Source organism: Nannospalax galili, unplaced genomic scaffold, assembly GCF_000622305.1.
Source record: "Nannospalax galili isolate Female #2095 unplaced genomic scaffold, S.galili_v1.0 scaffold788, whole genome shotgun sequence".
Lineage (NCBI taxonomy): Eukaryota > Metazoa > Chordata > Mammalia > Rodentia > Spalacidae > Nannospalax > Nannospalax galili.
In genome coordinates, this window is record NW_008359996.1 from 2,330,787 (window position 1) to 2,398,854 (window position 68,068).

Here is a 68,068-nt window from a genome sequence, read left to right on the forward strand (position 1 = left end):
TACTCAGACACATAAAATAAGAATAATTAAAAGTCAGGAGGCCAACCCAGGGCCTGCCTGACTTATGGAACCAACAGGTGCAGTGGGAACAGGAGAAACCCCCACCTCCTTAGCCCAGTGCAGGGTCAGGCAACTGGAGCCAACACCTGTAAGTATATCAAGAAAAGAATACAAAGAGGTGTTAGAGGAGATGGTCCAGTGGTTAAGAGCACTGACTGCTCTTGCAGAGTACCCGGGTTCAATTCCCAGCACTCACATGGTGGCTAACAACCGTCTATAACTCAGACGCCCTCTTCTGACCTCCACAGGCATTGCATGACAGGTGCACTCACATTCATGCAGGCAATATACATGAAATAAAAATAATAAAAATGTTTTAAATACTTTATTATTTTTACTTTATGTGTATGAGTGTATTGCCTGCATGTATATGAGTACACCCATGTCTTGTAATGCCGTGGAGGTCAGAAGAGGGCGTCGGATTTTCCTCGAATTTGGGTTAAGGACGGTTCGTAGCCGCCATGTGGGTGCTGGGAATTGAACCCGGGTACTCTGCAAGAGCAGTCAGTGCTCTTAACCGCTGAGCCATCTCTCCAGCCCATAAAAATATTTTTTTAAAAAAATCATTGATTACAGGCTGGGCATGGTGGCACATGCCTTTAATCCCAGCACTCAGAAGGCAGAGGCAGGAGAATCTCTGTGAGTTCGAGGCTAGCCTGATCTACATAGTGAGTTCTAGGCCAGCTGGGGCTACATGGAGACCCTGTCTCAAAAATAAAAATTAATGGGGCTACAGGGAAACCCTGTCTCAAAAAGACCAAAATAAAATAAAATAAAATAAATAAATTTTTTTTTTTGGTCTTTTTGAGACAGGGTCTCCCTGTAGTCCCAGCTGGCCTGGATTTGCTATGGAGGCCAGGCTGGCCTTGAACTCACAGGCCTGCCTCTGGGAATACTTTTTAAAAAAAAATATTTTATTATCTTTATTTTTTTTATGTGTATGAGTGTATCACCTGCATGTATGTGAGTGCACCTGTGTGGCGCAATGCCGTGGAGGTCAGAAGAGGGCTTCAGATTCCCCTAGAACTGGAGTTAAGGGCAGTTGGTAGCCGCCATGTGGGTGCTGGGAATCAAACCTGGGTCCTCTGCAAGAGCAGTCAGTGCTCTTAACCGCTGAGCCAATTCTCCAGGCCCTAGAACACTGTTTTGTTTTTTAATATTTATTATTTTTATTTTAAGCGTATCAGTGTGTTGCCTGCATGTATATAACCATAACCCATGTTATGCAGTGTCCATGGAGATCAGAAGAAAGCATCAGATCCCATGGTACCGGAGTTACAGATGATTGTTAGGTGCCATGTACGTGCTGGGAATTGAACCCGGGTCCTCAGCAAGAGCAGCCAGTGCTCTTAATGCTGAGCCATCTCTCCAGCCTCAGAACATTGTTTTAACTGCTTTTCTCACTGTTGCTGTGACTATTCTTTTCTGTGCAGTCTGCAGAATCTAATAGAAGTCAGATGAGAGCTCTTCAGCCAAAAATTACCATAGTGGGGGCTGGAGAGATGGCCCAGGGGTTAAGTGCACTGGCTGCTCAGGCAGAGGACCCAGGTTCAATTCCCAGCACCCATGTGGAGGCTAACAACCATCCATAATTCCAGTTCCAGGGGATCCAACACCCTCTTCTGGCCTCTTCAGGCTTTGTACAAAAATGGGTATACTTACATACATGTAGGTAAAACGCTCATACACACAGAATAAAACAAATTAATTTTAAAAGGCCACGATGTTGAGGACCACTGACCTGTTTCAACTCTGCAGAAAGTATGCTTGACTACATGTGCAAAGTCACCTATGATGGTAGAGTCATGCATGTATGCAGTCCCATATTAAATTAAATTTAAAAAAAAAAAAAAAACAGGGGGCTGGAGAGATGGCTCAGTGGATAAGAGCCCTGACTGCTCTTGCAGAGGACCCAAATTCAGTTCCCAGCACCTACCTGGTGGCTAACAACCATCTGTAACTACAGTTCCAGGGGATCTGACACCTTCTTCTGCCCTCCATGGGCACTGCACGACAGAGGTGAACTTACACACATGCAGGCAATACATTCATACACATAAAAAAATAAAACATTTTAAGAAAACAACTATGCCTTCTTTACACTGCTGTGTGAACATTTGCTCTGTACCTTGCAAACAGACCACACTTTGTTGCTAATTGTTTCCTGAGCTCCTGCAGAGAAATGTCCTCTGATCTGCCTACCATTTGATCCTGAATGCCTGCTTAGAGCACCCTATCCCTGGGAATAAATCCTTGAGAGTTAAGAGACTCAGTGCTCCTTGTTCTACAGAACAGGGCGCCCCCTGGCCCCCCAACTTCCTTTAATATTAAATTGTCTTGTGTGTGGTATTTTATTATTGGGCTGTGCCATCCCTCTTTGTCCGCCACTCCCCAGCTTCACAGGCTGTAGCAATGGCTGTTTGGGGAAGGTCATGGAACCTTCAGGAGGTATGGCCTGGCTGGAAGAAGTATATCACTAGGGATGGGCTTTGAGAACGCACAGCCTCACCCCAGTTCCAGTTTTTCTCTCTGCTTTTTCTGATTGTTTGAAGATTATGAACTCTCAGCTTCCTGCTCCAATGCCTCTCCATCATGATGCACTCTCCCTCTGGAAGCATAAGCCCAAATAAACTCTTCCTTCTGTAAGTTACCTTAATCATGGGTGCTTTTTTGCAATCATGTATGTGCACCGTTTTTTGTTGGGGGGTGTCTTTTTGAGACAGTAGTCCCAGTTGACCTGAAACTAAGTAGACCAGGATGGCCCTGATTTCATAGAGATCTGCGTGTCTCTGCCTCCCCAGTGCACCACCACACCTAGCTTAGTCACGGTGTTCTATCATACCAACAGAAAAGTACCTAATAAAGGGTCGTTGAGAGTATCTGAGGCGTGGCACTATGAGAAAGCTTTATGAAGGTGCAGCCTCGGTTTCAGTGGAGACCTCAGAATATTAGGAGATGCCAGAATCATGGTGTGTGCCCCAAGGGCAGCAGTGATATAGAGTGGAACTGCCATCTGTACAGATGTGCCAATATGCACCTGTAATCCCAGTGCTCCTACAGAGAAAGGTGGACCCCCTGAATGCCCACAGGCCAACTAGCCTGATGCGCACAGAGGCAAAAGACCCTCTCTCCAACAAGGGGTTAGGTGACGACTGACACCCAAGATTGTCCTCTGATCTTCATGTGTGCTGTGGATTCACACGCATACACATATACGACTGGGGGTGGGGTGGTAACTGCTAGAAAAAGGGAGAAAAATTAGAGAAAATAAAATAGAAAATGACTATAAGGCACAGAATGACCTCATCTTCTGATATGTAGAAGCTTCAAATTAGATCTCAGATGGGTGTGGTGGCACACGCCTTTAATCCCAGCACTTCGGAGGCAGAGGCAAGGGATCTCTATGAGATCAAGGCCAGCCTGGTCTACATAGTCTCTCCCAGGTCAGCAGGGACTAGTCTCAAAAATAAAACAAAAAAGAACCAGATTAGTTCTTCTACAGGTGGAAAGTAGAACTGTAGTTCTGAGAGCCTGGGGAGCAGTAGGAGGGAGGATGAGCAGGGGAGAGGATGGGCATTTTTTTTCTTTTTTTTTTTGGACACAGGGTCTTCCTGTAGCCCCAGCTGTCCTGGAACTCAGACCAGGCTGGCCTCAAACTCACAGATTGCCTATCTCTGCCTCCCAAGTGCTAGGATTAAAGGCATATACAACCATGCCCAGCTCAAAAGGGGCATAATTTTTCAACAGCACAGTAGCATACCTTTGCTTAGCAACAATTATTTTTAAATAACTCATAAAAGTACTTAAATGTCAGTTTACACAGGTTACATTTTTGAGATAGGGTCTCACTATGTAGCCCTGGCTGGCCTGGAACTCACAGAGACCTGCCTACCTCTGCCTCCCCAGTGCTGGGACTAATGGCATGTGTCGTGATGCCTGGTTCATTTCTAACCTTTTAATCCATATCCTGACTGGCCAAAAAATGAATATTCCTTGTCAAGTTACTCTAGTAATATATAACCAACTGTTGGGCATGGTGGCACATGCCTTTAATCCCAGCACTTGGGAAGCAGAAGCAGGCAGATCTCTGAGAGTCAGAGGCCCCCCTGATCTACACAGAGTTCCAGGCCAGCTGTATAGTGGATCCCTGTGTTTAAAAAAAAAAAAAAAAAAAAAAGACGGGGGGGGGGGGGCTGGGGGGCTGGCTCAGGGGTTAAGAACACTTTCTGTTCTTCCAGAGGGCTTAGGTTCAATTCCCAGCACCCATATGTTGGCTAACTGTCTGTAACTCCAGTTCCAGGTGATCTGACACCCTCTTCTAGCCTCTGGGGGCTTTACATGACACAGGTGCACTTATACACATGCAGGCAATATACTCATACACATAAAATAAAAATATTTTTATTTAGGTCTTTTTTTTAATTTTTTTTTTTTTTTTTGGTCTTTTTGAGACAGGGTCTCCCTGTAGCCCCAGCTGTCCTGGAACTCACTATGTAGACCAGGCTGGCCTTGAACTCACAGAGATCCGCCTGCCTCTGCTTCCTGAGTGCTGGGATTACAGGAGTGCAATTATGCCTGGCCAATTTTTATATTTTTATTTCACATGTATGAGTGTATTGCCTGCATGTGAGTGCACCCGTGTTGTGCAATGCTGCAGTCAAAAGAGGGCTTCGGATTCCCCTGGAACTGGAGAATAGGACAGTTTGTAGCCACCACATGGGTGCTGGGTATTGAACCCGGGTCCTCTGCAAGAGCAGTCAGTGCTCTTAACTGCTAAGCCATCTCTCCAGCCTGATTCTGGCTTTTTTTTTTAATTGTTTTTTTGACAGGGTTTCCTTAGTCACAGCCCACCTGGAAGCCATGATGTGAACCAGGGTGGCCTTGATCTCAGAGATCACCTGCCTCTATCTGTTTTTGTTTTGGTACTTCTTGTAATTTTTTTTTTTTTTTTTTTTTTGCCTTTTCAATGAGTTGGTTTAATTCAAGATGATACAGAATTCAAAGTACAATTAAGATGGAACAACAGGCTCTGGCAGGATTCCGGAAAATTCACAGCTGAGGTAGGAGTAAGCTCAATGGAAACTAGAGACAGTGAGCCATTGTATAATTTTATTATTTTTTTTACAAAAGTTTATTGCACTGTACAACAGGCTCCAGGACAACACTTTATTCTAGCTATAGGTGGCAAAGATGTTACGGCAGGGAATCCAGATGTTTAAATAGGAATGCAAGAGGGTCACCATCATCTCAGGAATACGAAGAGCTTTCTGCCAGATTTCCTAATTCCACCTGTGACCAGGGGACCCTCCCCATGGCCTTCGCTTGCAGCTCAAGTTTCTTCTGCTCCTTTTTGTTTCTGCTTGAAAGCCTTATCCTCCTCATCCATCTCCTTAGCCTGCTTCTTGGGCTGTTTCAGGGGCTTCTTCTTGCCACCTTTGAGGCCCGACATGGCACCTGCAGCCCCTTCCCCAAACCCTGATCCCTTCTTGCAATTTTTAAACTCTTCTAATTGATCCCTTCCTGTTTCTGGTTAACTTCTATTTCAAGAGTGAGTTTGAATTTGTGGAGGAACTGAGATCAATCTTTGAGGCAATCATGTTCAGGGGAAGAGGAGAGCTAATGGTGAGGGTCAGGTCAGCAAAGGCACAAGCACCAGATCCAGAAATATGTGAAAAAATATTTGACAACAGGTTCCAGAAGGCACTGTGACTCCTGAGAACCTGGGAGAAAGGAAGCTCAGTGACTGAGTGGAAAAGCATGGGAAGGGCATCTGCTAAAGTGTCAACCAAAGCCCTGACCTGTGGCACATACCTGTAATTACAGGCTAAGACAGGAGATCAAGAACTCAAAGGCAGTCTGGGGCCCACTGTGAGATCCTGTCATAAATAAACAGTCAGGAAGGCAAGAAGGCAGGAAGGAAGGGTGAGATGGCTCAGCAGGTAAAGACACTTGCTGACCTCACTGTGATCTCCAGAGCCCACATAAACTTGGAAGGAGAGAACTGACCACAAAGTTGTCTTCTGACCTTCATGTGCATACTGTGGCATGTGAACCCATACATATACATACGCACAATAACAATAAAAAATAGAAATAAACCACCTGCTACTCTTCCCCTTACTTTGCCCCTGAGGGGCGCAACTATGGAGACCTGTGCCTGGAGATCCACTGGGAGAAAACAAGAAAGCCAGAACTTTCTTTTGGAAAGGTGGAGGAAGAGCTCAGGAAGGAGCTTATTCACTAGACCAATCACAAAGGTGGAATTAGGTGCTACCATCTTGTTTCAATGAAGCTGAGGCTACTCCTGGTGCAAGTTTGGACAGCAAAGATGTTTGGAAGCAGTGCATGGCTGTAGAGTTCTGCTCTACTTTGTGAAAGACAGCAAGAGATTTAACACAAGGTACCTGTTAGATTTAGAAGGACTAAGAAAGGGGCTGGAGAGATGGCTCAGAGGTTAAGAACGCTGGTTGTTCTTGCAGAAGACCCAGGTTCAAATCCCAGCACCCACATGGCAGCTAACAACTGTCCACAACTCCAGTCCCAGGGGATCCGACAGCCTCTTCTGACCTCCGCCGACATTGCACAACACAGGTGCACTTATCTACATGTGAGTAATACACACATACACAAAATAATAAAATTAAAATTTTTTTTTTTTTAAAAAAGGACAGAGAAAGAAGTTTAGGTAAAAGAGCAGAGCCAGACCGTGCAGCAGATGGAATAGGGTCTCCATGGAAATACAAACTGTGCAAAGATGTCAGGGGTGGTGCTGAATTTAATTATATATGGCTAGAAAATGAAGAAGGTGTGCGCGCGCACACGAGGGCACACACACACACACAGCTGTGAAGTCTGGGTTGAGGTGTCCTTGGGCCCTTTCCTGGAGTTGCAGAAAAAAGAAGTTATTTAGCTTGGCTGTGACTTGTTTGATAACAAGCAAGAACAGCAGAGAGAGATCCTGCCAAGAGGCATGGGTTGTCTGGCTTCTACAGCTGCAGCGTTCTGTCAGCCCTGAGATAAGAACGTGACTATTGGCAGTGGGGTTTCAGCGAGACATTTGTCTTAGGAACCCATTGGTGGGTTGCAGATATGCGTTATTTAGCACACAAAAATGTTCCCACCTTCACCTTTGGAAATTTCTATTTATTTTCTGGGACAAGGTCTCACTATTTAGCCCTGACTGGCCTAGAACTCTCTACATAGTCCAGGCTGGACTTGGAAGTCATAAAGATCTGTCTCTGCCAGGTGCAAGCATGCCTTTAATTCCAGCACTCAGGAGGCAGAGGCAGGTGGGTCTACAAAGTGAGTTCCAGGCCAGTTGAAGCTATAGGGAGACCCTGTCTCAAAAAAAAGACCAAAATGGGAAAAACAACAAAAGATCCACCTGTCTCTGCCTTGTGAGTGACAGGATTAAAGGTGTGTGTTGCCACACCCAGCCTTTATTTTGAGATAGGTTCTCACTATGTAGCCTTGGCTGATCTGGAATTTATGTAGATCAAACTGGCCTTGAAATCACAGAACTCTGCCTACCTCTGCCTCCCAAGTGCTGGATCACTTGTTTGCACTACCACATTCTGCTGGGAAAATGAAAATTTTTCATTTGTTTTTGAGATTTCATGTCACTATGTAGTCTTAGGTGGCCTGGAACTCCCTGTGTAGACCAGCTGACCTAGAACTCAGAGATTCACGTTTCTGCTTCCTGAGTGATGGGACCAAAGGCCTGCACCACCACACACAGCAGAGATTAGAAATTTAAAAATCCAGATTATATTTCTCAAACCCAGACTTTCAGTTTCATGAAGGTACATATCCCAACCATGGTAAGTCAAAGAGAATTGAGAGTTTAAGGCTAACCTAGGCTACAGGATGAAACTAACAACAAAAAGAACCCTAATGGTGGCATCAGTGCTCCCTGCATTTATTAAAATGTCTGAGTAGTAATCCCAGTTTGAGATACTGAGATACCTGGATGGCATTCACACAGAAACAATTGGGCCTCATCTAAGATAAGCAGAGTGTGTGGCTAGACCTCAAGACTAGGCATTATATCGGGCATAGTGGCACACATCCCAGCACTCTGAAGGTAGAGACAGGCAGATCTCTTATGAGATAGAGGCCAGCCTGGTCTACATAGCAAATTCTAGGCTCCAGGCTAGCTGTGGCTACAGAGAAATCCTATCTCAAAAAAAAAGACAAGGCATTACAATGAAGACAAATTCCTTAAACTCTATCACTCAGCCCTTTCTTTCTCAAAGGCCTGGGCATAGCCCAAGGAGGAGCAGTTGGGGGAGCAGAAAGCACAGGGTATATCCTCAGGTAGGAGAGTTCTAGCTAGTTTTTAACACACATACAAAAAAAATTGCATTTTATGCCTACAGTCTGTAAGTGTACCATGTACCCACAGAGGCCAGAAGAGGGTGTCAGATCCCCAGGAACTGGCGTAAGGGAAGAGTTGCTAGCCACCATGTGGGTGCTGGGAATCAAACCTGGTTCCTCTGCAAGAGCAGCTCTTAACCACTGAGCCAGTTCTCCAGACCCAAGTGGCTGATTCTCTGGGAACTGTCTCAATGTATAGATTATAAATTCAAATGCTCAGGATCAATAGTCAAGTGACACAGGCAAACTGGAGAGGGTTCTCTGTATTCTTTCTTTTTGAAGCAGGGACTCATTATGTAGTCCAGGCTGGCCTCAAAATTGCCATCCTCCTGTCTCAGGTCTGTGCTACCACATCTGCCCTAGGAATATTCTTGAGACATAAAAACAACTTATCTAGTATATTCATGAGCTTGTGGCGTTCACATACATGGTTAGAGGCTTATTCTCTTTTTCCCAACTTTAGAAATACCAAATAATGCTTATGTGTCAGTTTCTAATTTTTTTTCTGTTTTTCCGCCCTTTTTTTTTTTTTTTTTTTTTTGATTACAGGGTCTCCCTGTAGCTCCAGCTAGCCAGGAACTACGTAGAGCAAGCTGGTATTGAGACCTTAGAGATCTGTCTGGTTCTGCCTCCTGAATGCTGGGATTAAAGGTATATTCCAGCATACCTTCCTTTTTTCTGTTTTTAAATTGGTTTTTTTGATGGAACCCAGGGTTTCACAAGTGTTAAACACATCCTCTATCATTGAGTTATTCCTCCAACTCTTGAAAAATTTGACACATAATTGTATATATTTATGGTGTGAAAACCCTCCAAGTATACAATTTCTCACTTTGAAAATAATTTGAAGCCGGTCGTGGTGGCGCACACCTTTACTCCCAGCACTCGGGAGGCAGAGGCAGGCGGGTCTCTGAGTTCAAGGCCAGCCTGGTCTACAGAGTGAGTTCCAGGACAGTTGGGGCTACAGGGAGAACCTGTCTCAAAAAGACCAAAAAAAAAAAAAAAGAAAAGAAACCGAAAGACCTAACTTCAGTTTAACATTTACCTGAATTCTGCAGCTGTTGATATACCACGTTTGCCATTTCCCTCTTTGTATGATCTTTTTCACGTGCTGAAATACTAAACCTATGTTCTACCACTCAGCTGCACCCCAGCCTTGTACATTTTCGAATCACTTGAGAATAGCTTGAATGCTTGTATATTGCACACTTCTGCTCTACTGTATTACTGTCACCAAACCATTTTAAGTATCTATAGTACAGTCATGCATTTAGGAAATGCAACTTATCACACTCCAAATTAATCAGTTTCCCCCATGACTTTTCTAGTTTTTTGCTTGGCATAGGTTTAGGCCTAGGATGGGATGTAGCTCAGTTGGTAGTACCTGCTGTCATGCTTGTGAAGACCTGGGTTCGAGTCCCTGGATCCCATTAAATTGGGTGTGGGGGTACCCAGGAATAGGATGTGGAAGGCTCTGAATCAGTTCATTCCAAGATACATGATTATCAGGCCAGCCCTGGACACATGATCCCCCATCAAAATGAATAAATCTTGGCACTAGGTGTCTATTTTTTTTTACATTATTTTTGTTTGTGTATGTGGATGTACACAAGCAAAGGCACACGTGTAGAGGACAAGTTTTATGAGTTGGTTCTCTTTCCACTATGTGGGTCCCAGGGGTCAAACTCAGGCCATTAAGCTTGGTGGCAAGTACCTTTACCTTCTGAGTCATTTTATTTTGCCAGTCCATATTCTTTTTTTTTTTCCCCATGAGTTTGTACTGATACGACTGAGCTATTTCCCCAATTCTCTTCTTGTTGTTGGTTGGGTTGTTTTTTTTTTTGTTTTTTGGACTTTTTGAGACAGGGTTTTCTTGTAGCCCCAGCTGGCCTGGAGCTCACTATGTAAACTAGGCTAGCCTTGAACTCACAGAGATCCGCCTGCCTCTGCCTCCCAAGGTGTGTGCCACCACACCTCTCTTCTGTGTGTGTTTTTAAGACAAAGGCTGGCCTGGAATTTGTAGCCTAGACTGGTCTCAAACTCATCTTTTTTGGGCTTTGGCCTCCCAAGTGCTGGATTATTGGTATACAATACCACATTTAGTACAGACAGTGGGCCCAGGGCATGGACCCACAATGAAGGACATTTGAGGACACAGATCAGACTCTATATAGGCATATATATATATAAAACATTTAATTGGGTGGGGGGCAGAGGAAAGGTGTGGATAGGGGATCTAAATACCAAAATACCACCTTACACACACACACAAATAGGGCTTTGGAGGCCAAGAGAGGGAATCAATAACAGAAGTAGTTGAAAAAACTGATCCTTGAGCTTATGGGATGAGAGCAAATCCAAAAGGAATCCTGTATGGAAATGTGGAAAGCCTATGTGCAAGTGGAATTGAAGTCATGAAAAGAGGAGTTTAAGGACCCTAACTTTTAAGGATCAAGGCCAACGGAATCATTTAAAAAAAGAAGGTAAAGAGCTGGGCATGGTGGTGCACGCCTTTAATCCCAGCACTTGGGAGGCAGAAACAGATCTTTGTGAGTTCGAGGCCAGCCTGGTCTACAATAGTGAGTTCCAGGGCAGCTGGGGCTACAGGGAGACCCTGCCTCAAAAAGACAAAAAACAAACAAAAAAAGTAAATTGCTGGGCAAGCATCCAAAAAAGAAACCTAACACATTTGAGATAGGGTGAAGAAGTACTTCTAACGAGTAAGTTGTGGTGGCTTGGTGCTTAAGGCCCTGGGTTTGACCCTTAGCACCATTAAAAAAAAAAAAAAATCCCCAAAAAAAGAAACCAAATAGCAAGGCAGACTTAGCTAGGTATCTGTATTCTTAGGGGAGGAACTGGTAAAAGTACCACAGCAGAAGGATTAAAATCATGTGCCCTGAGGGCTGGAAAGGTAGCTCAATGGTTAAGGGCACTTACTGCTCTTGCAGAATATCCAGGTTTAGTTTCCAACATTCACATGGATGCTCACAACCATCCCACAGTTCATTAACTCCAGTTTCAGGGGATGCCCTCTTCTGGTCTCTTCAGGCATGAGGCATGCACATGGTGTACACGTGCAGGCAGGCAAGATATTCACGCACAAAAAATTAAAATTCTTTCGCAAAAGACGACATACCTATCACTGCTCTACTTAATCCCACTGGGTGTGGTGGTGTATACCTTTTAATCCTAGCACTCAGGAGGCAGAGGCGGTCAGAACTCTGAGTTGCAGGCCATCCAGGGGTATACAGTGAGACCCTCTCTTAAAACAAACCCCTCCTGCTGGTGTGTTCAAAGGACAGTGTAATAGAAATTCACTGTCTGGCATCGTTGGTTTTCTTGGCTTTGGTGCCTTTTAAACCTGGTATTTCTATTGATAAGGTTGGATATTAAAAAACAAAACAAAACTGGGTGTGGTGGTGCATGCCTTTAATCCCAGCACTTGGGAGGCTGAGGCAGAGGATCTTTGTGAGTGGAGGCCAGCATGGTCTACAATGCAAGGCCCGCTGGGGCTACACATCGCTTCAGAAAGACAAAACAAAAACAAAAAACCAGCTGGGCAGCCGATAGCTCAGCTGTCAAGGGCACTGGCTGCTTTTGCAGAGGACTGGGGTTCTGTTCCCAGCACTCATCATACAGAGACTAACAAGTGGGGGGGGGGCTTTTGAAAGTGTTGTGTAGGAGCGTTTTGCCTGCACAATGCACAATACCTATAGAGGCCAAAAGAGGGGTTAGGATCCTCTGGTGCTGGCACATTAAGGATAGTTGTTAGCCACTATGTGGGTGCTGGGAACTGAACCTGTATCATCTGCAAGGCCAGCCAGTGCTCTTAACGCTGAAATATCTCTCCAGCTCCCAGATTGGTCTCGAACTCATATCTACCTGCGAGTGCCTCCCTAGTGCTGGGATTAAAGGCCTGTGCAACCTCGCCTGCCAGGCTGCTCTAGGAAGTGTCGCCTTCAAACGCCTGTCCTGCTACTGCAAAGAACTATCTCGGGCTTTAAATGATTAAACTTAATGTAGGACTGGGCAGATTCATCTGTAATAATGAAAACGCATGCCCAGCACTTGGGAGGCAGAGGCAGGAGGATCTTTGTGAGTTCCAGGCCAGCCTGGTCTACAAAGTGAGTTCCAGGCCAGTTGGGGCTACAGGGAGACCCTGTCTCTAAAAAGACCGAAAAAAAAAAAAAATGATAACGCTCCCAAACTAATCACTTAAAGCAGTTAAGGAGAGCAGCGCCTTAGGAAACCTCAGCTCAGCTCCATTTGTTCGGTCCTGGGGGATTTTTTGGCACTTGAGACTCCGCCCACGGAACCCCGACTGGCGGAAGAACCTCACGCTACGGGAGAACGTCTCACACCACCGCGGAGACGCTGTGACGTACCGCGAGAGGGTGGGCGTAACAGCCGGCTCTTCCTCTCCGCGCAGTGGCCCCGCCCCCGGTGCCTCGCACGCTTTGTGAAGCAACAGGAACGGCCGCCTTCCGGGGGGCTCGGGACAAGGATACCCCAAGTCTCTGGGGCGCCGAGAGTACCCGCGGCTCCCGGCCCAACCCCCGGGGCCAGCGCCGAGATCTCCCGCCCGAAACCGGACGGCCCGCGCGCTCCCGGGCCTGCGGCGTGCCCCTCCCCCGTCCCCGCGCTCCTCCCTCTCTCCTCCTCCCACCCCCCGAGGCGCGCACGCGCGTAGGCCCGCCTCGCACCCTCTTGCTTTCCTCCGGCCCGCGAGGTCCCCCTCCCCTTCCGCCTCGCGGCGCTACCTCGCGCCGTGATCTTCTCGATCTACCCCTGACACCGCGGGGCTCCCCCCGCCCGCCAACGGCGGGTCCCGGCTTCGCGGTCCCTCTCGCTTCCCGCGCTCTCCAGCGGCGCCCCGGCCCCTCTTTCCCTTCCCTCACTCCCCTTCCGGACGCTGCCATCATGTTGAAGCCTCAGCCGACACAACAGACGTCCCAGCCCCAACAGCCGCCCCCCACGCAACAGGCCGTGGCCCGTCGGCCTCCGGGGGGCACCAGCCCTCCCAACGGCGGGCTCCCGGGGCCGCTGGCCGCCGCCGCGGCTCCCCCGGGGCCTCCCCCGACTGCCTCGCCGTGCCTGGGGCCTGCGGCTGCGAGCGGACTCCGTCGGGCGGCCGAGGGCATCTTGGCGCCGCCACCGCAGCACCCAGAGCGGCCGGGGGCCGTGGCCATTGGCAGCGCTAGGTGAGGAGGGGAACTTCCGGGCGGGGGAGCCCCAACAGGCTCGGCTTCAGCCCCGTGGAAGGCGCCTAGGGGTGCCAACAGGTCGGCCTCGGCAGCCTGTGGCGGCGCTCGGCTCCCGGGCCTAGTCGCCGCTTGGGGTCCGGGCCCCAGAGGGGAGGCGGGGCGCGTCCCGCTAGCGCCGTCGGAAAGGGGTGTTGCGGGGGGGGGTGAGGAGGTTATGGGGTCCACAGCTCCATTACCACGAAGGATCTCGCGGTCCCCGGCTTCAGCCAATGGGGAGTCAGCTGCGGGAAGGGGTCTCTGGCCGTAGCCAATGGAGGGGGGGCGCGCGGCCCACAGTTTGACCAATAGGGAAGGAGGGACTTGGGAGCGGATTGTTCCCTCCTCTTCCCCTGCAGCCAGTAGGAGGGGAGCCGGGTGGGCGGGGGCGCGGAAGGAGCGGCTGCCGGGAGGACTGCGGGCCGGGAACCTGAGCGCGCGCGCTCCCTTCTCGTACGTACGCGCAGTTACTGTCTTATGACCCGGGCATTGGCTGACTCGGGTAACACGCCGGGCAGAGGCTGGGGGTATGCACGGAGGGTTTAGGGCCCTCTGGTGTGGGTGGTGGGTAAGAAATGGGTATATCACTCGGTTTCTGTGTGTGTCAATGCGTTTGAGAGTGGCGGTACACGCAGGCGCAGTAGCTTCTGCTAGGGGGGTAGATTGTGAAGCGGGCGGTGGGCTTTAATGCGCAGGCGCAGACCGGGCGAGGCCTCCTGGTGGATGGCTTTTGCGGCTGCGCTGTCCCCCAGCCCCGCCAACGGCCCCCTCCTCGCCGTGCTCAACTGCCGGTTACATCAGCCGTCGAGGAGCAGTGATACCTGGCGATTGGTGATTACTTCAGCGTGGGTAACAGGCCAAATGAGCAATTAGGGCGAAAGGGTGTGGTGTGGAGGGAATACCCCCTCCTCCCGGGATTTGGGATATAAAGCTGCTGAAAATGATTTTTTTTCTGCTTGGGTGGTGATGTGTCTGAGCTAAGCAGTGCTACATCTGTGATCCCTGACCTTTACCTTCACAACTGAATTGGGTTATTGGTTTTGTGTGTGTTTTGGTTTACTGGAAGCATGAAACACTGGCCCATGGGCAAAAGTCAGGTTCTATTGCAATTGACAGCTGTTGTTGATTTGTATTTTGTTTTTTTGGTTTTCTCCTAAACTGGCATTTGGAGAAAATGTTCATTGGCATTTAATGCCTACTCCTCTCTAATGGGAGTTTGAAAGTCTTGCTGATAATTTGGCTTGTAGCTTAAATCAGCAGCTTTGCATGGTACATGATTCTAGCATTTGTTGTTAATTAAAGATAGTTTCTTTTACAGGGGACAGAGCACGGGAAAGGGACCCCCACAGTCACCTGTGAGTGCTTTTTTGTACCTTCTATAAGATACAAAGACAAGTATGTGGGGCAGTTAGTCCAGAAAGAAAGGAGACATTTACCCGATGCTCCCTTCTTTCTTTCTCCTTCCTATGTTACTGACAGGTATTTGAAGGTGTCTATAACAACTCCAGGATGCTGCATTTCCTGACAGCTGTGGTGGTAAGTTAGGGCCTTAATCCCTTGGGTGTTTGAGGAATGTAATGTATATGTATCAGGTGCCTGGAGTGACTCTTGTACTTCCCATACCTTCATAGGGTTCCACTTGTGATGTAAAGGTGAAAAACGGCACCACGTATGAGGGCATTTTTAAGACTCTAAGCTCAAAGGTTAGTGCACTCAAATTAGCTGATTTTTGATGCTGCACATGAGAAGAATGAAATTGAGGGTGTGTTGGGTGATAGCAATTTTTAGGTTTGGGGTTTTATGTGTTGTTTCTTGTTTTTTTTTTTTTTAACTTTTTCCAATTGTATGTGTATGAGTGTTAATGCCTGAGTTATGTAAGCATCTGTACGTGCAGTGCCCCTGGAGGGCAAAAGTGGGTGGGTGTTGGATCCCTTGGACCTGGAATTACAGACAGTTGTTAGCTGTTTCGGTGCTGGGAATGAACTGGTTCTCTGCAAGAGCAGCCAGTGCCTTAGCCAGTCAGCCATCTTTCTAGTCCCTGTGTTTTTTGTTTTTTCTTTGAAACAGGGTTTCCCTGTAGCCCCAGCTGGCCTGCAGCTTGCTATGTAGGCCAGGTTGGCCTTGAGCTCAAGAGATCTGCGTGCCTCTGCCTCCAGGGTGCTGGGAATACATTCATGCGCCACACCACTATGCTTGGGGGTTTTTTGGCTTTTTTAAGACGGGGTCTCACTATGTAGACCTAGCTTGGAACTTGCTATGTAGACCAGCCTGGCATTGAACTCAGACATGCTGCCTCTACCTTGGGATTAAGGGCATGTACCACTAAGCCTGGTAACTTTGAGGGTTTTTGTTTTTTTTGCTAAGTTTGGTAGCTGTTGAGAAAGCGGCAAGGCAACACAACAGTCTGGTGTTGGGAAAGATTTGGAGAGGTTAAGGAAAAAAATGGTTATTTTTGCTTTCACATTTCTTGATACTGACCCAGGAATGTTGGGAATGGGCTTTTGTAGTTTGAACTGGCTGTAGATGCAGTACACCGGAAAGCATCTGAGCCAGCTGGTGGCCCTCGCCGGGAAGACATTGTAGACACCATGGTGTTTAAACCAAGCGATGTTATGCTTGTCCACTTCCGAAATGTTGACTTCAATTATGCTACTAAAGGTATTGTGCTATGCTCATTTTGGGTAGAGGGAAGTTGGTGCAGGTAGACTATGTTGACTTGCTTCCCTTCTTGCAGAACCCTTTTTAAAAAACAGGGAGATGGCTGAATTTTTCCTTCATTGGAAATTTCTTTTTATTTAATTTTTTTATTTTATGCCTGTTTTACTTATGTGCATGTAAGTGCACATGCGTCCACTGCCCAGGGAGGCCAGGAGAGGGTGTTCCATTCCTTGGAACTGGAGCTATGGACAATTGTTAGCTGTCATGTGGGTACTCGGAACTGTTGAGTCATCTCTCCAAGCCCCTGAAAATTTTTTTTTTTTTTTTAATTTTACGTGTGTGAGTATATTTCCTGCATATATGTGAGTGCACCGGTGTTGTGCAATGCCGTGCCGGTCAGGAAGAGGGCTTCGGATTCCCCTGGACCTGGAGTTAAGGACGGTTCGTAGCCAACATGTGGGTGCTGGGAATCGAACCCAGGTCCTCTGCAAGAGCGGTCAGTGCTCTTAACCGCTGAGTCATCCATCTCTCCAGCCCTGAAAATATCTTTATACTACTGTAGTGGAGTGAATTCTGACACAAACAGAAAATGGATTTCTGGGATTCTTTCCGCTTGCCTCTGCCTCCTGAGTGCTGGGATTAAAGGCATGCCCTACCACGCCCAGAGAATTCTGGAATTCTTAAACTTCTTTTTGTTTCTAAACTACTTATGGAGGAGTGGGGTGGGAATGAGTATGAGAGGAAAGAAAGATGTTAAATGTCACTTGACCCCTGGTCTTCAACTCTGCCCCACAGACAAGTTCACTGACTCAGCCATTGCCATGAACTCAAAGGTGAATGGAGAGCACAAAGAAAAGGTGCTTCAACGCTGGGAGGGTGGCGACAGCAACAGTGATGACTATGATCTGGACTCTGATATGGTATGGTTTCCTTCCCTGAGACTAGGATAGCCATAGTGTGGGTTGTTGACATTGAGGTCCGTTCTTGGAACCAAGTGTTGATTTTTGGAAAGCAGGGTGGAAAAGTATTGGGGATTTTTCTGGTATGGTGGTCTAATAGGAAAGTAGAAAGTAGTAAAACCAAAGTACCAGTTTTCCCATCTTTTGCAATTGGCAATTTTTTTTTCCAATGACCTTTTTTTTGAGACAGGGTCTTCATGTAGCCCCAGCTGGCCTGACCCTCATGATGTAGACCAGGCTGGCCTTGAGCTCACAGAGATCTGCCTGCCTCTGCCTCCCGAGTGCTGGGATAAAAGGCATGTGCCACCATGCCCGGATATTTTTCCATTATAATAAAATATAAGCTACGCATAGTGGACCAGACCTGTAATACACTGGCCTTGAGTTCCATGCCCATGTAGGCTATACAGCAAAATTTAAAAAGAAAAAGTGGGGGAAAGGCAGAATATAGACTTGTTTTGTAGGCCCATGTCTTTTCAGGAAAGCAACTATTTTTTGATGGATCAGTAGGAAAAGTGCTTCCCACGAAGCCACATGGTAGGAAAGAGCAGACTTCCTGTTGTCCTCAGGCCTCTACATGCATATTGTGCCATGTGTACATACGCACACCCAATGGACTTTTTTTTTTTGTTTTTTGGTCTTTTTGAGACAGAGTCTCCCTGTAGCCCCAGCTGTCCTGGAACTCACTATTTAGACCAGGCTGGCCTTGAACTCACAGATCAGCCTGCCTCTGCCTCCCGAGTGCTGGAATTAAAGGTGTGCACCACCATGCCGAGCTACTCAGTAGAATTTTTTAAAATACTAATTGGTTCTATTTTTAATGTGTCTGAGTGTATTGCCTGCTGTATGTAAGTGTACCCCCTAGGTCAGAAAAGGGCTTCAGATTCCCCTGGAACTGGAGTTAAGAACGGTTTGTAGCCACCATGTGGGTGCTGGGAATCGAACCCCGGGCCTCTGCAAGAGCAGTCAGTGCTCTTAACCGCTGAGCCATCTCTCCAGAACCCCCAGATGTAAATTTTTTTAAAAATGTTTTGGAGGCAAGCCTTCCACTATTTTGCAAGTTCTAGGCCAGCCAGGGGCACATTAGACTGCCTTGAAACAAATCTTATAAATGAATACATTTTTGTTTTGGTTGGTTCGATTTACACACACACCCCCCCACACACACACATGTATTTAAACTTTTTACTTTGTTGCTTTTAACTATATTTGTTGCTGCACATTGACAGAGCTAGTTGATACTCTTACCAGACATTTCTTGTTTTTCCTTCTTTGTGACATTTTTTAAGTTTTTAACTTGGTGGAACAGAAATATATGTAGATGCCTGTCAGCCGGGCGTGGTGACGCACACCTTTAATCCCAGCACTCTTTGAGGCAGAGGCAGGTGGATCTCTGTGAGTTCAAGACCAGCCTGGTCTACATAGTTCCAGGACAGCTGGGGCTACAGGGAGACCCTGTCTCAAAAAGACAAAAAGCGAAAAAAAAAAAAAGAAATGTCCTGTCATAAATGTTCCTTTTCTTGTTGGGAGTTAGACATTCTTTCTGTTCCCTCCTTAGTCAAATGGATGGGACCCCAATGAGATGTTCAAATTCAACGAGGAGAACTATGGTGTGAAGACCACCTATGATAGCAGCCTGTCATCTTACACGTGAGTGTTTTGGAAATTCCCAGGTTGGGGGTAAAGCTCACTGAGAGAGGTTTTTTGTTTTGTTTTGGTTTGGTTTTTTTCTGGTGTTTTTGAGACAGGGTCTCCCTGTAGCCCCAGCTGGCCTAGAACTCATGTAGACCGGACTGTCCTTGAACTCAGAGTTCCGCCTGCCTCTGCCTCCTGAGTGCTGGCTGGGATCAGTGGCCTGCACCACTATGCCTGGCCTAGAGAACAGATCTGGAGCTGAAACACTAGATTTACTTATGTTTTTCTAGGTTTATAAATAGACCTTCCTGGTTTGCTGAACTGCTTCCTTGAAGGTTTTTTGATTCCAAGCCACCCTGTGGATACAGTTAGTTACTTTCAGGATCTGGAAAATAGCAGTAAAGTATGTGTTATGCACAAGGACCTGAGTTTTAGCCTCAGCAACCTCATAAAAAGCCAAATGTGGTGGCATATACTTTTAATCTTAGTGCTGGGGAAGCAGAAACAAGCAGATCCTGGGGGGCTTATTGGTCAACCAGCCTATCCTAATTTGCAAGCCCCAGAAGTACCATTCAGAATGTATCATGGTGCTTTCCTGAGACTTAGTAGCTGCCTGTTGAATGGATACTAACCGAACTGGTGATTTAGCTCAGTGGTGGGACGCTTGTCCAGCATGTGTGAGGTCCCGAGTTCAGTCAATACTACAAAAGAAAAAACACCAGTTATTAAACACCCATGTATATAACTGAACTAGTTTAGGATTAGTGGTAATGGTTTCCTTTTTCCTCATTTGTTTTTTTGTACTGGGGTGTACTCTCAGGGTGCCTCTAGAAAAGGACAACTCAGAAGAGTTCCGGCAGCGGGAGCTGCGTGCAGCCCAGCTGGCACGAGAGATTGAATCAAGCCCCCAGTACCGTCTACGAATTGCTATGGAGAATGATGATGGGCGCACTGAAGAAGAGAAACACAGTGCAGTTCAACGGCAAGGGTCAGGGCGGGAGAGCCCCAACATGGCATCCAGGTAGTTATCGGTCCAGCCAGGACTACTTGAGGATTTCAGTAGGGTCCAGGCCTGGGCCAAGAGCTTTGTACAGTATTATTAAATTTCACCATCATAGATTTAGGCTAATGCCCAGTTGTTCCCAGTATTAAGGTGTAAAGTCTAGGAAGTTAGTGCAGCAAGAGTAACAGTGGATTTAGAAAGGAAATTTCCTAGTATATAGTTCTTCATATTCAGATGGATGGATGGATGGATGGAGAGAGAGAGAGAGTTCTATCACAAAAAGAAATTGTATGTGCTCAGTTGGTATCTTGCGAAAAGCTTCAACTGGACATGGTCCTCTTTCCAATAGGTAAGGCGTGGTAAAATTTTGGAACACGTGGCCAGTTTGACTGGGTCTGGGTAGAATAACAAGGTCTAAAGTCTATAGACAAAAAATACTGATCTGGGACAGAATTCAGACTTGATAGTGAAAATTGGAGTCAGATACAGGGTGGGGATGCTTTAGAAAGAAAAGGCCCCATGTTATAAATAATGGGTTTGGGAGGCCTCTGACCTTACTTGAGTCTTTCCCCAGGGAGGGGAAGTATATCCCTCTGCCTCAACGAGTTCGAGAAGGTCCCCGTGGAGGAGTTCGATGCAGCAGTTCTCGGGGTGGGCGACCTGGCCTTAGCTCTTTACCACCTCGTGGCCCTCACCATCTTGACAATAGCAGCCCTGGCCCTGGATCTGAGGCTCGTGGTATTAATGGAGGTAGGTAATGAAATTAAAAACTTGGGGTGAAGAGGGCGGGAAGGGCAGGATTTTAGATGGGTTGGCAGAAAAATCAGTGCTGTTATAATACCAAGTCCTCTGTCTCTTTTTCTTCACATTTGAAAAAAAAAATAGGCCCTTCCCGCATGTCCCCCAAGGCACAGCGTCCTCTAAGAGGTGCCAAGTCTCTGTCTTCACCCAACAATAGGCCTTCTGGAGAAGTTTCTGTTCCACCACCACCTACAGGTAGAGAGCTTCAGTGGGGCTGGCTGAAAAGATGGGTAGAAATTTGTACAGGGAGGTAAATTTATCAAGTACTTGAAATGCTGGGAGGCAGTTTGAAGATAGATGTTTGGTATGTGGGTAGGGTCTTAGATTTACTCTTCTTGAGAAACAGCTTTGCAGCTTCCTTCATGAGGAAATCTTGACCTATATCAGTCTATGGGTTGTAACTGACAGATACTTTTTTTAGACTTGTTACTACTATGTTTTTTAAAAATAACTTTTTTTCTTTTTAAATTTTCTGTGTTTGAGTGTATTGCTTACAATAAATATTAAGTACACTCATGTCTGCAGTGCCCATGGGGGTCAGAAGACATCAGATCCCTTGGAACCGGAGTTACAGAGTATTGTTAGCCATCATGTGGGTACTGGGAATCGAAAGCAAGAACAACCATTGCTTTTAGCTACTGAGCCATCTCCCCAGCCCAGTGTGGTGACGCACACCTTTAATCCCAGCATTTGGGAGGCAGAGGCAGGCCAGTCTCTGTGAGATCAAGGCCAGCGTGGTCTACATAGTGAGTTACAGGCCAGCTGGAGCTACAGGGAATAAGTCCCCTGTATTCACTACTTAATGGCCAGCAGTAACCATTGTATAGCTCTCCCTTTTCTTACAGTGGGTCGGATGTACCCCCCACGCTCTCCCAAGTCTGCTGCCCCTGCCCCAGTCTCAGCTTCCTGTCCTGAGCCTCCCATTGGATCGGCAGTGGCATCCTCTGCCTCCATCCCTGTGACATCATCAGTCGTGGATCCTGGAGCAGGCTCTATTTCCCCAGCTTCTCCAAAGATCTCCCTGGCCCCCACAGATGGTAAGAGCCAGGTATATGGTTGAGAGCTGTATGTGTGTTTCTGAATAAGTAGGGCATAAAGCATCTCTCTCTCTCCTCAGTGAAAGAACTCCCAATTAAGGAGCCTGGTAGGACTCTGGAGCCCCAAGAGCTGGCCCGGATAGCTGGGAAAGGTAAGGGTGATTCTTTTACTCTGTTGGGGTCTTAATACCATCTTGCTTTGGGGAGTATCACTTTGAAAATATGGATAAGATTCTCAAGAACAACTCAGTCTTCTTTCATTTCTTGTCCTCCAGTAGCCCTTGTGTGACTACCTTTCTGTAAGAAATGTATTTTCATTTTTTTTTTTCTTCTTTGTTTTCTCATAGTCCCTGGCCTTCAGAATGAACAGAAGCGATTTCAACTGGAAGAACTGAGGAAGTTTGGAGCCCAGTTTAAGGTGAGTGAAGCAGAGAAAGAAGCCAGGATATTAGCGGAACATGGGGGTGTTAGGGCCAAGTGGATGAGAAAGGTGAGCTCAAGCAAGGATGAAGGGAGAAGGTGGTATGGTCTGGGGTCTGGACCCGACAATATGGTATGTGGTTTATCTCTTCTAGCTCCAACCTAGTAGCTCCCCTGAGACCAGCCTGGATCCCTTTCCTTCCCGGATCTTAAAAGAAGAGGCCAAAGGAAAGGAGAAGGAGGTGGATGGCCTACTGACCTCAGAGCCCATGGGGTCTCCAGTCTCCTCCAAGACAGAATCCATATCAGATAAGGAAGACAAACCACCCCTGGCAGCAGTAGGGGGCACTGAGGGGCCAGAGCAGCCCCCACCACCTTGCCCCAGCCAAACTGGTAGCCCCCCAGTGGGCCTCATCAAGGGAGATGACAAAGATGAGGGTCCTGTTGCTGAGTAAGTGGTAGTGGCGGTAGGGAGTGAGGAGCTCTGGTGGATATTAGTTGGTGAAGGGCATGCCCCAAGACCTGGCTTTATTTTCTTTTACAGACAAGTAAAGAAGTCAACGTTGAACCCCAATGCCAAGGAGTTCAATCCCACAAAGCCTCTGCTGTCTGTGGTGAGATGGGACGGGCGAATGTGGACTTGGGTTTTCATGAGGGCGTCTTGAGTGTAGCACAGTTGCAGGAGAGCACTTCACCATCACTACAGCAGACTGTCCTGTAGTATGATGAGGTACTAGAGTAGTCTATGCATGACAGCAGGTGGTCTGGTTTAAGGCAAACAGTGAAGTCTACAAGGTTGGGTGGTAAGGGGTGTGGTTGAGTCCAACAGTCTTCTTTGTTTTTTAGTATTTGGCATGTTGAATATCTGCATGAAGTACCATGAACTTCACTTGAACCACCTGACTTGGCTTGAACCTGTATGCTTACAGGGTTTCTGAATTTCAGACAAGCCTTTTTTTTTTTTTTTTTTTTTGGTCCTTACAGGCATCCTCATTGTGTTTGTGCTTGTTTTTTAAGGTGTTTTTTAATTTTAGACACACTTTTTTTTTTTTTTTTTTTTTGGTCTTTTTGAGACTGGGTCTCCCCTGTAGCCCCAGCTGTCCTGGAACTCACTGTGTAGACCAGGCTGGCCTTGAACTCACAGAGATCCTACTGCCTCTGCCTCCTAAGTGCTGGGATTACAGGCGTGCGCTGCCCTGCCTGGCCAGACAAGCCTTTTAAGGCTTTCTACCTGTTTGCTCTCCTGTAATTTGAGAATGCCTCTCTCATGATTTGCTGTAAGGCTTAACTAAGGAAAAGTGCAGAATGTATTTGGCACAGCACTCCATGAATACTAGCTGTTAATTTAAAAGGGCTGGTGTGGAGGTGGAGTACAGAAATAAATGTTTTCTCTTGTCTCATACAGAACAAATCCACTAGTACCCCAACTTCACCAGGGCCCCGTACTCATTCAACACCTTCCATACCGGTGCTGACAGCAGGCCAGAGTGGGCTTTACAGCCCCCAGTACATCTCCTATATACCTCAGATCCACATGGGACCAGCTGTGCAGGTAGGCTGGGTGTAAGCCCAAGAGAAGGGCTGGGTTCCACTTTAGTCATTTTCTGGATATTGGTGAGCAGTCTATTGAGCCTCTGTTATTCTTGTCCCTAGGCGCCTCAAATGTATCCGTATCCTGTATCCAATTCGGTGCCTGGGCAGCAGGGCAAGTACCGGGGTGCAAAAGGTGAGCAGGGTTGGGAGGGGCAGTTGGGGCTGCCTAGTGCCTCCTGGCAGATGGAGCTTGAGCTCTGCGCTGTTTACCCCCCACTCGCAGGCTCCCTTCCTCCCCAGCGCTCGGACCAACACCAGCCAGCCTCAGCCCCTCCGATGATGCAGGCAGCTGCTGCTGCTGCTGGCCCACCCCTGGTGGCTGCCACACCCTACTCTTCCTACATCCCCTACAACCCGCAGCAGTTCCCAGGCCAGCCTGCCATGATGCAGCCTATGGCACACTACCCTTCACAGGTGACCAAGGGCATAAGAGGGGGAAGTACAGTATAGAACCCTCACCATGAAGCTCAGCTTTTCCATCTTTGAGACGCAACCTGAGGGAGGGAGGCAGTGGTATTGGGGTAGGGGAGCAGGTGTGGGATTGGCAGTATCAACAGACTTGGTTGGTTGTCTTTGGATTTAATGCCTCCAGCCAAGGCATTGAACTCTTGTGTCTGTTTTTCGCTCTGGAGTGATCTAAGAGAACTGCTGAGGTTCAGGCGGTGCTGTGCATGTGTTGGCTCCTGGGACAGGCTTCTCTGTGACCACTTTGCTCCCTGTCTCTTGCAGCCGGTGTTTGCCCCTATGCTTCAAAGTAACCCACGAATGTTGACGTCGGGTAGCCATCCTCAGGCCATTGTGTCATCCTCTACCCCTCAGTACCCCTCTGCAGAGCAGCCTACCCCCCAAGCCCTCTATGGTGAGTTCCAGGGCCCCCGCCTCGTCACTATGCTGTGTGCCTCTGTCCATTTGGCGTGCTCAACACTGGGTCTCTCCTCCCTGCTGCAGCCACTGTTCACCAGTCCTATCCACACCATGCCACGCAGCTCCATGGCCACCAGCCGCAGCCAGCCACCACGCCTACTGGGAGCCAGCCGCAATCCCAGCATGCGGCTCCTAGTCCCGTCCAGGTGCCTCTTATGTTGGGGAGCGTGTGGGAGGTCTTTGTGATTGGAGCAGAATGGGGAGCTGGAAGATGAACAGAGCTGGGTCATTTTCTAGCAGGGAGATGAGGGGTGAGGGTGAGGTGGCGGTTGGCCTGGTAACATTGTGGGTGGTACTCAGGCTTCTTTTTCCACTTGACAGCACCAGGCGGGGCAGGCCCCACACCTGGGCAGTGGACAACCACAACAGAATCTGTACCATCCAGGGGCCCTGACAGGCACACCGCCTTCTCTACCACCGGGACCTTCTGCTCAGTCCCCTCAGAGCAGCTTTCCCCAGCCAGCTGCTGTGTATGCCATCCATCCCCACCAGCAGCTGCCCCACGGCTTCACCAACATGGCCCATGTTACCCAGGTAGGAACCATAGACTGGCTTCTTAAACATCATTGTCAGAACATGTGAGTTGTGGGGCTGGTCCCATTCCAGAGTGCCTTGTGCCCTTTGGCAGGGCCACTCTGACAGGGAGTTCTCAGAACTTCCAAAATGGGTACTCAAAGCTTTATTCTTTCTGCAGGCCCATGTCCAAACTGGAGTCACAGCAGCCCCGCCCCCACACCCTGGGGCTCCCCACCCGCCCCAGGTGATGCTGCTGCACCCCCCCCAGGGCCATGGGGGGCCCCCCCAAGGCGCGGTGCCCCCGAGTGGGGTGCCTGCACTCTCAGCTTCCACACCCTCACCCTACCCCTACATCGGACACCCCCAAGGTGAGCAGCCTGGCCAGGCGCCTGGATTTCCAGGAGGAGCCGATGACAGGATTCGTGAGTTCTCGTTAGCTGGGGGAATTTGGCATGGAAGAGCTGAGGGGCTGCAGGTGGGGCAGGATGCACGGGTTCTGGGTGGGGATTGAGGGGTCTTGGAGGCAGGGCTGTCCCAGAGGGCGCCCGCCGACCCGCACCTGTCTGTGAAGTATGTAGGGTGGGCAGAAGCCACAGTCGCCGCCGCCAGGGGCTTGCTCCTGGCTCTGTCCTTTGCTTCCCTCCGTCCTCGCTCAGTTGTGATCCAGCAGCCCCCCTCCCCACTGCCTCCCCAGCTCTCAGTGACCCCGACTGTCTCCTGACTTAGCCGAGGTAAGGTCAGCGCAGCAGACAGGGCCAGACTGGGGCGTGGGGGGCTGAGCTGGGCACCTGAGTAAGGGCTCTGGCCTACTGGGAAACAGCGATTGACCTGTGCTTCTGACAGCCCCCTGAGACACCTGGAGGAGGCCGCTCCTCCCCACACCCCCATGCCCCCTGGACGCATTGACAGAGGGACAGCTGCTCGGGTTCTAATGCTCCTGCTCTCTTCTCTTTCCCCTCCAACCAGTTCAATCTCATCCCTCCCAGCAGCTCCCCTTCCATCCCCCGGGGAACTGAAGATTGTCCTGGCCGCGACCTGAGACCTCCATGAGTGGAGGGAAGAGTGATCTATGTCTCTTCCCCCAGCAGCTCGGACCAGTCCCAGCCCCTCTCCCCCCAAACCCCTTTCCCTGGGGGAGCTGGGGAATTCCTACCAAGCACCTTGAATGGGAGGGGTCCTTGAAGTGGGCAGGGCTAGGGTCCAGCGGGGGTGGGGAGGTTCCTGCTCTGCCCCTTCGGGGTCCCACCCAGTCTTGCCCCTCCCATCCTTTCATCTATTACCCCGCTGGAGACGGAAGATCTTTTATTTTCTATTATTTATAACCTCAGACTTGGGCCCCCTGTTCTTCCCTATTAACTTGAGTGTCCTGCGTGAGAGACAGACAGACAGATGCCTCAAGGACTTTTACTTTTTATTACATAAAAATATCAAAAAAATTAATAAAAATAAAATTTTAAACTAACTTAACCTTCCTGCCTTTTGCTTTTTGAAGACTAATGGGGGTAATTATCAAGCTTAATGAGACTTTTGTCACTTATTTTCTCCTCGTAAAAATGAAGCCAGTTTCTTTGGACCTAAGATGAAGGTGAGTTCCAGAGTTAGTGATAGGTTTTGTCACTTATTTTCTCCTCGTAAAAATGAAGCCAGTTTCTTTGGACCTAAGATGAAGGTGAGTTCCAGAGTTAGTGATAGGAGTGTACTGTATGTACATCTGGGGAATTCTGTTCTTTGTTGAATATGGTTTTAGTATTTGTGGCCATTGGACTTGGGCCACCTGGTACACAGCTAAGGTCTTGGGTGTGGGTGAGACCTAGAAGGGGTGAAGCTGCTAGTTGAAGGCAAGATTGGTAGAGTGTAAAGTCAGCCTTCAAAGGAGATGCTCAAGGAGGCAGTTTTGATTTTTAAAAAATTTGTTTTACGAGTGTTTGGCTTGTATCTCTGTGTGCAAACCTATGGAGGCCAGGTGTCAGATCCCCTGGAACCCGGAACTAGATGGTTACCCACCATGTGGTTACTGAAAGTGAAACCCAGTTCCTTTGCAAGAACAGCCAGTGCTCTTAACCTTTGAGCCATCTCTTCAGTTTGGAATTCTGTAACCTGACCTTGGCTTTAACATACTCTCCCAGGACACTGAATATGGGGATGGTGGTAATGGCTTGTAAGATTTCCTACCTTGGACCATACCTAAAAATTTGTTTCCAAGAGGTCAGGAAGAGATGGGAAGAATCCCCAGAATCTGGCATGGCAGGATTGGCATTCCAAGGAAAAAGGCCCTTAAGGCTAGAGTCAGGCAGGGGAGGAAGTGGAAGCTGGGAAGCCTTCTGTTGGTTTGAGATATGCAGATGGAGGTAAAGGTACCTATAGTAATGTGGAGGGTGGTACTGGTAGGTACTGCTGTTCTTTGACACTATGGGAAGATTGGATTTGTCACCCTTGGGTAGAAATCTGACTTGGAAGACAGCTTAGCTTTCATGAAATCAGGAACTGTCCTGTGAAATCGTCAATCTTGGAACACTAGTAAAGGCCTAGTATTTGGGAGGCAAAGGCAGGTGGACCTCTTGAGTTCAGGCCAGCCAAGGTTACAAGGTGAGGCTGTCTCAAACCAAAGCACTAGGAAAACAAACCTTTTGTCATGGATGGTGCTGTTTGCTTTTTTCCTTATGTATACCTTTCCTTAATGGCAGAGCATAATAGGAAACTTAACCTGTTTTGTTCACAACGTTGTGGTCAGATCAGGTTTTCTGTTTCCTGGAACTATGTAGACCAGGCTGGCCTTGATCTGCCTGCCTCAGTCTCCCGAAAGTTAGGATTAAAGGCAGGTACCACCACACATGGCAAGTTTTCTGTTTTATGTGTGTATTGCCTGCACGTATGTAAGTGCACCCATGTTGTGCAATGCCCAAGGAGGACAGAAGAACAGACTTGTCAAATCCCCTGGAACTAGAGTTACAGATAGTTGTTAGCTGCCATGTGGGGGCTAGGATATGAAGCTGGGTCTTCTGCAAGAACAGCCAGTGTTCTTAACCACTGAGCCATCTCTCTAGCCCCCAAGTTTTCTGTTTAAGCCAGCTGTCAGATTGGGCCCAAGAACTTTCACTTCACCAGGTATAATTAGGATACAATCTTTACTGAGTGATTTTTGTTTTTGAGACATGTCTTACTATGTAACCCCGATTAGCCTGAAACTCAGTATGTAGACCAGGCTGTCCCAAGCAGGTATGCTTGTTCTGCTAGGATTAAAGGCTGTACCATCACACCCAGCCTTTTTGGGGTTTTTGTTGTTTTATTTTGAGGTCTGGCCTTGTACTTTCTCCCTCTACCTTTCAAGTTCTGGAATTATAGGCATGTGCTATCGTACCTGGGTTTGTTTTTTTTTTAATCTTTTCATCCCAGTGAAAGTTTTGTGTATATGGTGCTGGAGATTAAACCCAGCTGGGCAAATGCTCTACCACTGAGCTGTACTCTTACCACCCTAAACTCACTGTTAGCCTCATCTCTACTTGAAAACAGTGATGAGCTGTCAAGCACACAGGACAGATGACAGTACTGAGTGCTAGATCTACAGATTAACATGGAAGCCAGACACAAACTGTAGGCACTGGAGAGGAAAAAAAGGAATAGCATCTGAGGTGAGCCATTGTGGCTCCAAGCGATAACCATTTTTTTCCAGTCCAGGAAAGTAACACATCACTGTAGCCATTTTGCTCCCTGGACTAGATACTTTTTCTCAAGCTGTCACAGCACTGATGATGGCTCTGAAGAGGCTGAGTTTGTCTAGCCTGTATGCCAGAGAAACTCAAATGGCCTTGGGATGTCACACAACTCATTTGTCCTGGGTGACTTCCATGTTCCTCCACTTACACAAGACAAAACACGGGTCCAGTTATTCACAGAATAGTTTATTTGCCTCACCTGGGAGGCCACCCCCTTGTGAGCAGGGCAAATGTCCATCTAGTACTCTGCTTGGTTGCAGCCTGTTTGTGTCCACCCTAAGCTCAACAACCTGAGCAGAGGTCCAGACTCAACTCCACTTGAGGTTCTTCTCCTCCTCGGTCATGGCTGGTGTGTCAGTGACAAGGCCAGTGCCAATAGTCTTGTTGCCATCTCGCAGAGTGAAACGCTGGCCTTTCTCTAAGATCATGGGCTGCCGCAAGATAAGATTAAGCTTCAGGTCCTCTCCAGGCATGGCAAGTTCCTAGTGGGGCAGGGGAGAAGGACCAGAACAGGCATCAGGACACCTTTGTTTAGTGACTGTTGACAGCCTAGGAAAATGCAGGAGACTGAAGAGTCAGAACAGCTTCATCCCTCCCAGTTACCGGGCCCATGTAAGAAGCAAGAAAAAGGGAGGAACTGACGAGGAATTTGAGATTGCAGTTTTAGCCAACAGGACAGGAATTAAACAGACACCCTTTTCTAGGGCATGTTTCTCTGGGTAATGATAGTGCAGCTAAGCTTTTAACTTAATCTGGCCTACGGAAAGGTGAAGACCCATATCCCTATTGCCACAAGCTTCTTCCTGCTGGACTCACTTCTACAGGCAGCAGTCAGCCTCTCTCAACCCAAGGAAAGGGCGCAGTATGCCATGCTCCATCTTTGAACAGAATGCCCAGGTAGAGCACTCAACTCCTTCATATCCCCCAGCCCCATCATACCTTCTCTGGAGGCAAGATGACACGACAGGCCATGTCCCAAGTCAAGGAGAACATGACAGGCATGAAATGGGACACAAAAGGCTTGTGGCGGCCACCTTCCTCCTTGCTGAGGATGTAAACCTGGAGGGGCAATAAGGGTGATCAGGTTGGCTGGAATACTGCAAGGGACAACTTGGCTCAGCCCTGCATACCACCACCTGGAGCTCTCACCTGGGCCTCCACCTTCTGGTGGGGCTGGATAGAGCCTGGCTTGACCATGACCAAACCACGCCTCAGATCCTCCCGCTTCAAGCCTCGGACCAGAGCCCCCAAGTTATCCCCTGCCTCAGCCCTCTCTAGGCTCTTGTGGAACATCTCAATGCCTAGGAGGAAAAAGAGGAGGAAGTGGGCTGAGGCAGAGGGAAGGCACATGTACAGGGGGGAAGGTCATTCTGGAGCTAGCCCGGGCCCCAAGGTTTCCTTCCTATACCTGTCACCACAGTGCGAATGTTCTTGTTATGTCCCAGCAACTCACACTCGTCTCCCTTCTTCAAAATACCACGCTCTAGTGTTCCTGTAACCACTGTACCCCGGCCTGGGAGGAAATAGGACAGGTCATCAGGGACCCCAGGTTTGGTGGCCGCTATGGGGAGGGGTTAAATGAGCACAGTCCTCACCAGGAATAGAGTAAACTGACTCTACAGGCAGCAGAAAGGGCTTCTCCAGGTCCCGGGTGGGCACTGGGATATAAGTGTCCACAGCATCCAGCAGCTTCTGTACTGACTTCACACCTAGCTCAGGATCACCTTGCTGTTGGGAAATGGGACTGAGTTTTCTGCTCTCACTGAAGGCTAGACTCTAGGTACATAAGCAAAGCTCTACATCATCCTACCAGCAGCAGCCCCTGCCTGATCTTTCCTCACCTCAAGGGCACAGAGAGCAGAGCCAATGATAACTGGAGTCTCTTCTCCTTTATATCCAAACTCAGTAAGCAATTCCCGGATCTCTAGCTCTACTAGCTCCACCATCTCTGAGTCCTGGACAGCATCTGCCTTGTTCACATATACCACAACATGCTCTACTCCAATCTGTAGGTGGAAAGGGGGCTGAGATGTTTCCCAATTCACCCAACTTCCCACTTTCCCTTTCCATTTTCACTCAGACCACACACAGTACCTGTTTAGCCAGTAGTAAGTGCTCTCGGGTCTGGGGCATGGGGCCATCATTAGCTGCCACCACCAGGATGCAGCCATCCAGAGGGGCAGTGCCTGTGATCATATTCTGGGTGGGAGGGGAAGAAATAGCCTGGTTCAAGGCCTTCTTTATGCATCCATCTAGCTACAGCAGCTACGAAGAACCGTCGCTGTCGCTGCCTTCCACCCACTGCCATCTCCTTACCATCCACAGTCATAGCAAATCCTTGACTGCATATCCAAACACCATCACTATCTTCACCTCCTCCCCCTCAACCGAGGGGAACCAGGTTCTGGCTGTCCCCAGCAACCCTCACCTTAACATAATCTGCATGACCAGGGCAGTCTGTGTGGGCATAGTGGCGGGCTGCAGTGCTATACTCCACATGGGCTGCGTTGATGGTGATACCTCGAGCTCGCTCCTCAGGAGCATTGTCTATCTCCTCGTACTTCTTGAATTTAGCCCCACCTCCTTCTGCTAGAACTGACAAAGGGGACAGAACACACCTGTCAGTTTAAGTTCATAGCCAGAAGCTAGGCTCAGGCCACATGTCTGGGTCCGTCCCACATAAACACAATCTGTAAGTATACAGCTTTACGCCCCTCCCTCTAAAATCCCCAATTCTTCCAGAAGAGATAACTTTGGGGGTGGAGGGATAATTAGTACTGGGACAGCCTCTCCTTCCAGATCAGGCTATTGCACACGGCTAGAAGGGAGCCATGCAGTCTTCCGTTTGTGCCCATCAACGCTCTTCACGTTCGGGGAAACCTGTCTCTTGCATCTTGCAAACTAGCCCTGTCTGAGCCGTCTCCTGGTGCACACTCAACTCCAGCGGACAGCAGACACCCAACTGGCCGCACCTCCCGGCTCGGTCCTCCAGCAGACAGGACGCACCCACCTCCAGGCACTCACTTTTGGTGATGGCCGCGGTCAGTGTGGTCTTGCCGTGGTCCACATGGCCGATGGTACCCACATTCACATGGGGTTTGTCGCGCACGTAGGTCTTCTTGGCCTCCACCGCCAGGCCGCGGCACAAGATGGGCAATGCCCGGGCCTTCAGCGGCTGCAGCCGACCTTGCAACACTGGAGTCGGACTGGCGCAAAGACCTGCTGGAAAGCGGCTTGGAGTCAGGGCGAGGATCCGAACCCACTCCCTCGACGCCCCTCAGGTCTCCGGGTTGCCTTCGCCCTCCCCGCCTCCTCACCGCTGAAGCGGGGCGTTGCTCTCAGGAGGGTGGCGGCCGCCATTGTGGTAGTACTCGGCGACGGGGACCGAGTACTAGACACTGGGAGCCGGCGCGTGCAACTGAGGAAGGGCACTAGCGTCTGCAGATTACTTCCGGCGGAAATAAGACCAGGAGAGCAAGTCTAGGCCCCTCTATCCGCCAGTTTTTATGGCCATAGCCACTGATATCCGGAAGAGGAGGACGCTACTGTCTCCAGGCGGGGAAGGACGGAGAATATCCACAATTCCGCCTCAGGGGCTGAGAGACAAAGTCGGAAGACGTGCCGTCCCACAATGCACCAGTGCCCCGAAGGCTCATGGGTATTGTAGTTCCTGAGGAGGGGACTGAGGCCGTGTTTGGGATGGCCATCTGCTACGGCTAGTGCTAGGTCCGGGCGGGAGGGAAGGTCTCGGGGTCTGAGAGGCAGAGGCGGCCCGGACGCTGATGCAGAGAGCTCTGGGCCGTGTGAGGAGACCCTGTTTCGCGCTCGGGTGTCACTCATCCCTTCTCCAAGAAGGGACTTCAGAAGGGAATTCTGAAAGGAAATTAACTGGCGCCAGGGATGGGGTCCGAGGCTTCAGTCCTTGGCCCTCCAGTATCCGCTCTGTGGACCCTGTACTGCCTGACCTACCAGAGCCAAACCCTCTCCCCCAAAAGTCCTCAGTAGCAGTTTTTTTAATGGTATCTCCACCCACCCTAACCCCTAATTTGCATTTCTGACACCTAGTTGCATATTTCTGACACCTGGGATGAGGGCCAGCTTGGGAAGCTTCTAAGAGCCCGAGTCTTTTTTTGTTTGGTTGGTTGGTTGTTTTTTGTTTTTTTTTGTTTTTGAGACAGGGTCTTCCTGTCGCCCCAGCTGTCCTGGAACTCACTATGTAGACCAAGCTGGCCTTGAACTCACAGAGATCCGCCTGCCTCTGCCTCCCAAGTGCTGGGACTACAGGCGTGCGCCACCACGCCCGCCCGGCCTGAGTCTTTTTTGACCTCATTTCACACAGAGTGGAGCACATGGCGAGTAACCCAATAAATATCTATTTAAGTGAATGAGTGTAAGGGTAGTAAATGACCTTCAACTTTCACAGCTTCTCGACCTTAATAGAGGCTACTTAACTCTGAGTTACCGTTCAGAAACTTACCCTGTCAAAACTCAGCTGACAATATTTATTTCAAATGATGTAGATTACCTAATTCCTCTTCTAGAGATTATGATTCAATAGTCTAGACAGAAATAAGGACAATATATCCACACCCGATTCTAAAAATCAAACGGAGCTAGAAATAGTGGCACATGTCTGTAATCTCAGCACTTGAGGCACTGAGACAGGAACTCGAGTTCTAAGGCTACAGAATCTGAACTGTCTGAGAAGGTAAAAATAAAGGATAATAAATAAAAGTCAAGGTGTTACTATGATTTTGTGCAGGACTCCCCCTCACCTTCCCAGTCCTTGTGATCCCAAGAATTCAGAAGAGATACAGAAAATGTAGTATAGAATATATATAGGTAGAGTTGATTACACAGTAAAGTATAGCCTTTTAATAAATTCTTTCATAACTTGTATGGACTTCTTTAATTTAGCTGTGTTCTCTTGGGATTCCTTCAGGAGTTTCTTTGATTTCTTGTTGGGGGGAAATGTGGTATATATGTGTGCTGCAAATGTGCATGCAGAAGCCAAAGGAGGGCATTGAGTATTCTGCTAGATCACTCTCTGCCAGGGTCTCTCACTGCACCTGGAGCTAGGCTGGTGGCCAGTAAGTCCAAGGGATCCTCATGTCTCTGCCTCCTCCAACCCCAGAGCTAGGGTTACAGGTACATAAATGTCAGAAATTTGAGAAGCACAAGAATGAAAGGGAAGAAATACTTCCTAGAGCAGTTGACTGTAGCATCCTCTATAACAGTGAATGAACCAGTCAGGAGTGTTGATGTACACAGATTTTTACATAGGCTGGTTTAAACAAAAAGCATCTGTTTAGAGTATGAGGTAGCTTACAAAATTATCTGGCAGGCAAATAATAATAAGCCATAGGGATGATGTGACATGATGAGAAAAACAGCTATAAAAAGAAGTCTGAGCCAGGCATAGTGGCACATGCCTTTAATCCCAGTACTCGGGAGGCAGAGGCAGGCAGATCTTTTTTAGTTCAAGGCCAGCCTGGTCTACATAGTGAGTTCCAGACCAGCTGGGGCTACAGGGAGACCCTGTTTCAAAAGAAGGAGGAAGAGGAGGAAGGAGGAAAGAGGAGGAGGGAGAGGGAGAGGGGGAAGGAGGAAGCAAATTACTGCCACCAAATACTGCAAGTCAGAATTTAGAGTTATCTATAACAGCTCCTGTTAATGGCAACTCACTTCTGCACAAGAAAGTGACCTTCCCTGCCCACAATCCCTAAGCCATGCAGATTCAAAGGCTCACATGGATGTGTCTCATTAGAGGACCTTAGATAATCTATCAGTATTCTTGGGACAGAGGAGCCTGACAGATAATGATCAAATTTTGACATTGGAAACAGGACTGACTGTATATTGCCTCAGATGTGGAAAATCTCTTTAAAAGATGTCCAGCCACACCTGTGATCAATAGAGAACAGAATGAAAATGGAGGTTCACTGAGTGGATACTATAGCATGACTTTGCCATAACTGCTAGATAAGATGGTAATTGGGTGGTTTCTGATTAATTTTGTGTTAGAAATAAAATCTGATGTCCAAGGACCCCACCAATACTGCACATAAAACGCTTGGACAAAGTGGAAGTAATTCAGCAAGATAGCTTTTACTTTTTCAAAAGGCTGTTTCATCATTCAGCTGGAACAAGCAAACCCAAGCTGGAAGTCTGATGGGTTTTCATACCTAATCAAAAAGCACTGTGTCTCTTCCTCATTGGTTGGGGGGGGGGGTCTCACAGTCTTTTGAGGTGAGCTAGTTTGTCTTTTTTGAGAGAGGGTCTCCTTGTAGCCCCAGCTGTCCTAGAACTCACTAGGTAGACCAAGCTGGCCTTGAACTCATGGAGATATGGAGGTAGGCTAGTTTTAAAAGAATTGGTGCAGCTGGGCATGGTGGCGCACGCCTTTAATCCCAGCACTCGGGAGGCAGAGGCAGGCGGATCTCTGTGCGTTCAAGGCCAGCCTGGTCTACATAGTGAGTTCCAGGACAGCTGGGGCTACAGGGAGACCCTGTCTCAAAAAAGACTTAAAAAAAAAAGAGAGAGTGAGATCGTGATGAGAGAGAGAGAGAGAGATCTAGGAGGGAGTATACATAAACATACCTTCCCCAGAGTCTGGTTTTGCTTGTGCCTTATGTTGTCTGTGCCTGTAATCATTTCTGCTTTAACAATAGCCAGTGCTCTAAACCTAGGTTTGAGTTCTGCTGTAAGTTTAGAGACATAAAATAGCAGTGTGGGGCTGAATTCATTCCTATAAGCAGGGTGGAACAGAAGTTTAAGACCATCCTCTGTTACTTAGGGAGTTTGCAGTTTGGGCTGCATGAAATTCTGCATCCAAAAAGCCAAAGAAAAGATGGGGGGAGGGGGCCTGAACAGATGGCTCAGAGGTTAAGTGCACCTGTTGCTCTAGCAAAGGACTTGGGTTTAGTTCTTAGCATCCTCATCAGGCAGCCCACAACTGCCTGTAACTTCACTCCAGGGGATCTGCCACTATCTTCTGGACTCTGGGCACTTTCAGGGACACATAATTTTTTTTGTAGCTCTAAAGCATTTTATTACAAAAATTGATATTCATATACAGTCTTAATTGTAATTTGAAATTCATAGTTACTTCCGTTTTTAGCTTGACCTTCTAGTAAATCTTTAGCTTCATTGATTTTGGCTGTTATGTAAGGAGAGTCTCCTTTGTCTGGATGGTTTAAGAGCATTATTCATCAATGAGCAGCTCTAATCTGCCCTTTATTGGCAGTAGGGCTCACACCTAGTATTAATGCTGCCTCCTGTTTCGTCATTTTGGATTCAAATCCACCTCTGTAGTAGCCACCACTGAAGGCAGATTTTGGAAGACTTTGGAAAATTTATTTTACTTGAGGCTCCACATGCTTCATGGCTTGCAGGATGAAACGGCCTGCAAAATCCGCAGCAGCGATGGTCAGTCCAACAGCTACCACGGTGCTGGCCATGGCTCTGCCGGAACCCACATGCTCATGCCAGCCGAGCTCGGCCGCTGGGGCAGCAGCACCTGGATAAAATATTTTTTAATTAAAAAAAAAAATTTTTTTTTTAAAAGGAGGGCATGGGGCTGGAGAGATGGCTTAGCGGTTAAGAACACTGTTCTTGCAGAAGACCCGGGTTTGAATCCCAGCACCTACATGGCAGCTAACAACTGTCCGTAACTCCATCTCCAGGGGATCCAATGGCCTCTTCTATCCTCCGAGGGCATTGCACGACACGGGTACACTGACCTACATGCAGGCAATACACGCATACACATATTTTATTATTTTTATTTTATGTGTATGCGTGTATTGCCTGCATGTATGTGAGTGCACCCGTGTCCTGCAGTGCCTCAGAGGTCAGAAGAGGGGTTCAGATTCCCCTGGAACTGGAGTTAAGGACGGTTCGTAGCCGCCATGTGGGTCCTGGGAATCTAACCGTGGTCCTCTGCAAGAGCAGTCAGTGCTCTTAACCGCTGAGCCATCTCTCCAGCCCCAATAAAAATATTTTTTTTAAAAAGGAGTGGCCCTTTCCGGTGGTGAGGACCTCCCAACGAGAACATGCCTCTCGCAAAGGATCTCCTTCATCCCTCTCCAGAAGAGAAGAGGAAACACAAGAAGAAGCGCCTGGTGCAGAGACCAATTCCTACTTCATGGATGTGAAATGGCCAGGATGCTATAAAATCAGCACGGTCTTTATCCGTGCACAAACGGTAGTCTTGTGTGTTGGCTGTTCCTCTGTCCTCTGTCAGCCTACAGGCGGAAAAGCAGGGCTTACAGAAGGATGTTCCTTTTGGAAGATGCAGCACTAAAAGTACCCTGAACCAAGGTGAGTGAGAAAGCATCCCAATAAACACATTTTGGGTTTTGAAAAAAAGGAGAGGCTGGCAAAATGGTTCAGCAGGTAAAGATGATTGCTGCCAAGCCTTAAGACCTGATTTGACCCCTGAATTCAGAACCTGCATGATAAAGAGAAATGAAAAGTTGTCCTTTGACCTCCACACTCAGGCCATGACACACATGACCACACACATACAAGTAAATAAATACTAAAAAAAAAAAATATGGTGAGGGGGCTGGAGAAATGGTTCAGTGGTTAAGAGCACTGGCTGCTTTTGTAGAGGACCAGGTTCAGTTCCCAGTACCCACATGACAGTTAACAACTGTCTGTAATTCCAGTTCCAGGGGATCTGACACCCTCTTCTGGGCTCTGCAGGCATTGCATGACATGGGTGCACTTAGATACAGACAGACAAAACACTCATACACATTAAAAAAATTTTTTAATTGAATTTTTGTGGATTTCTTGCTTTTTTATTATATTATTTTTATTTTGTGTGTATGAGTGTTATGCCTGCATGTCTGTAAGTGCACCTGTGTCATACAATGCCCGCTGAGGACAGAAGATGCTATCGGATTCCCTGGAACTGGAATTAGGGACAGTTGCTAGCTGCCATGTGGGTGCTGGGATCCAAACCCAGGTCTTCTGCAAGAACAATCAGTATTCTTAACCACTGAGCCATCTCTCCAGCCCCTGGATTTCATACATTTTAATCATATTTAGCCCTCCTTCTCTGTTTGTAACCCCCAATAGCCCACCCACAGGACTTCATATATGTTGTCATATATGTTAAGGCCTATTGAGTCAAATTTGTGAATCCAGATGTTCCTTGGTGTGAGTTCATCCACTGGAGCCTGTTCAGCCTGTCTAGCATCACTCATTTAAAAAAGATCAATTTGGGGGTGCTGGAGAGATGGCTCAGAGGTTAAGGGCACTGATTGCTCTTACAGAGGACCCCGGTTTGATTCCCAGCACCAATATGGCAGCTACGAATTGTCCCTAACTCCAGTTCCAGGGGAATCTGAAGCCTTCTTTTGACCTCTGTGGCATTGTATGACACAGGTACACTCACATACATGCAGGCAATACACTCATACGGTGATGGAGACACCGCAAGAGGAAGTGCATCTTTGTTATATATATATATGATCAACTTGGGGGCTGGAGAGATGGCTCAGCCTGTAAGACTTTGTTTCCTTAAGGACATGTACCTCCTCTCCTGATTCTTACAATCTTTCCACTCCCTCTTCCAAAATGGTCCCTGAGTCCTGAGCAGGTGAAGTTTAATGTAAGAGTCCTGTCCGGGACCTACATTCTGCACTCTATTATTCTCTACAGTTTGGCCAGTTATGGCTTTCTGTGTTCATTGTGTTCAATGCATGAGGAAGCATTGCTGATGAGAGTGGAGAGATGCATTAGTATTCTCTCTACCTCCTGTTCCCCTATGTTTCATGAGCCTTAGGTGTAGAGGTTCCACTGTAGATGTTCACTTAGGGCTGGACATCTCACAGACACTTATCTCTATGTGCGACCAGTTGTGGAACTCTGTAATAGTTTCCATCTGTTGCAAAAGAAGCTTCTTTTTGAATGGCGACTGGCATAAATATCTGTAAATATAAGGATCCATATTTAGATATAGTAAGAAATTACATTTGTCTAGTGATATGACAGATTTAGATTTTCTCTAAGTCATGTGTATTTGGCTATGTTTACAGTGCCACACATGAGTTCCCTCCCATTTAAAAAAAATGTCAGAATTTTTCTTTGGCCTGCCTGTGTCCTTATTTAGGATGAACACACATTTCTTTTATGTTTCCCCGGGAAGGTTATACAATGATGGCATGATTGGAAGATGGTGAAAAGAAGTAGGGCTTAGCTGAAGGAGGCAGCTCCCTGGGGTGAGTCCTTGGGAACATCTTGCCCTGGTCCCTCCTGTATTGTTTTTCCATGCTTCCTGTTGGCTGTGAGCTGAGCAGATTCTGCCACATGTTCCTGCCATCAGGATGGTCTACCTTACCCAGGCCCCAAATTGATGGAGATAAAATCAATGGTGGATTAAACCCTCTCAAACCATGAGCCAAAATAAGCCTTTCCTCCCTCACTTTGCTTATATCAGGCATTCTGCCACAGTCAGAAAGTGACTAAGACAGGTGAGTCTGGAGGTGCAGAAACCAGGAGACCAGGTACCTCTGAAACATCTGTGAATTATGTTAAATGAAGGAAGGATATATTCCTGTGTGCATAAGGAAGTAAAAAAATTTATGACTTTAGGGAGCTGATTGGCTTGGAAAAGGCCGGGAGGGGGCATCCGATCCCTATAATCCCTATAAACTGGGATTATAGGCAGTTGTGAGCCACCATGTGGGTGGTGGGAACCAAACAGCACTTGGTACTGAGACTTATTTCTTGGTTTTTGTTCTGAGGCTAAGTGACTTAAGTAGGTGTTATTTGTTTACATCTAGAGATGGCCCCTTGCCTGGCCATATAAGACCTCTGAGTGTTTACACTTGAGCTATTAATAAGTCCGCCCCACTGAAGGGCCAGCACCTTGGTCACAAACTTAACACATGCAAAACAGGACTCTTCATTTTCTCACACTCTCCCTTGTACATTTGAATAAAATGGCATCCCCACTTCCTTTTCCCCTTACCCCACACACAGTGCTGTTGGGCTCCTCCCCAGACTATAAATTATAAATTATGTTTTTATTCCTAGTACCTGTCAACTTCATTCTATGAGTCATTCTGATGAATTACTGAAACTTTAAACCTCTTTTAAAATTTGGTTTGAGGGGCTAGAGAAATGGTTCTTCAGTTAAGGGCACTGACCATTCTTGCAGAGGATGAACATGGCAGGTAACAACCATTCATAACTCCAGTTCTAGAGGATCCAACGCCTACAGGCATTATATGACACCAGTGCACTAACACACATGCAATATACTAATACACATAAAAAATTTTAAAATAAATAATAAAAAAATAAAAAATTCAAGTTCGAGGCCAGCCTGGTCTACATAGTGAGTTCCAGGACAGCTGGGGCTACAGGAAGACCCTGCTTCAAAAAGACAAAAATAAATTAATTAAAAAAAATAAATAATACAAAAAAAATATTTGGCTTGGGACTGGGGAGGGTAACTCATTGATAGAGTATATGCTTAGTGTTTACAGGACCCTGGATTCCATCTACAGATATACAATATATACAATATATAAAGACAATCATTCATACACACACACACACACACACACACACACACACACGCACGCATACCAGAAACTAACCCTCCCTCAATGACTCAACAGATTTGTATTCGTTTCACTTAGAATAAAGTAAAAAATCCTAGTTATTAGGCTGGGGCTACAGGGAGACCCTGTCTCAAAAAGAACAAACAAACAAACAAACAAATCCTAGTTATTCTAATTTTTGAGACAGGATCTCACTATGTAGCCAGCCTTAGCTGGCCTGGAACTCGTTATATACACCAGGCTGGCCTCAAACTCACAGAGATCCCTCTGCTTCTGCTTCATGAGCTGGGATTAAAGGTGTGCTCCGCCATGCCCACCTTATAATGTAGTTGGTATTCATTTATTGTATATGGTATTGGGTTTCATAAAGGCATTTCTTACAAGCATACAATGTACCCTGAACATATCCCACACTCCCCTCTTCTCAGCCCTCACTCTTCCCATTAATCCCCTTTGTTCCCCTACACAGTTTCGCTTTTACTTTCATATTTCTTTAAATTTAAATTTTATTTTATTTTATTTTATGTGCATGTGTGTATTGCCTGCATGTGGGTAAGTGCACCCGTGTCATGCAATGCTGGCAGAGGTCAGAAGAGGCCGTCATATCCCCTGGGACTGGAGTTATGTACAGTTGTTAGCTGCCATGCGGGTGCTGGGATTCAAACCTGGGTCTTCTGCAAGAACAGCCAGTGTTCTTAACCGCTGAGCCATCTCTGCAGCCCCTTTACTTTGATATTATATGTATATATATATGATTTTGATTTTATGTGTCTATATAGTGTAGGGCCCACAAATGAGAGAAAATGTTGCCCATTTGTCTTTCTGAAAAGAGTAAATTCACTTAATATGGTTCTTTGAACATAACTTTGTTCTTTATAGCTGAGAAAATTCCATTGTGTATATATGCAACATTTTCTTTATCCATGTCTTTGTTGATGGCCACCTTGGTTGTTGGTTTCTGTGCTGGATAGCTTCGGTTGTCAACTTGACACACCTTGGTAGCAGGAACCTCAATTGAGAAATTTCCACCACTGGATTGGGTTGTGGTCATGTCTGTGGAGCATTTTCTTGATTGTTGAGTGATGTGGAAGGGTCCAGCCCACTGTGGATAATGGCTAGGTAGTCCTGGGTTGTATAAAAAGTCATGCTGAGCACAGGCCAAGGGGAGCAAGTCAGTAAACCATGGTCCTCTATGGTCTGGTCTGTGCTTCAGCTCCTGCCCCAATTTCCCTTAGTGATGAACTGTGACCTGGGAGATGTAAGATAAACCCTTTCTACTCCAAGTTGGTTTTGGTCAGAGTGTTTTGTTAGAGCAATAGAGAAGCAAACGAGAACAGTTCTATAACTTGGCTCTTGTGAACAGTCCTGCAGTAAACATGGATGTGTAAGTATCTCCCTGATATGCTGACTCAGAGTCCTTTGTTTAAATACTTAGGAGTGATATTGCTGGGTCATATGTCAGATCTATTTTTATTTATTTGTTTTTTTTTTTTTTTTTGAAGCAGGGTCTCCCTGTAGCCCCAGCTGTCCTGGAACTCACTATGTAGACCAGGCTGGCCTTGAACTCACAGAGATCCACCTGCCTCTGCCTCCCAAGTACTGGGACTACAGGCGTGTGCCACCATGCCTGGCATTTTTATTTATTTTTAACATTTATTTTATTTGTAATTATGTGCAAACATATGTGTCTGTGTGTGGGTATGTGAATGCAGGTGCCGTGTGTGTGTGTGTGTGTGTGTGTGTGTGTGTGTGTTCTGTGACACTATTCCTGGGGAGACATGAACAAACATCTACTCACCTTACATAAGGAACCAATGACAGACTAAAGTAAGGATGCTACCTGTTCAACTTTTTTCCATTGCTGTGACAAAACACTCTGACCAATACCAACTTGGGGAGGAAATGGATTTTCTTTTTTTTTTTGGTCTTTTTCAGACAGGGTCTCCTGTAGCCCCAACTGGCCTGGAATTTGCTATTGAGACCAGGCTGACCTGGAACTCACAGAGCTCTGCCTGCCTCTGCCTCCTGAGTGCTGGGATTAAAGGCATGTGCCATCATGCCCAGCTTGGAGGAAATCGTTTATCCAGCTTACATCTCTTGGATCACAATCAGGAAACCCACAGGAACTCAGGGCGGAAGCCTAGAGCACAGACCATGGAGGAATGCTGCTTACTGGCTTGCACTCCTGGCCCCTGCTCAACCTGCTTACTTATACAACACAGGCCCACCTGCTCAAGGGTAGCACCACCCACATCACTCAGTAATCAAGAAGATGCCCCACAGACATGGCCACAGGCCGGTCCACTGGAGGCAATTCCCCAATTGAGGCTCCCTTTACCCAGGTGTGTCAACTTGACAACTAAAGCTCTCCAGCACACTACCAAAGTCTAACTTAGTAAGCCAATGAGTTTTATTGGGGTTACTTATGGAAGTATGGGTGAGGTGTTACTTACAAGAGCAGAATCGGCTCAAAGACAGCTGCATCATCAAAGCCCACCCCAGCATGAATGACAACTCACAAAAGCAGGTAACCTGAAGCACACTGCACAACCTGCAGGCAGCTCAACAGGCTGGAGAGTGTCCCCTCCAGGCAACTCAGCTGGCTGAGAGCATCTCTGATCAGTCCTTAGGGTTTATATATGCTTAGGGAGGGAGGGGCTAGCGAATTTGGTCAATTTCAGGGACTTTCTAAAGCTCCTGAGTTGTCTACTTCCTGAGTTTAAGGAGCGTGTCTGCAGGATGGACTGTTTTACCTCCCCTCAAAACATCCTCTTGTTGGGGCTGGAGGGATGGCTTAGTGGTTAAGGGCACTGGCTGCTTTTACAGAGAACCTAGGTTCAGTTTCCAGTACCCACATGGTGGATAACTCTAGCTCCAGGGGACTATGATGTCCTCTTCTGACCTCCACATGCATTGCATAACATACATGCAGGCAATATACTTGTACACATAAGATACAAAAAGAAAAAAGAAAAAATATATAAATATAAACTTCTGTTATATATACATATATATGTATATATAAGATGCTGTTTTTTACTCCATTTCCTTCCAAGATGGAAGATTTTATATCAGAGGAGATTGTTACATAACACCCTAGGAATCAAGACGAGGGTATCAGATCCCTTGAAGCTGGAGTTACAGGTGTTTGTGAATTGCCTATTATAACTGAACTTGGGTCCTCTGTAAGTGTTCTTAACTGCTAAAGCCATTTCTCCAGCCCATATTTTTAAGTGTTTCATTGTTGTTGTTGTTGTTTGTTTTTTAAATCTCTATTCTGATTTCCATAGTGGCTGGACTAGTTTACATTCCACCAGCAATGCATAAGAATCACACACACACACACACACTTTTTTTTTTGGTCTTATTGAGACAGGGTCTCCCTGTAACTCCAGGCGTGTGCCACCTCACCAGGCTAAGAATTCCCCTTTTAAACCTGGTGTGGTGGTGCACGCCTTTAATCCCAGCACTCAGGAGGCAGAGGCAGGCGGATCTCTGTGAGTTCAAGGCCAGCCTGGTCTACATAGTAACTTCCGGGCCAGCTGGGGCTACAGGGAGACCCTGTCTCAAAAAGACAAAAAAAAGAAAAAAGAGAATTCCCCTTTTAAGGGGTTGGAGAGATGGCTCAGCAATTAGGAGCACTGGTTACTCTTGCAGAAGACCCGGGTTCGATTTCCAGCACCCACATGGCAGCTCACAACAGTCTGTAACTCCAGTTCCAGGGGAATTGGATGCCCTCTTCTGACCTCCTTGGGCATTGCATGACACAGATGTACTCACATGCAGGCAGTACACTCATACACATAAAATAAAAATAATAAATTTTTTTTTGTCTTTTTGAGACAGGGTTTCCCTGTAGTCCCAGCTGACCTGAACTCACTATGTAGACCAGGCTGGCCTTGAATTCACAAAGATTTTTAACTTTAGACAGGGTCTCCCTGTAGCCCCAGCTGGCCTGGATCTTGCTATGTAGACCAGACTGGCCTGGAACTCACAGAGATCCACCTGCCTCTGCCTGCCGAGTGCTGGGACTAAAGCGGGGAGGAGGGGCAGGGTTTTGTTTTTTGTGGGGGTTTTTTTTTGTCTTTTTTTGAAGCAGGGTCTCCCTGTGGCCCCAGCTGTTCTGGAACTCACTATGTAGACCAGGCTGGCCTTGAACTCACAGAGATCCACCTGCCTCTGCCTCCGGAGTGCTGGGATTAAAGGCGTGTGCCACCACTCCTGACTATTATTTTTATTTTATGTGTATGCGTGTATTGACTGCATGTAGATAAGTGCACCCATGTCATGCAATGCCCACAGAGGACAGAAGAGGATGTCGGATCCCCTCGAACTGGAGTTCCAGTTGTTAGCTGCTATGTGGGTGCTGGGATTCGAACCCAGGTCTTCTGCAAGAACAGTCAGTGTTCTTAACCGCTGAACCATCTCTCCAGCCCCAAGAATTCCCCTTTTAAAGGTAAGCATGGTGGGACACATCTTTCATCCCAGCACTTGGGAGACAGAGGCAGGCATATCTTTGTGAAATCCAGGCCAGCTTAATCTACATAGTGAGTTCCAGGCCAGCAGGAGCTTCAGGGAGACCCTGTCTCAAAAAACAAAAAAACAAAAAAACAAAAACCAACCAAACAAAAAACTCAAAACAAAATTAAAAAATGAATTCCCCTCTTTCCCCTTTGCCTCCTGAGTGCTGGGACTAAAGGTGTGCACCACCGAGCTCAGCTCAACCCCTTGATTTCTTTAATGACTGCCATCCTGATAGAGATGAGATAGACTCTCAAAGTAGTTTTTTCATATATATGTATATATATGGTATTTTTGAAACAGAGTCTCCCTGTAGCCCCAGCAGGCCTGGGACTCCCTATGTAGACCAGACTAGCCTTGAATTCACAGAGATCTGCTTGCCTCTGCCTCCTGAGTGCTAAGATTAAAAGCATGTGTCACCACACCCAGCACTCAATATGCATATATATTTTTAAAATATTTTTTAATATTTTTATTTTACATGTATGAGTATATTGCCTGCATGTATGTGAGTGCACCCGTGTCATGCAATGCCGTGGAGGTCAGAAGAGGGCTTCGGATTCCCCTGGAACTGGAGTTAAGGACAGTTCATAGTCGCTATGTGGGTGCTGGGAATCAAACCCTGGTCCTCTTTAAGAGCAGTCAGTGCTCTTAACAATTGAGCCATCTCTCCAGCCCCTCAATATATATTTTTATTGAGTTTTTGTGCATTTCCTAAAATATATATTAATCATACTTAAACCCCCTCCCCTATTTGTATCCCTCATAGCTCCCCTAGCAGATTGCATGCATTCTGTCATATATGTTAAATAAAGTTTGGGTCCCCAGATGTCCCTCAGTGTGAATTCATCCACTGGAGCCTGGTCAGCCTTTCTAGCATCACTCCCTCTAAGAAGATCACTCTCCCTCACCCAGCAGTGATCAGTTGCCAATAGTTCCTCAGCTAAGGCTGGGGCTTCTTGCTCATTTCCACAGTTCTATGCTGGGTTTTTGTCTGGTTTGAGTTTGCATGGGTCTTGTGCATGCTGTCACCACTGCTGTAAGTTCATATGAGCAAGTTCCCAGAAGCCTGGAAAACACTCTTGTGATCATCCACCACCCCTGGCTTTCACAATCTTTCTGCCCCCTCTGCAATGGTCCCTGTGCCCTGGGTGGCAGGTTTAATATAGGAGTTCAGGGATACACACTCTGTAGTCTCTTATTCTCTATATTTTGGCCAATTTGTGGCTTTCTGTGTTAACTTCCCTCTGTTACATGAAGCTTCACTGGTGAGAGTTGAGAGATGCATTAATATTCTATCTCCTGTTCTGCTATGTTCCATGAACCTTAGGTGTAGAGAATCCATTGTAGATGTGTCACTTTAGGGCTGAGCATCTCATACTTATTCTCAGTGTGTGACCAGTTGTGAAACTCTGTAATAGTCCCCATCTATTGCAAAAGAAGCTTCTTTTTGAAAGGTGACTGGCATACTTGTCTGTAAATATAAGGATCTATATTTAGCATATAATAAGAAATTACATTTGTCTAGGTGTGTGACAGATGTAAGGTTTTCTCTAGGATCTATGACCTTTCCAGCCATGTGTATTTGGCTATGTTTAAAGTACCACACATGAGTTCCCTCCAACTGAGCAGGCTTTAAGTTCAATTAGATAGTTGTTTATTACCTCCAAGATGAAAATTCCACTACTGCACCATTAGAGATAGTTTACCGTGCTGGTCATTGTATGGTCATTAGGCTTTAAAGCTGGGGTTGAACCATTGATTGGTTTTCTCCCTTAGCAGCTTGCATAGTGTCCTCCATAACCATGAAAGCTAGTCTTCAGGGAGGAGGCTTCCAGGTCAGTTCCTGGTCCATTGCTCCAAGTCCTGTGTCTGAAGTATGACCTATCTTCAGCAAAAGGGTCTTCCCTTCAAGTTCTGGGAGGTAATCAAAAGTTGTGGCAACAGCTTGTGTTATTTTGGGAGTCTCTTGGACTACCCAAACCGACAACTTGAAGGCAGATTTCTCCTGTCTGACACTGTGTTTCTTGTTGTTATATAGCCTTCAGCTATACAGATGCACTCATGTACAGATATATAAGTATTTTTCAGTAGACTTTTGAACTAATGTATTTCCTTCTGGTTTTTCATACCACCTAAGCATTATTTATTCATTCTCTCTCTCTCTCTCTCTCTCTCTCTCTCTCTCTCCCTCCATCCCTCCTCCCTCCCCAGGAAAAAGTGCCTACATTTTCCCCATTTCCCTCTTAATAGTACCTGTCTCCTGTTATTCCCTCTCTCTTGAGCTCCTTCTTCCCTTTACCCCCACGTTTCCTTTTATAACCCCCCCTCTCTTCATAGTTAAATGCCCCCATTTTCCCTATTTCCTCCTTGGTAACACCTGTCTCCTACTATTCTCCTCTCTCAAGGTCCGTCTTTCCCTTTACCTCCATGGTTTCTTTCCACTTTCCTGCCTCCTGTGGTTACATAAGGATATATACTCACATATAAGGTTTGGTGCTAAAAACCGAAAGTGGGGGAGAACATACATTGCTTGTTTTTCTGACTCTGTTATTTCACTTAGAATAACACTTCCTAGTTCATTCTATTTACCTGTATATTTCATGATTTTGTCTTTCTTTACCTCCGAGTAGAAGTCCATTGTATAAATGTATCACATTTTCACTATTCATTCCTCAGTTGAGGGACATTTAGGTTGTTTCCATTTCTTAGCTATTGTGAAGGAAGCAACAAACATGAACATACAAGTATCTCTGCAGTAGGATGAGTCTTTTGTGCCAAGGAGTGGTATAACTGGACCATATGTTGCTTTTATTTTTAGTTTCTCCACACCGCTTTCCATAGTGGTTGCACCAGTTTGCAGTCCCACCAGCAGTGAGGCAGAGTCTCCCTGGAGCCTCAACTGGTCTGGAACTCACTAAGTAGACCAGGCTGGCCTCCATCTCACAGAGATTCATCTGCCTCTACTTTGAGAATGCTGAGATTAAAGGCATGTGCTACCACACTTGACCTTCAATCTAGTTTAATTTCTCTGATGTTGCTGGCTAGTGATGTTGAACATTTTTTCATGTTTATTATCAGTCATTTGCACTAGATTATTTAAGAACTATTTCATGAGGCTGGAGAGATGGCTCAGTGGTTAAGAGCACTGGTTGCTCTTGCAGAGGACCCAGGTTTGATTCCCAGCACCCACATAGCAGCTAACAACCATCCTAACTCCAGTTTCAGGGGATCCAATGCCCTCTTCCAATCTCCAAGGCACTGCATGACATGGGTGCACTTATATATATGCAGGCAATACACACATACACATAAAATAAAAATAATATAATATTTAAAAAGAACTATTTCAGCCAGGCATGGTGGCACACACCTTTAGTTCCAGCACTCGGGAGGCAGAGGCAGGCAGGTCTTTGTGAGTTCAAGGCCAGCCTGGTCTACATAGTGAGTTCAGGTCAGCTGGAGCTACAGGGAGACCATATCTCAAAAAAGACAAAGAAAAGAACTATTTCATTAGTTTTATGTATTTATTTTTTTGGTTTCATGAGAGAGGGTCTCACAAGTTTGCAGCCCAGCCTGTTCTCAAACTTGTGATCCTCCTGATTCAGCTTTTTGAGTGCTGGGATTACAGATGCACCATCAGAGGCTTCAAACTCCTATTTTAATTGTGTGTGTGTGTGTGTGGCCATAAGTTGACCTTGGGTGTCTTCAATTGCTTTCCATGTTGGTGAGTTTTTGTTGTATATTTGTGTGTATATAGTATGTGTGCACATGCATATTTATACGTGTTTGGGTGCATATGTATACATGTGTGGAAAGAAGTCATAATTTTGCATTTGGGTGTCTTCTTCAATTGCTCTCAACTATTTACTGAGGCAGCTTGCTGTCTAGGTAGCCAGCTTGCCCCAAGGACCATGTCTTCACCTCTCACCTGATGGGGTTCTAGGGATCCAAACTGTGGTCCTGACACTTGCATGGCAAGTGCTTTACTTCCTGAGCCATCTCCCTAGCCTCATCTACTTTGTTTTTTTTTGGTCTTTTTTGCGACAGAGTCTCCCTGTAGCCCCAGCTGTCTTGGAACTCACTATGTAGACTGGCCTTAAACTCACAGAGATCCGCCTGCCTCTGCCTCCTGAGTGCTGGGATTAAAGGCCCACTTTGGTTTTTTTAAGTTATCTTTATTTATTTTAATTTTATGTGTATGAGTGTTTTGCCTGCATATATCTAAGCGCATCTGTGCAATGCCCACAAGGCCAGAAGAGGGAGTCAGAGCCCCTGAAACTGGAACAGGTGGAGAGTTAAAGAGGATACCCAAAGCCCTCTTCTGACCTCCCTGCAGGGGTGTCCATCTGCATACACACACATATGCATACACTCACACAAATACATACACACAAATAAATCTTTAAAAAAAACTCAGGTATGATCTAAGGGACTCATGAATAACACAGTGTTGTAACAGGAACATGGGGCAAGACCAAATTATGCATTACACACTGATGGGCATAGGGCCAACAGGACTGAGCTATCAGGAAAAGCTGTGATCCTTTTCTTTGAGGGCAGTTCAGCTAGTAAAACAAAGCTTGGAGCTGCTGCTAGTGGCTATCTTTTTAAAGGAGGTAAGAGTCTGTCTAAAACAAAGACAGTCCAGAGGAAAGCAGAGATAAAAGAGAGGGAGGCCAAGTTGAAAAGTGCACTGTTTGGGCCTCTGGCTCCACACACTCGAAGTTGTTATCATTCTGAATTTTCAATTTTCTAAAAAAAATATTTTATTTTTATGTGTATGTGTGTGTGTGTGTGTGTTCCAGGGCACTGGATCCCCTGCAGCTGAAGTTACAGGCAGTTGTGAGACACCCAACATGGGTGCTGGGAGCTGAACTGCGGTCCTCTAGAAGAGCCATCTCTCCAGCCCCAAATTTTCTATTTTTGTGTGTGTATGTGTGTGTGGAGGGCAGGTGGATCTCAGTGTCATTCTATCTTTTTTGAGTCACAGTCTCTCACTTGGCTTGGAACTGGCCAGTTTGCCCTGGGGATCCATCTGTCTCTGGCCCCTCAGTGCTTGCATTATAAGCATGTGCTACCATGCTCAACATTTTTATGGGGGTACTAGGGATCGAACTCAGGTCCTCATGCTTACAGCAAGCACTTTATCAACTGAGTAATCACTCCAGTCCTTTGGTTCTTTTAAAAAAATTTTTAAGAATTAAATTATTTTTACTTTATGTATATGTTTTGTCTGCATGTATGTAGGTGCAACTGTAGAGGCTAGAAGAGGGCATCAAATTCCATGGAACTTGAGTTACAGATGGTTGCTAGCCACCATGTGGGTGCTGGGAACTGAACCTAGGTCCTTTTTAAGGGCAGCCAGTACTCTTAACTACTGTGCTATCTCTCCAACATTTCAGTTTTTTGTTGTTTTTTGAGACAGGGTCTCTCCCTGTAGCACCAGTTGCCCTGGAACTCGTTATGTTGACCAGGTTGGCCTGTGTCTCACAAAGATCCAGCTGCCCCCAGTGGGAAGCCACTGCAATTGCTTTGTTAGATGGAAATGATGCACCTGCTGAAGTACCAAGCAAGCATTTGCGTTTACACCCATAGGTTATTATAGCAGTCACTGTCTAGATGTTCTTGCTTCTTGCTGTGTGTTTGTATAGTAGATGGAATCCCACTCAAACTGGCCAACAGCCCACGGAAAACAGATGATGCAGAGACCTGACCTGAAAGTTCAGTGCCTTGCCACAACGGGAGGAAGATCACCCACACCTGCCACCCTCTCCGAAGCTTGCAAGAGGTTGGTGGAAAGAATGTAAGAGCCGGAGGAAGGTGTGGAGTGTTAACTGGAAATGTTCTCTGACTACTATGCTGGGCAAGCTCCTGCCCACCCCTAATCAAGTAGTCAAGGGGGCGAGTCAGTTACCCTTCCCACCCAATCAATCTTAGCTGCACATGGGGGGAGGGCCAAAGGATATCTAAGCCAAGAACACCAAGAGGCACCTCTCTCATCATTTTGTGCCGCTGTTGGGAGGTCATAGGATCTATATTTGAGTGTGGACTTTATGGCGTGCAGCTGTAAATGTAGGGTGCTTACTCTTCTGTAAATAAACCCCTACTGTATGCTCTGTTTATTAAAAAAAAAAAAAGATCTACCTGCCTCTGCCTCCTGAGTGCTGGATTAAAGGTATGTACCATCATGTCCAGTCGATTCAAAATTTTTAAAGTAATAAACCCTTTCCTTGGAGTTACTCTTGGGACTGAAAGCATCCTGAGTATCATATCCTATTCCTGAATAAATGTTCCTTGCCTTCATATTATAACCGTGGTTTAACCTAGCCAGAATGGCATCTGGTCACACCTTCCCCAGACCTTGCTCTTTCAATGACCATCCTAACAGGGTTTGTTTTTTTTTCCCTAGATTTCCAATATAACCAAGTCTCCCTCAGCAAACCTTCCCACCCCTTGTGTGTATGTGTAGGGATGCTACGGATGGAACCCAGGGCCTTATGGGTGCTAGATAAGTTTTCTACTACTGACCACCTCCCCAGTCCCTTCCCACTTTCTCCAATTAGGACATCCCATCTTTTTTTTTGGTCTTTTTGAGACAGGGTCTCCCTATAGCCCCAGCTGTCCTGGAACTATGTAGACCAGGCTGGCCTTGAACTCAGAGATCCCTGTCTCTGCCTCCTGAGTGCTGGGTGCTGGGATTAAAGGCGTGCACCACCATACCTAGCCTTTTTTTTTTTTTTTAAGCCAAACTACAGAACAGCTCTCTACACTTCTGCCACTTCACCTTCGCTCACTCCTCAATCCACTATCTTTGGCTTCTGCTACCACTGCGTCCTGAAAATAAATGACTAATGTCATTCATCAGTCACTCAGGTATTCTTGTGTTCTATAGGAGTGTTGTGTAACAATTTTCTGCAAGATTAAAACCTTCCATCTTGGAGGGACGTTCCTTAAGACAGGTCGTTCTAATGGGGAGGTGAGACATTTCATCCTGTAGGGAAGCATTTTAAATTTAGGAAGTAAACAACTCAAAGGCTTCAGGAAGTGCCTAAAACTGACCAGAAACACTAGGCCCTTCCTCCCCAAGCATATATAAACAGTAAGACATGCTGAGATACACTCTCACACAAGCTGAGCTGCTTGGATGAAGTAGAGACCAGCTGAGCTGCCTAGAAGAGGCTCTGACCAACTGAGCTGGCCGAAAGAGGCTCTCTAACCTGTTGAGATGCCTGTGGGTTGTGCCCTGCTCTCCAGATTTCCTGGCTTTCATGAGCCACCACCCATGCTGGGGTGGGCTTTTGGTATTGCAGCTGTCTCTTTGGTGCCTGTGGTAGTATCCTTACTTTGGTCTGTCCATTGGTGAGTAGACATTTTTTGTTCATGTCTCTTTAGGAATAGTGTCATACAAGGAGACAGGGAGAGTGCATAGCCCTGATTCCCATGGACACACATATAGACACAGATACACACAGCCCAGATTCTCATAAACATACACACACACTGTACTGTCGTATTTCCCAGTCTTTGGTGTGAAGGGTTCTCTTCCAATAGTTAGAACATCCTACTTATTTACTTATTTTGAGACAGGGTCTCACTGTGTAGACCAGGAGCTTGCTATGTAGACCTGGCTGGCCTCAACCTCTTAAAAGATCTGCCTGCCTCTGCCTCCCTAGTGCTGGGATTAAAAGCATGTGCCACCATACCTGGCTTCATCTATTTTTTTGAGACAGGGTCTCACTCCATAGTCCAAGATGGCCTAAAGGTCACTATGTAGCCCAGGTTAGCCTCAAACTTGCCTCCATTGTCTAACCTCAGCCTCCCAAGTACCAGGATTACAGGCATGAGCCACCATGGCTGGACCAGTTTTTACTACTCATTTTGAGGAACACACTCATACTACTGGAGGTCTTTGCCCTTACACCAGGGCCCAAGAGTTAACACGTTTTGGAGTAGCCCTGGGCCAATGGCTGAGGGATGTTAGTTTGTCAAAGGCCCAGCTCTCCTGTGTCTGGACAAATCTGAGGAATAACTTAATTCTTATACTCTCCTATGGGATCCAAATGAACCACTCTCTCACTATATCATGTATCTGCTTGGCTTCCTTCACCTCCCTTTCCCATTCCTGCACTGATTTTAGTGGCAGTTTTTTCTGGGTTCTCCCGTGTCCACCCCCACCTTTGACTTTTACTTAACAAATCACTAAAAACAAATCCTATTTTTTTTTTTTTTTTTGGGTCTTTTTCAGACAGGGTCTCCCTGTAGCCCCAGCTGGCTTGGTACTCGCTATGGAAGCCAGGCTGGATGTGAACTCACAGAGATCTGCCTGCCTCGATCAAAGGTGTGTCACCATGCACAGCACACAAATCCCAGCCCTAGAACACCTTCTCTCTACATGTATTGCCTGGTCGGTCTCTTTCAGGTTCATGGCTTGCTTCATTTACTACTAGTATGTGTGGTTACCGAACAGCACCTTTGCTAGTGCAGTAGTCATTAACTACATGTGGCTATTTCAATCAAAAACTTCAGTTCATTAATCATACCAACCACATTTCAAGTGTTTTGCAAACAAGTGACTAAATGATTACAACACTGGACTATTGTAGTCATTTCAAAAAATCTGATTGGGTGCTGGAAAGTAGCTCAGTGGCAAAACACCCAGTATGCTTGAGGCTAAGTTTGATCCCCAGCACCCCCCACCAATAAAAAGTTTTGAGTGGACAGCTTAGATCCAACACATCCAAGCTTAACAGCAGCTTTGTCCTTCTGTATTCCATATCTATGTCTATCCTAGATGGATGGGCCAGCTATAGAGGTGTGTGAGTCTGAGGTAGATCACAGGGAAGGGGTTCCCTTCATTCCCATCTTCCTTTGAAGTAGTAAAAGGGACGCTGATGATGAAGACTTCTGCAAAGGCCATCTGTGAGCAGATGCTAGTGTGATTACAGCTGGGGAGATTCAAGATTATTTTTTCTCTTTTTGAGAGTTCAGACCATTCAGTTATGCATCTCAATTTCCTGGGTCACTTGCCTTTGTGTTCTAGGATGGACACTTAATTCATTTGGCCAGTTGGTTCTCGAAATTATTTTTAAATTTAAATTTTATTATTACTATTTTGTGTATGTGCAAGTGTGTGCCATGGCCTCGTGTCCTCTGGTGTTCAGAAGACAACTTTCCAGTGTCCTTTCTCTTATTCTACCATGGGTTCTGGGAATCGAACTCAGGTCATGAGGCGTGCACAGCAAGTGCTTTTACCCACTGAGCCATCTTACCAGCCTAGCTCTGGAAATTTTATTGAGGAATCTCAGAAAAGGGATGCTCCTTCAACTAAGTTGCTAAACTATTAGGCCTTAAATTGGAAAATATGAAACGCCTTGACTCCACGAGGAAGGTCAGCCTGCGGGTAAAGCCAAACGCCTGGGAAAGTACAACCAGAGATGTCAAGTTACAGGTTGCTAGTATTTTTGGGATCCTGTATTCAACGATCCTGACCCACTCTGGACTTTTCAATTACTGGAGCATGGTGAAGCTGGGTCCATGCGAGCCTGGATCGCTAGAGCACCTTTGTGCACATGCTATCCTTCGGTTCTTCACTCCCGGTAACTTGCCTTGAACTCCAAGCTACACGTTCACCTTCTGATGTCCCCGAAGCACGCCCGGAACTTGACCTCACTACTGCTGCCCCCATCTTTACATCCCGCCTAAGGGGGATCCTCCTGGACCACCCGCCCCTTTCCTCAGTCCTTAGGCTCGGCTCGTCCGCTCTCATGGCTTCCCAAGGTCACCGCTTCATCCTCGCCCAGCTCCCTGGGGGCAGTGTCCGCGGGCCTCCTGGCTACAGAGCCAGGCGCTCTAGGCTGCAGCCGGCCCTTAGAGAGCGTGATCATCTCGCTGATTGCGTACGGCCTGCGGCTACTCTAGCCTTCAGCGGGGACTCGGGACTCGATTCACGCAAGCGGCTCCACGGTGGCGTCCTCTCCTCCGTCTGGATTCCCTCCCAGCACGCTGTGGTGGGACCCACCGCCGGCCCACGGGGTCCCTTTCAGGTGCAGGTGGAGCAGTCACCGAAACTCTAAGAGATCCACGTCGGCTTAGCGGCGGAAAGCTCGGGGCAGAGGTGGGGGGAGCGGAAGTGAAGATGCAGCGCCCTCCCTCTGGCCCCTCTTCTCTATGGTCGTTTCCTTCCGCGTCGGGAAAACCCGTCCTTGCGCATGCGCAGAGGTGGACTGGGAGCTCGTAGTGGAGGCGGGGGGCGCAGGGAGCGGGAGCGGGAGGCGCCGCCGCCGCCGGAGTTAACCGCAGGGACCGAGATGCTGGTAGGACCGGAACCGGAACCCCCCCTCTTCTAGTGCCTCTTCCCCCTCTGCGACCCGACCCTGGCGCCTTAGGAGCCCTGGGCGGGGGTGGGCGTGGGGGCTCGGGCTGCAAGGGCACTAGGCTCCGGAGAGGGCAGCAGAGCGGGCTGGCTCTCGGGAGGCTCCGGCCCCGGGGATGGGGCATGTGGAGACTGGCCAGCGAATAGGGTCGGGTCCGGGTGGACTGACCACAGGGCCCGCAGCGTCCGAACCTGGAGCGCAGCCTGCACCCTCCACCACCCGCCCTTCGGGAATGTCAGAACTAAGCCAAGAGGCAGGTGCACCGGGAAATTGTGTCTGAGTCCTTCTTGGCAGAAGAGAAACTGAGTCACCAGCTCAGGAACCGCAGGGTCAGCGGGCCTGAAGGGGGCTGGGCCTGCCGGTGGTGCAGAGGGCTGGGTGGGCCTGGGTGAACCGAGGTAGCCTTTGGCTGGAGACTGTCTCTGCTGTGTCTGCACCTCTTGGCTGGGTTCCCCAGTGCTCTGTGACTCCAGCATCTCTGGGCTGCTTCTCAGCGGGTTGGAGTTGTCCCTATGGTTGGAGTCATTTGAGCCTGTAGAACCTAGAGCAAGGAGGAAAGGAAGGGACCTACAGCCTGCCTGTGGGTTTGATCAGGAGGCTGAGATCACTGGTGGTTTGGGGAGACTTTCCTGAACTGCCCTGGGCTGTCACCTTGCAGTGTAGCATAGGGGAGGAATGCTCACCAAAGAGTCACCTGTTGTAAATTACATGCTCAGCTCTGCTACTTTTTAGTGACTTAGGGTTGTGACACCTTCAGAAGTCTTTATTTCTCTTTGAGCAAATGGGAACCTCAATTCCTTCCTCTCCCATAAAGACAGTGATAGTGGCAGTTATTCTTGTGTACTTACTTTGTGTCAAGCACTGACATGTTGCATTTAATTTCATTTTCCCGACATTATTAACTGTTTCACAGATACAGAAGCGGGGACTCACACAGCTAACAGGTGGCTGAGCTGGGGTCTCAGTCCAAGTTTCACAGGCTAACCAGCCTTTAGGGCACAGTCCCCATGGAGAGAAAAAAAATCTTGGGCCCCAGCTCCTTGTGAGGTCTTATTTATGTAAGGCCACTAAAGATTTGTCCTGACTCAACAAAACTATCTCTCCTACTGTGGCAATGCTGTGAGTCAACCCCAGAGTAAATTGGGCAACCCAAAGACTGGTTTGTAGTCAGTCCAAGTCTTCAGACAGTGCTCAGGTGCTGGGTTGTGGGATCAGCCTCACTTTAATCCATCTTTCATTCATTGGCATGGAAGAACAAACTTCCTTCTTAGAGCTGTTATGTGAAGCAAGGTGTCTAAACTTTGTAGTCCCAGCATCTTTTTGGCCCCTGAGGGCAGGGCAGTAGGAGCTATGACTGAGGCTACTCCAGCCAGTCTCTGGGGACTAGAGCCGTGCAGTGGCCTACAAAGTAGACTCAAGAGTTCTAAAACTTGTCTGAGCTTCTGTTTCCTCATCTGCAGAGCTCAACAAGCAGAATGTACCTTTTGGAACCCTCTGGAATGGCACATAGAAAATATGTGATAGTGAAGGCTTTGTCTTAGAGAAGGGACAGTGGTGATCCGGAAGAGTTCTTTGTGGTGTCAGTTGCTTCGAGGCCCTCTCATTCCTGGATTTCACAGCAGGGAGAGTGGTAGTGAAGACAGCAGGAGAGATGCAGGATAGAAATTGGGCCTGGCATCCCTCATCCCTGGGTTATGTGTGTGATGTGGGTGATGGAGAAGGCAGAGTGGTTTTGTCTTCCCCCATGGCTCCCTAAGGAGTCTGAACAGAATAGGAGTCCCTGGCTTGGGGTGGGATGGATTCTGGTCCTATCTCTGCAGAGACTCCATGGATGTGCCTCTCTTTTCCTCCTGCAGCTGCTGCCACTCACCCCGTGTCTTCTGGCTGCTTCCCTCTTTGCTGTCCCTGCCCACAGGCTCCCCCTGTCCTTCTCCTGGGGCCCATCATGAATGGTGCCCCTTCCCCGGAGGACGGGGCCTTCCCTTCTCCACCAGCGCTGCCACCACCCCCTCCCCCAAGTTGGCGGGAGTTCTGTGAGTCTCATGCAAGGGCTGCTGCCCTGGATTTTGCTCGCCGATTCCGCCTCTACCTGGCCTCCCACCCTCAGTATGCAGGGCCTGGGGCCGAAGCCGCTTTTTCCCGGCGTTTTGCTGAGCTCTTCCTGCAGCATTTTGAAGCTGAGGTGGCTCGGGCCTCAGGCTCACTCTCCTCACCTGTCTTGGCCCCTTTGAGCCCTGGTGTGGAGATACCACCACCACACGACCTGTCCCTTGAGAGCTGCAGGGTGGGTGGTCCCCTGGCTGTGTTGGGCCCTTCTCGATCTTCTGAGGACCTGGCCGGGCCCCTGCCTTCCTCAGTTTCTTCCTCTTCTACAACCTCTTCAAAGCCGAAGCTCAAGAAACGCTTCTCCCTTCGCTCAGTGGGTCGTTCTGTCAGAGGTTCAGTCCGAGGCATTCTGCAGTGGCGGGGGACTGTTGACCCTCCCTCCTCAGCTGGGCCCCTGGAGACCTCATCAGGCCCTCCGGTCCTAGGTGGAAACAGCAACTCCAACTCCTCTGGCGGGACTGGGACCATTGGTAGGGGATTGGCTAGTGATGGCACATCCCCTGGGGAGAGATGGACTCACCGCTTTGAGAGGCTGAGACTGAGTCGGGGAGGGGGGACCATAAAAGATGGAACAGGAATGGTGCAGAGGGAAGAGCTGTTGAGTTTCATGGGGGCTGAAGAGGCTGCTCCTGACCCAGCAGGAATGGTTCGGGGAGGGGCAGCTGGGCTGACCTCAGGGGGAGGAGGGCAGCCTCAGTGGCAGAAGTGTCGCTTACTGCTCCGGAGTGAAGGAGAAGGAGGAGGAGGAAGCCGTTTGGAGTTCTTTGTACCACCCAAGGTGAGCCCACAGGAGACTGGGTAGCTGGGAGCAAGTCACAGAGTAGCTGGGGTGGTAGGTAGCTCAGCCCTGCAGATACCCATGGCATTCACCAGCCATGAGCTGGTGAATAGCTTTGCTATCCTGAGTTTAAAGCTAACTGTGGGCTCCCATCAGTTGCTGTGGGAGGGACTGGGATAGCAGGGCTATTACCTCATCACTTCACCTAGGACACAGAAAGGAAGATGAATGTCTGGAGGGAGGGACAGCTGGCCTTGGCACATCAAATGACTAACTTTGACTCCCTTTCCCACCTAGGCGTCACGACCTCGACTCAGCATTCCCTGTTCTACCATCACAGATGTCAGGACAACCACAGCCCTAGAGATGCCTGACAGGGAGAACACATTTGTGGTTAAGGTAGGAGCCCTGAGCTCTGCCCCAGGGAGTGCTTGTGCTTGAGAGGAAGCTCTTGATATATTTAGGCAGGTTTTTGGGAGCCAGGGGCATGTATATGTCAAAGACTTTGGGTCTGTCCCTGGGACTTGGGCTTCTTGTTTTCCTCTGGGGTGGATGTGGCCTGTGGGCCTTCTGTACCCTGTTGTGGCTAAGTCCCCAACTCTTGGCCCTATAGGTCGAAGGCCCCTCAGAGTACATTCTGGAGACAACTGATGCACTTCATGTGAAGGCCTGGGTGTCTGACATCCAAGAATGCCTAAGCCCAGGGTAAGAAGTATACCTGTGTCCCTGAAGAGATCTGGAGGTGGGATACGGGAGCCACCTTGTGCCTCTCTCCTGGTGACTTTCTCCCCAGCGCTGTTTTCTCTGTCTTTGTAGACCCTGCCCTGCTATCAGTCCCCGCCCCATGACCCTTCCCCTGGCTCCTGGGACCTCCTTCCTCATAAAGGATAACACAGACAGTCTGGAGTTGCCCTGCCTAAATCACTCAGAGAATCTGCCCAGCCAGGATCTGCTGCTGGGACCCAGTGAGAGTAACGACCGTCTGTCACAGGGTAAGGTGGAGCCTTTGAGAGCTGCTGAGCCAGGTTCCTGCTATCAGGCCCACATTCTCTCTGCAAACTACTGGACACTCTGTTTCTGTTCCCTAGCTGCTCCACATACACCCCACTGTATTTAATCCCAGAACATAACCCTTGGGCCACATTTTGCCATTTAGAATCATTACCATCACCACCCCACACGGACTGGTCACAAACAAACTCCTATCCAGCCTGTACACCAGCCTTGTTCCATTTTTTATAAGTGTCCTGCAGGCCAACACTCTGTCTGGAAATAGTGGTTCTCTTCTCCAAGCTTCTGGAATACTTTGTGGACATCTTTGTTTTATTCTTGTTCCATGTCTCTGTGCATATGTCAGTGGCCTTCACATTTTCACTTTTGGCCTAACCAGTCACGCTCACATGCTAAAAGACACATATGTGCCTGGCCCAGCTCACCATCTAGACCCAACTTCCAGTCTACCCTTTCTCCCGACCTTTATTGTTTTAGTTCAGCTTCACAGTGCCTGGCCCCTAGGCTGTATTCTGGCAACAGAGTTCATCATGGATTGGAATCATTAGACCTAGAGTAGATCTTACAAGTTATCAGATTGCATGTAAAGACCACAGGGAGGAAGTGGATTTTCTGGGGTCACTTGAGGGTCACTGGCAGAGATAGGCTACACTAACCTGGCTCCTGAGCCCTTGTCCTCAATCCGTGCATGCCTGTCTTCTAAGCATTATGGCCATGTCTCTTGTCAGTCTAGGCCTGTGACTGGGTAGACATTCAGTCAGGCCCTAGTACATCAATGCTGCATGGGAGGCCCTGGAGTGGTTGGAGGAGTCACATGTTTCAGATGAGCTCCTTGGTCTCTCTGGGTTCAGTCTAGCTGAACTAGTAAGACATTACTCCCAATAAAAAGTAGGTCTCGAAAATGGAGAGAATGCTTAATGTCCTTAGCGAGCATAAGCAGGATGTACCTTGGGAGCTCAGGAAGAGGAGAGCAAGGGAGGGGAAGAGACAAAGCGCTGAACAGAGGATGTGAGATGAAAGAGTAGCTTGAGGGAAGCCAGGACCCTCGAAGAGACCTGAGGTGGGGAGGCCAGGACTCGTGGGCAAGGGGTAGGCTAGATGGGCCAAAGGGAAGACTCACAGACACAGGGAGAGTAAAAATCAACTAGATTTGACTTACGGGGATTAATAGGAGGATGATTTTTTTTTTTTTTTTTTTTTTTTTTTTTTTGGCTCAGGGGGAAGAAAAAAAAACTAAATTTTTTTTCTGGGGGTTATAAAGGGGAGGTTTTTTTTTTTTTTTTTTTTTTTCTTCTTTTGGCACTGAGGCGTGAACCCAGGACCTTGCTCTTACTAGGCAAGCACTCTTAACACTGAAGATGTTGTCAGCGTTTTGTGAGACAGGATCTCACTTTGCAGCATAGGCTGGCCTAGAAACCTCCAGCCTCTGCTTTCTGAGTGCTTGGTACAGGAATGTACCACCTGACAAAGAGGATTTTTGATGCCTCTCAAGAGCTGGGAGTTTTGCCCTCTAAACAAAGGACTCCTTTCTAATGTAAACATTTTTGAGGGATTCTGCCCCTGGCCCCACCAACCATTGCAATAATCTTTCAGCTGTTCATTCAGAAAAGACATAGGCACATTTGGATTCTAGGATCTCCTCGCAATAACCACGGTCCCTCAGCAGTGCAAGAAGTGTAAGTCAGAGCCATTGGTAAAATCTATCAGGGTCACTCCTCCAGAGGTGTGCGGGGGCTGGGCACACGAGTGGACAGCCAGCGGGAAATGGGCAGGAGCCCAGGTCTGCAGAAGAGGAACTTGTGGCATTCTCAACTTTTTCCTCCTCCATTTTCTTCCAGGGGCCTATGGGGGCCTCTCAGACCGGCCCTCAGCATCCTTCTCTCCCAGTTCTGCCTCCATTGCCGCCTCCCATTTTGACTCAATGGAACTGCTTCCCCCAGAGTTGCCCCCCCGCATCCCTATTGAGGAGGGGCCCCCAGCAGGGACAGTCCATCCCCTTTCAACCCCCTACCCTCCCCTGGACACTCCGGAAGCAGCCGCAGGTATCGGGTGCATGAGTGTCTCCTGGCTGGTACTCCTGCCTTGGGAGCTGGAGGGATCAAACCTGGGAGGGGCCAGTGACCTGGGTGGGAAGGGGCACCTGGAGCGGGAAAAGGCTGCTTTGTTTTCCCAGGATAGGGGAAGCCTCTCTAACACTCTGGTCTCCCCTCTCTCCTTTCTGAAGGGTCATTCCTGTTCCAGGGGGAGTCAGAGGGAGGCGAGGGAGATCAGCCCCTCTCAGGATACCCTTGGTTCCATGGGATGCTCTCTCGACTCAAGGCTGCCCAGTTAGTGCTGGAAGGAGGCACTGGCTCCCATGGTGTCTTCTTGGTACGTCAGAGTGAAACAAGACGGGGTGAATACGTCCTTACTTTCAACTTCCAGGGCAAGGCCAAGGTGAGTGGTCCTAGAGAACTCTATTGGGCAGTGTTACAGGTGGATCTTAGAATACCATTGTCCAGGGGAGGAGGGTTTTATAACTGGCAGGGGCCTAAGCTCCCACCTCACTTGCTCATCCTGCCTTCAGCACCTGCGTTTGTCACTGAACGAGGAGGGTCAGTGCCGGGTCCAACATCTGTGGTTCCAGTCCATTTTCGATATGCTTGAGCACTTCCGGGTGCATCCCATCCCTCTGGAGTCTGGAGGCTCCAGTGATGTTGTCCTTGTCAGCTATGTGCCCTCCCAGCGGCAGCAGGGTGAGCAGAGCAGGTCTGCAGGGGAAGAGGTGCCCGTGCACCCAAGAAGTGAGGTGTGTGTGCCAGGAAGACGGGGTGGGGGGCTGGAGGAGAGGCTCTATTAGTGGGGAGCAGGGTAGCCATGGCACCTGGGCAGGGGCCTGGAAGGGACAACAGAAGGCTGACAGGATGCAGGCAGGCAGAGGCTCCTCTGGGGCCATGGGCAGTAGAGTTGGGTGGTGCATTCCCATTCCATCGGATCCTCCGCTCCATCATCGTCTGTCTCCTGGACCTGTCCTCCCTGGCCTTGTCTTTGCCCTTTGTTACGTGACCTTCCTCGGGCCTGCCCTTTTGGGGGATTCATGGTCTGATCCCCCACCTTCCTCCCTTGATGTCTGATGTCCCTGTCTGATCTCTCACTTTCCCCCACCCCATCGTCCCATCTGTCCCCACGTTGCCCCTCCCCCCCCCAGGCCGGGAGCAGGCTGGGAGCCATGCAGGGGTGTGTGAGGGCGACCGATGCTACCCCGATGCCTCCTCTACCCTCCTGCCCTTCGGAGCGAGTGACTGTGTGTAAGTGTGGTCCTCCTCTCACCGCTACCCATGATCCATCTTCCATGGAGGGGGGTTGCTCAGGAGATGGGGTGTGGGGGAGATAGCACATGGTTCCTGGGGGGAACAAGTGAAGGGGAGGCCACTGCAAGAGCTCACCTCCTTCCACAATCAGTGTGTCTTCTTACCATTCCCATCCAGAACCGAACACCTCCCGTGACCCAACCCAGCCCCCTGAACCCCCTCCATGGACAGATCCCCCACATCCTGGGGCAGAAGAGGCGTCGGGGGCGCCAGAAGTGGCGACAGCCACAGCCACAGCAGCCAAAGAGAGGCAAGAGAAAGAGAAAGCGGGCAGTGGAGGGGGCCCGGAAGAGCTGGTCCCCGTGGCTGAGCTGGTCCCCGTGGCTGAATTGGAAGAGGCCATAGCACCAGGCACTGAGGCACAGGGTGTTGCTGGCTCTGGTGGGGACTTGGGGATGTCCCTAATGGTGCAGCTCCAGCAGCTACCACTAGGGGGCAGTGGAGAAGAAGGGGGCCACCCCCGAGCCATTAATAACCAGTACTCCTTTGTGTGAGATACCTGCCCACCCTGCATTCTATTCCTCCCAGCCGTAGGTTGTGAGACTGGCTGGGTAGGGACACAGAAAAGAGTGGGACTCCCCTCCCCACATGCTTCCTGACCCTTGTCAGCCAAGGGCTTGTATGTTGGTACAAGCAGCGGTTCAAGAGCCCTGTTACGTCCCCAGTTAACTACACTACAGGTGCCCCTGCCCCATGGTCGGGGACGTGGGCTCCATTATCTCCCCAGGAGCTCTTACGGATAGCCCCACCCCTGAGGGCTGTTTTCCCCACTAATCACCCCCAACCCGAGCAAGGGTGAGGGGGAAGGGCTGTCAGTTATATTAAGGTGGTTGTTGTTGTTGTTTTAAACAAAATGGAGAAGCATAAATAAATAAAGGGTTTATCTCAGTTCCATCACGATGGCTGTCTGCAGTTGAATGTGGGACATGGAAAAGGCAGTTAGGGAGCTCCAGAGCTGAGGCCTGAGGACTGGCCTGGGTCCAGTCTCTTCACATGCTAATCAGGCCTTCAGGGCCACTTCTGTAGATTATTTGGTTTGCTGGGTGGTGAGTGCAGAGCTCAACAGTGCTTCTTGGAAGTTCCAGTATGTTCTTTGTTCAGGGGTGAAGGTGTGTTTTGAAATAGCATTTTATGTAACCAAAGTGCTTGTAATCCTCCTGCTTCAGCCTCCTGTGTGCTGGGATTACACCTTTACAGCCTGCCAGCTGGTTCTCTTAAAGGAACAAGACAGTGAAAGATAGGATGTATTATCACCAAAGACTTCCCTTTACTGATATTTATTTTTGAGACAGGCTCTCACTATGTCATGCTGGCTAGTTTGGAACTCACTAGGTAGCCTGGCTGGCCTGGAATTTACAGAGATCTTCCTGCCTCTGCCTCCTGAATGCTGGGATTAAAGGAGTGCTCCACCACACCTGGCTTTACTGAATTTTTTAGTGAAGCTTCCTACCCTAGGAAGAAAGTAGACAAGAGATAGAGGGGTCACAGTGTTGGGTGACATTTAATGTGTCTGTCAGAGTCCGACCTGCAGAGGGGCCCAAGGCCAAGCTAATTTGTCCCCTTTGTCAAAGCCAAGCTGGGGCCTACAGGACAGAGTACTGGCTTTGTTCTCATTTGCTGTGTGACAAGGGGCAAGGCATAGCCACTCTGGGCCTTGGTATCGTCCTCTGTAAAGTGTGAAGTTTCATCTTGTTCTGTCAGTGCTGCTAACATGGTTTGGCTTCAGTGTTTCTATTTCTGCTTGAGTTTCATATAAATGTTCAAAGCTTCCCTTGAAAGTCAAAAGATCTAGCTACCTGAGTCTAGCTTCCACACCTTCCCCAGCCTGCCGGTTCACTTCCCTCCCCTGAGACCTGGGCTGTGGACATGAAATTTGCAGCCACCCCTACCATGGAACTCCCACCTTTTTTTGTGGGGGGGATCTTTTTAAGACAGGGTCTCCCTGTAGCCCCAGCTGGCCTGGAACTCAAAGAGATCCGCCTGCCACTGCGTGCCTCCCAAATGCTGGGATTAAAGGCATGCGCCACTCTGCCCTGGTATAGGAACTCCCATCTTTAAACCTGGACTCTTGTTTTCTGAAAGCTTCTTTCTGCACTGCAGCTGAGCCCTCCTCCAACAGAGGGCACCCTGGCTTCCTAGCTTGAGAGTGGGGGTGGGTTGCCAGGAAGAAGGCAGGATCTGAAGACTCCCACTTCCTACTTACTGTGCTGGGGCCCTCTCTCTACCTCATGCCTCTTACCTCGGTGTTTCCCCTCCCCCTGGGAAAGTAGAGCAGCCACTCACTCTTCTGTCTCTTAGCCTCTGCCCCACCTCCAGGAGGCCCTACCCATGCTTATGACCTTGCTATTCTGGGCCTTGTGTCTGTTCTATGGGGAGATGGACAGGAGACAGCTGGGCTCACAGGCCACCTTGGATGGGGGCTGGTTGGGGGAAGCCTGCTGGCTCTTGTTTTGCTTCATCCCTGGGGCTCCCCAAGTCTTGGCCTTGACTAGATATTGGATTGGCCCTGTTGTGGGGGTGGGGGTGGGGTTGGAGACCTGGGTGCTGTGTGTTCCATGTGAGATAGTTAGAAATGGCCAGCAGGGCTGTGACACCTCAGAGTGGGCAGGGCTTGATCCTCCTAATCTAGTGGCAACTGGTGCTCAAAGGCTCCCCTCCTGGGCATTGCCAACCTTGAGGGACCTGCCACCCTGAGACAACACAAAGGCACCATCCACTTCACCAGTTTGCCAAGCCTTGGTTAGAAGAGCCCAAGAGACAACTAGATGAAGCCTGTCTTTGTGGAACTGGTCAGGGCTGGGCAGACTATGCCTCCACTCCCTTAACAATCAGGCCTCTACCCCTTCCTCAGCTCCAGAACTCAGGCTCCAGAATTCAGGAGGGAGCCTCTACCAGTTCAGGTCCATGATCGTCCACCCCAGGTTGTAGTGCTGGGAGGTGTCCTTTGTAGTCCTGGGCTGGTGGCTTTCCCTCTCTGGACTTCATTTATCCCTCTGGGAAGCTGGGGGAGGTAGAAATGAATTACCTCAAAGGGCCTCATTGGCAGGAGTGTGCCGTGAAGACTGCCTCCTTCCCTCACTGACTTCTTGTCCCTCCCCCTCTCCATGTGTGGGCATTCCTGCTGCTGGGAGACAGTGACCTTGTCACTCCTCCAGGTGCTGCTGGGGAGAGTGCCAGCCAGGGCCCAAGCCTCTGGCCTGAGGTGAAAGGTGCTGGGCCAGGTGGAGGTGCCTGTTGATGTGAATCCTTACATTCACACCCCATTGTCTGAGCCCCTCCACCCCAGGTCACAGCAGGACTCTGCTCCCAGGGAGGGGTTTGTGGGAACTGTGAAAAGAGGGCGGGAAGAACACCTTGTCCTCACGTCACCCAGGCTGCCCTCCCCCAAGTCCAGGCCCTGTGAAGCAGGAGGCCCAATCCTTCATTTCTGGGCATCCCTTCCCCCAAACAAGTAGGACTTCTTTCTGCTCTGCCCTGCTGTGCTGCTTGTGCCATTCTTGTGCAGGAACTCTGGCATAGGAAGTGTTCCTTGGTTATTTCAGGGAAACTGAGGCCTGGGCAGAGAGGGACTTGTGCTCCAGGGTCACAGGCTGCTGGCCTTCGCTGATCTTTTCACCTTTTACTCCCAGGAACCATCTCTGCCTTGATTTTGTCCCTGCTTGCACATCCAGCCCCATTTTCCCTGTCTGCTCCTCCAGCAGCTGCCCTGGTGAAAAACCAAGACGCCCCCATGCTGGAGCAGGGTGGGGAAGGGCGCCACGCAGCAGCTGCTTTTCAGAGGAAGCTGACACCCAGGCCAGCCGCTCAGCAACAACGTGTAGCTTTGCACCCAGCCCCTGGGGCACCGCCCACCTGGCTGCCCCTGCCAGCGCCCTGCTGTTTCTTTTCCCTCTGCTCCTCGGACTTCCCTGGCGGTAGCAGCCTCTGCTCCCTCTGCATTTAGCTCTGTTCTGTCCTCATTTCTCTGTACCTGCCCTCTACCCCAGGGGTCTGGAACCTCTGCTCTATCCAGGCTTCAGGGGCCCTGCACTTGGGCCCTCTGGTACTGGGGCGGGGGGCAGGCCCAGCTCCAGAGCACACCTACCAGGCCCCATCCTCACTCCCTCTGAGGGTAGCTTCATCAAGGCCAGAGCAGAATGAGGACCGTGCACCTTGGGTCAGCCATGAAACCCCTGGAGTTAAAGCCCAGTGTGAAATGAAGAGATCTTTCTTCCCCTGCCCCACCCTGAAACACTTATCCCTCCCCCTCTGCCATCAGCACATTCTGTAGCCTCTTGGGTTACCTGGCTGTCTGGGTGTCCCATTTTCTTTGGTGGTGGGGGGGGATTCCCTGTCAGTTTGGTGGGGGGAGCTGAAGGCTGTGTTCCCAGAGGCTGAGCTAAAGCAGTAGTGGGGATGCGGGGGGGGACCGACACGACATGGGGATGGGGGTTTGGGGAGAGACAGGCAGCCCTGGCTCTGCTCATCAGGGCCTGGACACTAAATCCCTTGTTGATGGCTGTAGCAACCCCTCCCTAGGGTAAGGTTACTGTCTTCTGCCCTGTCCCCTTGACCCTCTCCCCTCCCTACTTCCCCTTTTCTTTCTAGAGCCATTTCCTCTGTCCCCCGCAAGATGCTCTCCCCTCCCCATTGGTCCCCCAGAAAGCTTGGAGTACCTCCTCTACTCTCTAAACACACTAGGCAGGGGAGGAGACTGTGACAGTGGAAAGGGGTTCAGGATGGATAGGACAGGAAAAGGATGAGAAGGGGAGGTCAAGGGAGGAAGATGGCTTTAAGGAAAGACCTGAGTCGGGGAGGGTGAGTTTGGAATTGGAAATTTAGTGTAACTGGGGGAGGGGGAGTTGAAGCCACTGAGGGAGGGGTCAGTACCCCATAACAGAAAGTAAAGTTCCTGCCCCCCTTCCCTGAGGCTGGAGCCACCTTTGCTTCCCACATGAGTGACATCTCAGGCTGCAGCCCCACTGTTCCCCTCTGTCAGCAGAAATCTCTCTCTTCTGACCCCTCCTGCTGGGGTCTCAGCCAGCCAATCCCTGATCTGGGGGAAGGGGGAGTTTGCACCCCCCCACTCCCTCATAAGGATCAGCTGGGGGCTGGGGGGGTGGCCGGCTGCTGCAAGTGGGACTGGGGTCAGAGCTTTGTGGAGGGAAGAAACACCTGGGGGGGGGCAGGCAAGAAAAAAGAAGCCCAGATTGACAGGCAGGTGGACAGGTTGAGGAGGTCCCCCAAGGAGTGAGAGCCCCCCAAAAGGAACACATCGCCCCCTGGCCCCCAAGAAGGGAGCAGGATGGAGGCCGCACATGCAAAGAGCACAGAAGAATGTTTGTCCTACTTTGGGGTGAGCGAGACCACAGGCCTCACCCCAGACCAAGTTAAGCGGCATCTGGAAAAATACGGCCCCAATGGTAAGTG

At 48.5% G+C, this 68,068-nt stretch overlaps 4 protein-coding genes, 1 non-coding gene and 1 pseudogene across 34 annotated transcripts in view; 4 read left to right on the forward strand and 2 right to left on the reverse strand.

Annotated features, from left to right (window-relative positions):
• Positions 1-5,022: 5,022 nt before the first annotated feature.
• Positions 5,023-6,027, reverse strand: LOC108490235 (annotated as a pseudogene).
• Positions 6,028-11,682: 5,655 nt separating this feature from the next.
• LOC115068587 lies at positions 11,683-11,820 on the forward strand. The gene has a single exon (XR_003847927.1). It is a non-coding gene; the product is annotated as a small nucleolar RNA SNORA8 (small nucleolar RNA).
• A 1,289-nt stretch (positions 11,821-13,109) lies between these two features.
• On the forward strand, positions 13,110-26,689 carry Atxn2l (ataxin 2 like). Of its 22 annotated transcripts, none has more exons than XM_017795801.2 (24): positions 13,110-13,637; positions 14,995-15,031; positions 15,156-15,212; positions 15,308-15,379; positions 16,184-16,334; positions 17,130-17,254; positions 18,852-18,943; positions 19,749-19,949; positions 20,506-20,681; positions 20,817-20,927; positions 21,560-21,769; positions 21,850-21,921; positions 22,117-22,187; positions 22,345-22,640; positions 22,734-22,803; positions 23,595-23,741; positions 23,843-23,915; positions 24,006-24,196; positions 24,512-24,641; positions 24,731-24,852; positions 25,028-25,240; positions 25,401-25,644; positions 25,794-25,953; positions 26,212-26,684. In XM_017795801.2, exons 1-23 carry the CDS (start codon positions 13,357-13,359, stop codon positions 25,946-25,948), a joined length of 3,297 nt encoding a protein of 1,098 aa, XP_017651290.1. In that variant the 5' UTR covers positions 13,110-13,356; the 3' UTR covers positions 25,949-25,953; positions 26,212-26,684. The 22 variants fall into 22 exon arrangements, 21 of the variants coding, with proteins under 21 accessions (XP_017651290.1, XP_017651289.1, XP_017651293.1 ...); XM_017795800.2 differs by having other exon boundaries at positions 26,189-26,257; XM_029559026.1 differs by having other exon boundaries at positions 13,111-13,637; positions 25,917-25,953; positions 26,189-26,684.
• A 2,411-nt stretch (positions 26,690-29,100) lies between these two features.
• Tufm (Tu translation elongation factor, mitochondrial) lies at positions 29,101-32,503 on the reverse strand. 2 transcript variants are annotated; one of them, XM_008823952.3, is made up of 10 exons: positions 32,253-32,503; positions 31,960-32,157; positions 31,364-31,530; positions 31,030-31,134; positions 30,777-30,941; positions 30,531-30,663; positions 30,344-30,448; positions 30,085-30,236; positions 29,875-29,994; positions 29,101-29,417 (listed from the first exon to the last, which is right to left on the reverse strand). In XM_008823952.3, exons 1-10 carry the CDS (start codon positions 32,293-32,295, stop codon positions 29,244-29,246), a joined length of 1,362 nt encoding a protein of 453 aa, XP_008822174.1. In that variant the 5' UTR covers positions 32,296-32,503; the 3' UTR covers positions 29,101-29,243. The 2 variants fall into 2 exon arrangements, with proteins under 2 accessions (XP_008822174.1, XP_008822176.1); XM_008823954.3 differs by having other exon boundaries at positions 29,108-29,417; positions 31,960-32,154.
• Positions 32,504-55,176: 22,673 nt separating this feature from the next.
• On the forward strand, positions 55,177-63,556 carry Sh2b1 (SH2B adaptor protein 1). 6 transcript variants are annotated; one of them, XM_008823960.3, is made up of 10 exons: positions 55,177-55,354; positions 57,271-58,298; positions 58,596-58,697; positions 58,912-59,003; positions 59,115-59,290; positions 61,148-61,351; positions 61,534-61,745; positions 61,876-62,097; positions 62,497-62,596; positions 62,777-63,556. In XM_008823960.3, coding segments are annotated over exons 2-10 (2,049 nt in total). In that variant the 5' UTR covers positions 55,177-55,354; positions 57,271-57,359; the 3' UTR covers positions 62,779-63,556. The 6 variants fall into 6 exon arrangements, with proteins under 6 accessions (XP_008822182.1, XP_008822184.1, XP_008822177.1 ...); XM_008823962.2 differs by having other exon boundaries at positions 61,876-62,044; XM_008823963.2 differs by lacking the exon at positions 55,177-55,354 and adding an exon at positions 55,391-55,667 and having other exon boundaries at positions 61,876-62,044.
• A 3,907-nt stretch (positions 63,557-67,463) lies between these two features.
• The window catches only part of Atp2a1 (ATPase sarcoplasmic/endoplasmic reticulum Ca2+ transporting 1), an 18,641-nt gene continuing 18,036 nt past the window's right edge, over positions 67,464-68,068 (forward strand). For 2 of the 3 annotated variants that reach the window (XM_008823967.2, XM_008823966.3), the window contains exon 1: positions 67,760-68,061. In XM_008823967.2, the coding sequence (XP_008822189.1) occupies positions 67,944-68,061 (118 nt within the window). In that variant the 5' untranslated portion in view covers positions 67,760-67,943. Of the gene's footprint in view, positions 68,062-68,068 lie in introns of all 3 variants that reach the window. The other variant, XM_029559032.1, reaches the window with a different exon arrangement.

Excerpts from the sequence above, each read along its gene's own strand:
- Atxn2l (XM_017795799.2), top strand. The coding sequence starts at position 13,357 with ATGTTGAAGCCTCAGCCGACACAACAGACGTCCCAGCCCCAACAGCCG. Across the intron at positions 15,213-15,307 it reads ATTTCCTGACAGCTGTGGTG|GGTTCCACTTGTGATGTAAA; the intron begins GTAAGTTAGGGC and ends ATACCTTCATAG. Across the intron at positions 25,645-25,793 it reads AGGAGCCGATGACAGGATTC|TATGTAGGGTGGGCAGAAGC; the intron begins GTGAGTTCTCGT and ends CTGTCTGTGAAG.
- Tufm (XM_008823952.3), bottom strand. The coding sequence starts at position 32,295 with ATGGCGGCCGCCACCCTCCTGAGAGCAACGCCCCGCTTCAGCG. Across the intron at positions 30,449-30,530 it reads GTCAGTTTACTCTATTCCTG|GCCGGGGTACAGTGGTTACA; the intron begins GTGAGGACTGTG and ends ATTTCCTCCCAG. Across the intron at positions 29,418-29,874 it reads TCATCTTGCCTCCAGAGAAG|GAACTTGCCATGCCTGGAGA; the intron begins GTATGATGGGGC and ends CTGCCCCACTAG.
- Sh2b1 (XM_008823955.2), top strand. The coding sequence starts at position 57,360 with ATGAATGGTGCCCCTTCCCCGGAGGACGGGGCCTTCCCTTCTCCACCA. Across the intron at positions 61,352-61,533 it reads CACTCCGGAAGCAGCCGCAG|GGTCATTCCTGTTCCAGGGG; the intron begins GTATCGGGTGCA and ends TCCTTTCTGAAG. Across the intron at positions 62,045-62,776 it reads GCCCTCCCAGCGGCAGCAGG|AACCGAACACCTCCCGTGAC; the intron begins GTGAGCAGAGCA and ends ATTCCCATCCAG.